Genomic DNA, 72,089 nt, shown 5'->3' on the forward strand with positions numbered 1-72,089 from the left:
CCAACACTACCCAACTTGGTTCTTGATGTCAACTCCTTACCTGCTCTATAACCTATCAGGACTAATCTGCGGGTACTGTGTACAGCTAGTGAGAATAAACTTTTCTACATAAAGGTGGGTCTTGTATGTGTTGAATAATAGGCAAGGCTTGTTCCAGACAGCAACTTCTGTATTCTCACCTACTGAAGTTCCATGACTGAATCCCAAAAGAGAAGATTCTTTTCCTTTATGTTTAAACTCTGCCTCCTTCAGAATCAGCCTTCCTTAAATACAACCAAAGTAGACAAAATTAAGTCTTGGGCACTGAGATTCCCTTTCTTTTGTGCCTCCAATGGCCTTTGTTTGCCCTTCTGCCAGTATCCTGTTAGGTTCTGGATGCTAGAAACTCTGTTTGGAACTAGAGAGAAGCCTGACAAACCCCTTCACACAAAAGAGAAAACCATAGGAAGAAATGGATGGCATTCTCCTTAATATTGAAAGAGATATTTAGGGTCTAAATAACATGGCACCCTCAAATGACAGCTACCCTTCCTGCCTATGCACAAAACAGTGAAGTTCCCATAATGTGTCCAACCCAAGAGGGCTTTCCCAATTTTTTTTTTTTTTTGCCAGTTCCTGAAATTAATTTAACTGGATCCACACTTTCCTTAAAATATCAACAATTGTTTTTTGTATTAGACAAGGCTCTCAATTGTAATTTATAGGAAACCAAATCAAACTTATCAGGGACTTCCTTGGCAGTCCAGTGATTAAGACTCCATGCTTCCACTGCATTGGTCACAGGCTTGATCCCTGTCTGGTGAACTAGATCCCACCTGGGGCTGTTCCATCTCCCCCTACACCCTCCACTGCTACCCAGCCCAAGAAAGGCCAAATCAACTTAAGAAAGTTTACTTACTGGTCAGTGTTTGTAGTAGCCTCAGGGATGACTGGATCTGTTTAGATGATATTATCAGGGATCTCTATGGCTTTTTTGTTTTGTTGTATTGAGGTATAGTTACAATATTAAATGTACATTATCCCACTTTTGAGTCACACGTTTCAAGTACAGCTGACCCTTGAACAACACAGGTTTAAACTGCTTGGGTCCGCTTATACCCAGATTTTTTTCAGTAGTAAATTATAGAGTATTTACACTATCCATGGTTAGTTAAATCTGTGGCTAGAGAGGGCTGACTAAATTATATGCAGATTTTCAACTTTGTAAAGGGTTGGCACCCCTGACTCCATGTTGTTCAAAGGTCAACTGTAATTGAAATTGCCTTGATTTCTTTTTTTTTTTGTCTTTTTAAAAAATGTTATTAAAGTTTAGTTGATTTACAGTGTTGTGTTGATTTCTGCTATACAGCAAAGTGATTCAGTTATATATATATATCTTTTTCATATTCTTTTCCAGTATGATTTATCACTGGGTATTGAATATAGTTTCCTGTACTATACAATAGGGCCTTGTTGTTTGTTTATTCATCCTATACATAATAGTTTGTATCTGCTAATCCCAAACTCCCAGCCCTTCCCTCCCTACCGCCCTTCCACCTGCCTGGATTTCTTAAGGAGGATCATTTCCTATGTCAGTCTTGCCCTAGTACCACGTGTTGTTGTTCAGTTGTTAAGTTGTGTTGGTCTCTTTTGCAGCAAACTCCATGGATTGTAGCCCACCAGGCTCCTCTGTCCATGGGATTTCCCAGGCAAGAATACTGGAATAAATTGCCATTTCCTTCACTAGGGGATCTTCCCGACCCAAGGATCGAACCCTTGTCTCCTGAATTGGCAGGTGGCTTCTTTGCCACTGAGCCACCTGAGTACTACACGTGTACTATATAAATACACAAACTATAATCTCTTGTAGCTTAGAATTCTTTTGGATCATTCATAGAGTTTAGAAAATTTCTAATCATACTGTAAGTGCTCAGTGAATTGAATTCCCTAACTTGAAAGGTACAAATATTAAGGTGAAATGTAATTCATACTATAACATTATGAAAATTAGCTTTAAAATCCTTGTCTCAAATCAGGCAGTAACTTTTTGTTTTTTGTTTTTTTTTTTACTCTATACAAGGTTTCTTTTTTTGTAGGAAAATATACACAAAATTTAAGCACTTTTAAGTATACAGTTGAGTGACATTAAGGACATTGACAGTGTTGTGCAACCATCACCATCATCCATCTCCGGAACTTTTTCATTTTCCCATACTGAAACTGTCCCCATATAATACTGATTCCCCACAATTCCCCTCCCCTAGTCCCTAGCACTCATCATTCTTACTTTCTGTCTCTGTGAATTTGGCTAATCTTGGGACCTCATAGTGGAATCATGCAGTATTTGTCCTTTTAAGTCTGTCTGATTTCATTCTGCTTATAATGTCTTCTAGGTTTGACTGTGTTGTAGCATGTGTCAAAATTTGCTCTTTTTAAGGCTGAGTAGTATTCCGTGTGTGTGTGCACATTTTCTTTATCCATTCATCCATCAATGGACATTTGGGTTATATCTGTCTTTGGCTACTATGAATAATACTACTGTGAACATGGGAGTACAAATATCTTTTGACTCCCTAGAGCAGCATTTCTTTAATAAGCTCCCCTATTTCCTTAAAAGTGCAGTTTTTTATTCTCCAAAATAAACTCACATACAACTGAAAGAATCCATACCTGTGTAAATCTAGATACCTCTGGAACTACATATGTTATTTACTTTAATTTTTTAAAGTTGGTATAACTGCACCGTTAATTAGTGCAATGGAAAGAATTCTAAAGCAGCTGTCAAGAGACTTGTGTTCTGCAACTAATTAACTGCCTTAAGTTCATCTTCTCTTGGCTTTGGTTGCTTCACTTAATGAAAGGGGTTGAACTAGAATGAGTTCTAAGGTTCTCGTCAAATAAGATAAAAATTTTAACCTAAATAAAGATTAGAGTGATGAAAAGATGTGCTGAGGTATTTGAAATACAGGTTTTTTTCCCCTTGGAAGCCAAGCTTTTTTTTTTTTTTTTTTAATTGAAGTGTAGTTGATTTACAGTGTTGCATCAATTTCTGCTGTACAGCAAAGTGACTCAGTTACACACATACACATATACACACATTCTTTTCCATTATGGTTTATCATGGGATATTGAATATAATTCCCTGTGCTTGATGGTAGGACCTTGTTGTTTAAGACAAGGTTTTTTCTTTTTGGCCTAACCACTTGGCTTGTAGGATCTTAGTTCCTTGACAGAGATCAAGCCTGTGCCCCCAGCATTGAAAGCATCAAGTCCTAACCATTGGACCAGCAGGGAATTCCCATAAACCAAGCTTATTAAATGAATCTTAAACTATAATGCTTTTCAATGACCAAATGATGAAATTTATAAATTGCTCCATTGTGGGATACTTACTAAATGAATTTTTTTTTTGGAAGGGGAAATTTTTAGAAAACATTGGAAAAACTAAAATATATTTGGTTATGATGACTATGTAGGAATCTAATATAGTTTAAGGAATAATTTATGCGTCAGGCAGGTTGCAGTGGAATTTATTGACTAATCCCCAGCATCTTTGTTTTCTCTACCAGATTGTACTCTTGATTTTCTTTCAGGTATCTACTTTTCCCCTACATAATCCATATGCTTAAGTAAAAGCTGACCCCACTTCAGCTTTAGGTATGGACTTGTTTCAAAATAGTTTTTTTCACCCCAGTTCACAATAGAAAACAGATTTTACATTATAATCTAGCTGTATGTGTAAACACCAAAGTGTCATAAAACAGTACTAATCTTTCATATGTGCAATGTAGTTGAAAATATATTTAATTTTTTTCAATAATGAGGACTCAAAAGATTAATTTCTTGATCCATTCTTAGGTTGTAATCCATCATTTGAAAAATATCGGTGAATGTAATGCCATTGCTCTTACAAAAATTGTTCAGGGAACCTGCCTCTAAGCCTATTGAGGCATACTATTACTCTGGCCACAGAAATTGGCCCAGGAATAGCTTGTGACCCAATGCAAGCAAGTGAAAGGGAAGAGCAGTATTACAGGGGCTTTGACAAAAGATGCTTCCTCACTCTTAAGGAAGAGATAAATATCCTGTGTGCTTGGGAGGCCTGGAATTGCTGCAACTCTCTAGCTACCAGCATGAGGATAAAGCCAATACGTAGAGGAGGGCACAGCCAAAAAAGTGAGAAATCAGAACCCTGATGGAACCAAACTTGATCACTTTCCTGCCTTTAATTTTTTTGTTACCTAGGTCAATAAAACTCTATTGTTTAAGACCCTTTACATTGGGTTTTCCATTACTATAGACAAAATCCTCTTAACTAATATAGTGGTCTAAAGGGAAAACAATATAAAGCCAGAATTTATTGATAAACTTAGCTGCAATGATTAGTTCCATCCCAAACTCAAGTAATCTGATCTCTGGTTATTATGCCATCTACCATAGTGCTATCACTCAAAACTCTGGCACTGGTAATATTTTATAGTCAGAAACTAACATTATGAGATTTTATCAAATGCCATTTCTCTTAATGGGACAACTTGGTAATAAATGGATTTTATGTATTAGTTTAGGCTGGCCTAGTAATGAATCTGGTATATAATTCAAATTAGAAATTAAACTTGAAAACATCTTCAGTTTGCCTTTAATTTGCTGAAGATAGATGTGATAGGTTGTTGTTTTTTTTTTTTTTAACTTTTTAAGGTTTGGTAAGTCACATGTTTTGTAGGGGAAATGATCATCCAGAAATAATTTTCTTTCAAAGTTGTCAACAAGTGCCCTATAAGGTGGTTTTAACTTCTCAGAAAAGTTATGTGTTGACAAAGCAAAATCTGTTATATGACAGTTCACAAGGCTTTCTTGACAAATACTTTTGAGCAAAATAAACCTTTCCGCAAACAAGCTGGGACTTCAGGTTTAAGGTGGTTATCTAACTGCCTACATTTGTCTATTGTACAAAATGAAGTAAGTCAGAAAAACAAATGTCATATATTAATGCAAATATGTGGAATCTAGAAAAATGGTACAGATCAATCTAGTCCCAGAGCAGGAACAGAGATGTGAACATAGAGACCAGATGTGTGGACCCAGGGGGAAGGGATTGGGTGGGATGAATTGGGAGATAGGTTTGACGTGAATATACTACCATTTGTAAAACATCGCTAATGGGAACCTGTGGTATAGTCCAGTGGTCTCAGCTCAGTGCTCTGTGATGACCTAGATGGGTGAGTTGAGGGTGGGAGAGGGAGGTTCAGGAGGGAAGGGATATAAGTGTGTGTGTGTGTGTGTATAGCTGACTAACTGCATTGTACAGCAGAAACTAACAACAACATTGTAAAGCAGTTATGCCCCGATTAAAAATAAATAAATGCTTACATTTGACTCCTACCTTCCTAAATTAAGTCCATAGACATGCTGAAAGAAATATCAAATTTAGTCAGAATCCACAGAAACACTAAGAAACAAAAAGGAGTAAAGATGTCATTACTCTCAAAGTATTTACATTCTAGTGGAAAAGACTAACTGTTAAGTGCTACCAGGATTTCCCTGGTGGCTCAGATGGTAAAGCGTCTGTCTACAATGCAGGAGACCTGGGTTCGATCCCTGGGTTGGGAAGATCCCCGGAGAAGGAAATGGCAGCCCACTCCAGTACTATTGCCTGGAAAATCCCATGGATGGAGTAGCATGGTAGGCTACAGTCCATGGGGTCGCAAAGAGTCGGACACGACTGAGCAACTCCACTTTAAGTGCTACTAGGTAAATAAAACAGGTTAATGAAGGAGAATGTTAACTGAGTTAATCTGAGATGGTCTCTTTGAGAATGTGACTTTTGAGCCAAAACCTTAGTGCTGAGAAGGAGCCAGTCAGATTAAGATTGGGGAAAGAATAATCCAGATCGAGAGAAGGCAAGTGCAAACACCCTGATACTGAAAGAACTCAGTGTGTTTGAGGAATAGAAAGATTAACCATCTGGAATAAAGAGCACTGTTGTTGTGGTAAAAATTTCACAGAGGTAGGAAGAAACCAAATTATTTAGGGTGAAATGGCTGCGGTTCATGGGGTCGCAAAGAGTCGGACATGACTGAGCAACTGAACTGAAGGTAAAGTGTTAGTCACTCAATCATGTAGTCTCTTTGCAACCCCACGGACTAGCCCTCCAGTCTGCTCTATACATGGGATTTCCCAGGCAAGAATACTGGAGTCGGTTGCCATTCCCTTTTCCAGGGGATCTTCCTGACCCTGGGATTGAACCCAGGTCTCCTACATTGCTGGTGGAGTCTTTACTGTCTGAGCCACCAGGAAAGCCCCATTTAGGGTTTCAAAGGCAGTGTAAGGAGTTTGGATTTTGTTTCAAATACGATGGGAAGGCATTGTGGTTCTCAAAGGGGAGAAGGGCATAGGGGTTAGGTTACCATCTCCAAGGGGTATTTGTAAATGTGTGAGGGCATTGAGGGCTATAACTGCAGGATTTTAAACCCATTTGAGCATTATCACCATTTCTTTTGAAGAACTCAAAGTTTGGATGATACTGAGACCTTCATATACTTCTGAGGAGACCCAGAACCTTATAGAGACCCACTTTGGAAAATGTACATGTTAATTGAAAGAGTTTCCATCTCCACTCTTAAAACGAAGGAATGTATATTGGGCTCTTTTCATCTCATAGAGTGCCATGCTGGACTCCTTGCTGCTGCTGCTAAGTCGCTTCAGTCGTGTCTGACTCTGTGCGACCCCATAGACGGCAGCCCACCAGGCTCCCCCGTCCCTGGGATTCTCCAGGCAAGAACACTGGAGTGGGTTGCCATTTCCTTCTCCAGCGCAGAAAAGTGAAAAGTGAAAGTGAAGTCACTCAGTTGTGTCCGACTCTTAGCGACCTCATGGACTGTAGCCTACCAGGCTCCTCCCTCCGTCCATGGGATTTTCCAGGCAAGAGTACTGGAGTGGGGTGCCATTGCCTTCTCCAGCTGGACTCCTTAGGGCACTCTTTTGTGGCACAAACTGGACAGTTATCTAAATTTAGGAGCATGCAAAATTGAATAGTGATTATCTTGATTATTTTTTCTCATAAGGAAATATAGTGCACTAATCAAAGGCTTATGATGTATAAAAGTTGCCCAGATTCGGCTTTCAGTATGTTTTTGTTGAGTGAAGGGATGAATGTTGAGTCTCCAAACCTCATCTACTAACTCTTAAGTTGGCTGCTAAATATTGTCCTTTTTGTTGTCATAACACTTTCCCGCCCTTCCCCTGTCCCTCAGCAAGAAGATTTCAGAATTCTTAGAGGGTAGAGAAGCAAAAGGGACTTATCCTTAAGAATTTCACTGTTGGAACTATTTTTTAACTTAATTTTTTATGATTTCAAGACTTCATGTAAAGAAGAAGCCCCTACCTCTGCCCAAAATAAAGAAACTCTGGTCTGAATGGTACAGCAGTGGAGTTGGCTTGGGAAAACAGAGTAAGATTTTAGTCCAAGACTTTTCTCCATGTTACTAAGACAATATTTTAAAAATCACTCTGGATATTCATTTCTAGATCATTTCATAGGTCTTAGGCAATTAATTCTGAAGTAGGTTATATTACCATTTACAGCTATGGAAGAATTAAATGCCCAACATGAAGTACTTTGGGTTTAGAGAAGGGCCTTCAAAATACAAAATGTTATTTTTACTCTCTACATGTATAAATGAAAAGATTAAACATCATCCCTTAAGACTTCTTATATTAAGAAGTATATTTTCAAGCATCAAATACTTCTGGAGTCTTATAAAAGGCTCCCAGATTCACTCAGCAATATTCATACACCATTTTTTTCCTCAACCAAGCACTTATTTCAAGAGGCAGTAGTGAGAATCACTCTAGAATACATTTCACCTTAACAGCAATTCACTTTTCACATCCCCCTCCCAGCTTTTAAATGTACATATGGTCTATCAAAGCACCGTGAATCAACCAGACAGCTGTCATCAGAACTAAGCCAACATAACATCCCTTTCAGGAAGGCTTTGGAAAAAAACTTTCTTTCTGATAGTCACACTGTGTACTTGTTCTAGAAAACAGACTACTGTCAAGGTTTCAGTGAATAGTCAGATATAATATAGAGCTCTAGTCTGTTACGGGCTTGAAGTTCTGAGTCTTACTGATTTCACAATACACTGATTACCAATGAGGATAGTCTCAGTATTCCTGAAACATCAGAGAAGTCTAACATTTCTTAAATTGTGCAGCAGAAATAAACTACCTATTCTATTTTTGCTTTATTTAGTATTCAAGGAAAAAAAGCAGACTTCCTTCAATTAAGCTTTATGATAAAACATGAGAAATGAATAGGATTTGAAACAAAGCCCTGAAGTTCAAGAAACAAACTCTATTCTGAAAATTATTGAAGAATTGTTTGGTGTGTGTATGGAGCGTTTATCTATTACTTAGTCAAATACTGAAACACGGTTATGCCTCGGCTTTGTATTACATCACTGCCAGTGAAATTCACTCAAATCAGGACGAAGTTGATGATAAAGTAAACACATTTCCAAGTCATAAAATACTAAAAGCACACTACTCAGAAGGATTAAAATGAAACCTTTATATTTTTATTTCCAATTGTATAAAAATGAATGTAAGCTCCATAGGGGCAGAGACCTAGTTTTTCTTATCCACCTCTATTTTCAGAGCCTCAAATATGTCTGACACCTAGTAGTTATATAAGTGTTAAATGTCAACATGGTAGAGATGGGGAAAGTCTAGATTTGAATCGCCACTCTGACACTTTAAAGTTGAAGAACCTTGGACGAGTCACTTAAATTCTCTTGACCCTCAGTTTCTTCTTCTGTAAAAGAGGAATAATATTTTAGTCTCCATTTTTCCAGTATGTTTTTTACAAACACCACCAACCAGTTTTCCAGTTCTCAGCAGCCACTGTCTGAGATGTCCTACAATATAATTCAATTCTGACACTGTTTAGCTGGAGATAGTGTCAGATCCCACAGGTTAAATCTCAGTCCAACAAGACTCCCCACCAACCCTCTTCAGCCACCAGTAGCAAGTACAGGTTAAATCGGATGTCCCCATGACCCCCTCTTCAGTTTGCTAGAGTGGCTAACAGAACTCAGAGAAACATTTACTTATATTTACTGGTTTGTTATAAAAGGCTCTAACTCAGAAATAGGGTAAAGTATGTAAGTTAAGTTAGTTAAGTCGCTCAGTCATGTCCAACTCTTTGCAACCCCGTGGACTGTACCCTACCAGGCTCCTCCGTCCATGGGATTCTCCAGGCAAGAATACTGGAGTGGGTTGCCATTTCCTTCTCCAGGGATCGATCCCAGGTCTCCCACATTGCAGGCAGACGCTTTAACCTCTGAGCCACCAGGGAAGCTCTCGTAAAGTATGTAGGTCTCCCGCATTGCAGGCAGACGCTTTAACCTCTGAGCCACCAGGGAAGCTCTTGTAAAGTATGTAGGTCTCCCGCATTGCGGGCAGATGCTTTAACCTCTGAGCCACCAGGGAAGCTCTCGTAAAGTATGTAGGAAGGAGGGAAAGTGTGGAGTTTCCAAGTTCTCTGTGCTCACCAACGTAGAAGCTCAACTCTTGTTCAAGAGTTTCTACAGAGCTTAATCTATAGCCTCCCCTACTTTCCCCTTCCCACAGGTTAGTGCCCCATCCTGAAGTTATCTAGGGGCCCCACCCTGAGTCACTTCATTAGAATAAACTTTAGTGCTCAAAAGAGACTTCTACTGAAAGACAAAAGGCTCTCCTATCAGAAAACTCCCAAGAGTTTTCTTTAGATGGCTCTGTGCCAGAAACCCAGGACTAAGACCACATATATTACTATATCACACTCACAGCTCTGCTCTGAGAGTCAAATAAGATACGTATGTAAAGTTACTGTAAAAGTCTATCACATTACTTAAAAACCATTATTGTAATACTGACAATGCTGTAATAAAACATTGTCTGGTAGAGATCCCTAGTTAGATACACATACACACACATATATATAGAATAGATGCTTTTTACTCATTTTTAATTATGATATTTCTGTGAGGTATGCCATCAGTATTAGTTATCCGTTGAGTAATACAGTAATTTATTGACCTTAAAAAGCCTTTATTTCCTCACAGTTTCTGTAGATCAGGAATCCAGGTGCAGTTTTAGGTTCAGACTGCTTCAGGGTCTCCCACAGCTGCAAAGAAGATAGTTGGCCAGGGCTACAGTCATTTCAAGGCTCCAATGGGGAAGGATCCACTCCAAGGCTCATTCCTGTTGGTTGGATTCAGTTTTCAACAGGCTGCTGGACTGAGTGGGAGGCTACCCTCAACACCATGGCACATGGACCTCTCTGTGGCTGCTTACAACATGCCAGCTGGCATTATCAAAGTGAGCAAGTGAGAGATTACCAGTAGCACAGCAGTCACAGACTTTTATAACCTAATTTTGGAAGTGTTATTCCACCACTTTTCTTGTATTCATTAAAACAAGTCACTAGTGAACCAGGATACAGGCTTTCATGAGCTACCAAATCTGCTATTACCTTGATCTTGTACTTTCCAGCCTCCAGAAGAATTGTGAGATACAAATTTCTGTTGATTATTAAAAAAAAGAAAGTTACTAGATTTAGCCAACTTTCAAAAAGAACATTACACAAAGGCATGAATACCAGGAGGCAGAGATCACCTTGAGCCATTTTAGAAGGCTACCTTCTGCAGGCTCAGAGTGTTCGAGTTGCATTCCAAATCACATCTGCCTGACTACAAACCCCATAGTGTTTCCATCTACTACTCTATCTACTATTCCCAGTGAATACATAGGAATAATACAGGGTTAGCATAAACTTGTCTAGAAATGAATCTTTCTAAAGTGTTAAAAATCTGTTCTCTAAGATAGAAAAAGTCATCTCCATCCTAATTGTTCTTCCTAGGATTATTCATCCTAATCATTTTTGTCATAATAGTATAAGTTAAACCTTTTTTCATTCTTGCCCCATTGTACCATGAACTCAAAATTTTAGTTATAAGAATTTTTATTATTTTTTTTAAAAACCTACAAAGTGTAAGTTACCTCTCAGCAAGACCATCAAAGAAAAATAATCTGGTGGATACACTAGGATTACTAGTGGACCTCTGGAGAGAGTTTCTTTCAGTTGTTATTCAGAGAGTTGTGGGAGAGGACATAGACATTTGTAAATGACATTAAAGGTGTATACAAGGGGCTCTGTAAGTTCTGAAAAGAAATACAATTAAAGAAGTAGGACTCAAAGAGGTAAAAACAGTTTTGAGTCTTGAAGCATGAGCCTGAGTTTGCAAGGTAACCAAGGCAGAGTTGTTGTTGTTTTTTTAAAAAAAAGCATGACCTAAGATTTAATAAGCAGAGTTGGAATTTGGGGGATTCCCCAAAAGTCAAGAGTTCAGAAGGGGTCAGAATGGCAGAGGTAGAGTCAGACTTCAGTCTCAGAGCCAAAGGATATAAGGAGTTGAGAAGTGGTGTGGGGGAATCGTAGAGCAATATCCTAGAGCAACCATAAAGGGTAACTGGGGAACGGAATTTGAAACCTTTGGTTGGGTTGGCTTCTCAGTTCATTTTCAAAGCTAAGGTTATCTTGAAATGGTATTTTCCCCTAGACTGTCACAGTGACTCCAGAAAGTTGGGGCAGATAAATCAGGCAGTGTACCTCAGGTGGCTACGTCCAGGGAAGGAAACTTCATTTCACATCCACAATATCAGTCACTGATATGCACTGTCCAAGATTGCATTTTATCCCTTCCTCACAATCATCAGAGCAAACTGATAAACAGAAACAACCTCAGGCACAGAGAACAAGGAATACGAAGATGAGAACAAAATCAAGAACCATCAAATACCCAAGGAATACCAATAAACATGAAGGGTGATACCAATCAACAAACAAAAGAACTAACACTCAAGCAGGTAGTTATTAGAATAAACAAAGGAGGATCTTGGAAACAAAAATTATTACTGTTTACTTAGTGCATACTGGGTGTGGTATCAGGCATTGTTCTCACTTTTTTTTAAATTTAGTACTTACATTGAATATCCCCAGAGGACTATGAGAGAAATGGCATCTAACTTAGATGAAAAAGAAGTAGTTAAAGATGATTTTTAAAAAATTAAAAGATGGTCTAAACAGTAAATTGGCACTGATGAAGAGCCAAACTGAAATAATAAGCTGAAGAGTCATTCCAAAAGAACAAAGATATGAGGGAACAGTGATTTAAGAAACCTGCAAGATGAGTACTGAGATTTCAGTATTCCTCTCATAGTTCCAAAGAAGAGATAACAGAATTGTAAGGCAGCAATAACTGAAAAAATGAGAAAAATTCCTGTATGACGTACGTAGTTTAGGAGAAATGTTAATGCCATTCCTATTTTTAAAAATCAAACATTATGTAAGTGCATCTTATTTTTATTTTCCTGGTTGCATCTGAAATTTTATCACTTTTTATTATATGTCCTTCCCTACCCCAGCCCCACCCTGAATCTCACAGCTTGTGGGATCTTAATTCCCAATGTTAGTCTCTCAGTCCTGTCTGACTCTTTGCCACCCCATGGACTGTAGCCCACCGGGCTCCTCTGTCCATGGAATTCTCCAGGCAAGAATACTGGAATGGGTTGCCATTTCCTTCTCTAGGGGATCTTCCCAACCCAGGGATCGAATCCAGGTTTCCCACATTGCAGGTAGATTCTTTGCCAGCTGAGACACCAGGGAAAACCCTATTAAATGTATTTCAAAATCATATTCTATATGTTTTCATGATAATTATGCTTTATTTAGCCTTCTGTTTTGAAACAGATTTAGGTTTACTGAAATGCTGCAAAAATGGTACAAATGCCCTTCACCTAGATTCCCATAATGTTAACATATAATCATTGTACAATTATAAAAATTAATAAACTATTGCCATTAAGCAACAAATATACTTTATATGAACTAGAAGGAAAATAAGTCACTGATGATTATTATATATAGATATATACAAAACAAAGGAAAAGGTTGCTACTACATTCTCATCTCTATAACATCTCCAGGTTCTGTTTACAGTATTCTTCCATTATCATCTATTCCATACTCATTTTGCCAGTATCCGTAGCTGGTTGACCAGGTGGTGCTAGTGGAGGTGCCAGTGCAGGTGATGCAAGAGACAAGGCTTCAATCCTTTGGTTGGAAAGATCCCCTGGAAAAGAAAATGGCAACCCACTCCAGTATTCTTGCCTGGAAAATCCCGTGGACAGAGGAGCCTGGCAGGCTACAGCCCATGGGGTCGCAAAGAGTAGGACATAACTGAGTGACTAGGCACATACACACACATAGCTGGTTGAAATTTTCTAATGATGTGGTGATCTTCATCCCTGAGGAATGAGTCCTTGGTGGTTCTATTAATATTTGAATTGGATTGCTGTAGTCTCCTATTGACTTTTACCACTGTATATGGGCTTCCCCAGTGGCTCAGTAAAGAATCTACTTCAAATGCAGGAGACACAGGTTCAGTGCCTGGGTCGGGAAGATCCCCTGGAGAAGGAAATGGCAACTCATTCCTGTGTTCTTGCCTGGGAAATCCTATGGACAGAGAAGCCTAGCAGGCTATAGTCCATGGGGGTCGCAAAGAGTCAGACACGACTTAGTGACCAACAACATGCCAGTACTAGGAAGTGACCTGGCTTTGAGACCTTATCCTTGCTTCTGTTATGTTGTAGCAATCAGATTTCCCCTTGATAAAAAGGATAAATCATCCCAACCAAAGCTGTAAACTCTCCTCCCCTCCTTTTATTCCAGTGTCAAGAAGAGTCCAAAATAATTAGCGAGGTATATAAACTTTCGATTAATTGGAACCATTATTGGATTTTTAGAGGAGAATATTCTTTCCTTGAACCTTTAAATAGGCAGAGCTCAAAGTCACAGGACTAGAAATTCACAAGACATTTTGTGAGTGGATCCATAAGTACTAATAGAGTTGTCTGTCTTGCTCCCCAGCTTGTAAATCATTGACAAAGGAGAAATTGCACTGTGTTTTGGTTGCTAGTTGGAGACAGCGATGGCACCCCACTCCAGTACTCTTGCCTGGAAAATCGGTCATAACACATAATGCTGTGGGACAAGTGTTGGCAAATTTTTTCCTGTAAAAGGCCAGATAGTAAATAATCCAGGCTTTAGCCTTAAGCACCACATATGGGATCTGTCATATTCTTTGGTTTTGCTTACAACCCTTAAAAAGTTTAAAAAAAAAAAAAAAAGCCATTCTTAAAGGCTGTAAAAAAACAGGATGTGGGCCAGGTTTGACCCTTAGACTATTAATATAATTTGCTAATCCCTGCTGTAGGACACTCCAGTGTTCTTGCCTGGAGAATCCCAGGGACAGAGGAGCCTTGTGGGCTGCCATCTATGGGGTCACACAGAGTCGGACACGACTGAAGCAACTTAGCAGCAGCAGCAGCAGCTGTAGGACAACAACCTAATTTTGCAAAGTATCCCACTCCCTGCTGGTGCTAGAACTGAGTCTTCCAAAGACCTTTGAAGAGTTGTAAAGGCCTGCTGCTTCTGGATGATGGGGATATACAGTAAAATCAGTGAGTCCTGTGTGCATAGTATTCTGGGTCACCATTAACAGATTAACACCATTGTTCAATAATCCCTTAAAGGTCAAGGTGGTTCTCTCCTCCCCTCAACCCTTGTGCACAGTTTTATGCTAGCAAATAGCTATATATCCCTTTGGGGGAAAGACTGAGAGAAAGATTTATACATCATACTTTTGATGTTATACTGGTAACAAGGTCCTTTCTCAGAGGTGCCTATCACACTGTGTATTCAAGCCTCCAGGTCTGTGAATTTCCCAGGACTAGGAAATGGGTCAGGGCTATTACTCTTATGGTATCTCTAGTCAGACCTCTGTCTTCTCAGCCTAGAATTCTTTGATTGCACAAACATTTAAGTCTTTAGGGATCTACTTGTGTATTTTGGTACTGGAAATTATATGATCAGTTAAGCACCACCAAAGATTTCTGTAGACCAATGCTTTCAGTTATTCCTCTGTTACTACTTTGTATTGGTGAGTGTTACTGCCGTGTTTATGGTGGTTATGTTCTGCTGTCTGACCTCTGCCACCTCAGGATCTCTCACCTTCACTGAAATTAGAAAACCCATTTCAGTGGCATTTCAATGACACACATCCAGCCCTTATTCCCAGACGACAGGCATTACAGTTATATGCAGGGATCCTAGTGCCGTTGTCACCAAAGTATTTCTTCATTCTTGGGTGAAGAGAGTGTGTGCTCTAAGCTCTTTTGATCTAATACAAATAACAGCTCTCTTCAGTGTTGCTTTCTTCACAAAACTTTGAAGCTTGTCTTCAACATTGAATCAAGAAATTTATGGCAACACTACTTTATTTAGTTTCAGTCACCAGTCTAGTTTTTAATTAACCAACTGAGCATAACCAGAACCACTCCTACATACCCAAACTAGTACTTTGACTACAAAATCTCTGGTAACTGTTCTCAGATCAATAAATTCTTCTTTCCTTGGTCTTGAATCTTCATAATCTGTTCTACACATACTCCCCACCTTTTTGCTAATGCAGTTTAGCAAATCTTGCCATTCTTGGATGTAATCCTTCTCTTTCTAGATTTACTTTGTAATTGATCCCCTAGAGCACACTAGGGTCTGACTCTGTTTATAAGTTTGGAGTTAGTGAGAGGTTACAGAGTAGAAAAGAGGGGAATTGAGAATTGACATCACTGTGCAAGATGAGGTCTATATTATCTATTACTGTATAACAAATTTTCCAAAATTTTGCAACTAAAAATTATAAGCATTTCACACAGTTTCTATAGGTCAGGAATCTGGAAATGGCATAGCTGGGAGGTTCTATCTCAGGTTGTCTCATGAGGTTACTGTCAAGATGTCAGATGAGGCTCCAGTATTCTGAAAGATCTGCTTCCATTCCCATTTACTTGCATACCTGGCAAGTTAATGCTGGTTGTTGGCAGGAGAACTCAGTTCCTCACCATGTGGACTTCTCTGTAATTCTGCTTGAGTGTCCTCACAGCATAGCATCTAGGTTTCCTCAAATCTACGAGGGAACAAAGTAGAAAATGTAAAATCTCTTATGACCCAGCCTCAGAAGTCACACACCATCAATTCTACAATATCCTATTACTTGTAGGAGACTGGTTACCATACGGTCTTGGTAGTGTTTTCAAGAAAGGTAAGACCAGCCTCATCAGGGCAAGAAGGGAGCTGCCTCTGCAGGCAGGGAAACATTCCAGAGTTTGGCAACATACGGTAGCATTTTTGGAATACAACACTTTTCTAGTCAGTACCCTAACTCTGTCAGTACCCTAACAGAGATCAAATGAAGCTGTTAATTCTACCTCTGTTGTAATTCAGCATTTTACTGAAAAAGATTCTGTTTGTAATATTTGGTGTGTTAGACCTGTGGCTATAAGAGATAAGGAATGTTTTTAGGACAGTCATAGAAAAACCCTGGTTTTTTAAACATATCTTGAGCTAAAAATTGAAATCTAGAGCCTATAATTTTCTTTAACTTTTCTAGCACAGATGGGAGCAGCTGACACTATCCCTGCCCTTGTATTCCTTGAGCCTTCCATAATGGTCTAGTACAACAGCCAGCTGGTCCACCAAAGACTTGCCTTTAATAGGTACTTCATTCCAGATGACCCAAGATGGTAACTTTCTTAAAGCAAAAATGTAATATGTTTTCTCACGTAACTGAAAAGTCTCTGGATAGACCTGAATCCAGGTACTCAAGTCTCATCAGTAAGACTCCATCCTTTGCCATCTCCTGGCTCCACCTTTCTCTGTTGTCTTTATTCCCAGAGAAACTCTCCATGCTATGGCAGAAATGGTCTTTCACTTAACATTTTAGTAACTTAGCAATCCATAGATGATAATTTTTTATTGTGGCCACTCCATGTGGCATGTGGGATCTTAATTCCTCGACCAGAGATTGAATCCATGCCCTCTTCAGTGGAAGCATGAAGTTTTAACCACTGGACCTCCAGGGAAGTCCCCATAGATGATTTAAATAACTATTTCTCCATTAAATGTAATGGATTAACAATGTCCACTAATAGTAACCAGATCCTCACTGCCTTCAGATACATCAAATCAGATAATAATGCTCACATTCCCATTTCCTGGAAATTCAGTTGTTTACAACTTTTCTTAGTGCTCATCAAACAGTGTTCAGTTGCATAATATAGGCAAAATGAGATTTAAACAAGAAATCAAGTACTTACAAAATCGCTGAAAGGACTGGAGGGGCAAACTCTAGAGCCAACTCCTTGAAACAACCTCCAGCTCTCATAACCACTTTATTTCCACCATGATTAGAAATGTTCCCGCTAACACTGCTGTGGGCAACTGTTGCCACCAATGCTCAACACAGAACTGCACTACCTCTGCTGACGCCTATGCTGCTGCTACTCTTTTAGGAAAATTGCTAGCTCCAGAATTACACATACCACCTCTGTCAGATCTGCACAAGCAAATTAGATCCCATGTATCTTTCTGTGTCCTCACATGGTTCAGTTCTGAATTCATCTCTCACATGATAACATCAAACAGAATCATATCAGGAATCTTAACTGAAAGACTCTAGGAAATGCCCTTTATCAGCTATGCAGCTTTTTCAGATTAGGAATTGATTTTGGGGAAGTGATTAGAATCTAATTTTTCAGATTCAGTTCAGTTCAGTTCAGTCGCTCAGTCGTGTCCGGCTCTTTGCGACCCCATGAATTGCAGCACGCCAGGACTACCTGTCCATCACCAACTCCCGGAGTTCACCCAGACTCCCATCCATCGAGTCAGTGATGCCATCCAGCCATCTCATCCTCTGTCGTCCCCTTCTCCTGCCCCCAATCCCTCCCAGCATCAGAGTCTTTTCCAATGAGTCAACTCTTTGCATGAGGTGGCCAAAGTACTGGAGTTTCAGCTTTAGCATCATTCCTTCCAAAGAACACCCAGGACTGATTTCCTTTAGAATGGACTGGTTGGATCTCCTTGCAGTCCAAGGGACTCTCAAGAGTCTTCTCCAACACCACAGTTCAAAAGCATCAATTCTTTGGTGCTCAGCTTTCTTCCCAGTCCAACTCTCACATCCATACATGACTACTGGAAAAGCCGTAACCTAGATAGACGGACCTTTGTTGGCAACGTCATGTCTCTGCTTTTGAATATGCTATCTAGGTTGGTCATAACTTTCCTTCCAAGGAGTAAGCATCTTTTAATTTCATGGCTGCAATCACCATCTGCAGTGATTTTGGAGCCCAGAAAAATGAAGTCTGACACTGTTTCCACTGTTTCCCCATCTATTTCCCATGAAGTGATGGGACCAGATGCCATGATCTTCTTTTTCTGAATGTTGAGCTTTAAGCCAACTTTTTCACTCTCTACTTTCACTTTCATCAAGAGGCTTTTTAGTTCCTCTTCACTTTCTGCCATAAGGGTGGTGTCATCTGCATGGATTAGGAGCATCAAACTACAGCTTTCATAGCATTTTGTGTATATCAAATAGTATTAATCTGTAGAATTGTCTGTTATGTCTGCTATATTTGATTGAGGGTTCTTTAAGAATAGACATTAAGTTTTATTCATATTTAGGTACCCAGCATTAATCATTGCCTCTCTTAAATATAATCTCACAATTAAATACACTACTGTCTTACAGAATGAAAAAGTTGGCTTAAAGCTCAACATTCAGAAAATGAAGATCATGGCATCTGGTCCCATCACTTCATGGGAAATAGATGGGGAAACAGTGGAAACAGTGTCAGACTTCATTTTTCTGGGCTCCAAAATCACTGCAGATGGTGACTGCAGCCATGAAATCAAAAGACGCTTACCCCGTGGAAGGAAAGTTATGACCAACCTAGATAGCATATTCAAAAGCAGAGACATGACTTTGCCAACAAAGGTCCGTCTAGTCAAGGCTATGGTTTTTCTAGTGGTCATGTATGGATGTGAGAGTTGGACTGTGTAGAAGGCTGAGCGCTGAAGAATTGATGCTTTTAAACTGTGGTGTTGGAGAAGACTCTTGAGAGTCCCTTGGACTGCAAGGAGATCCAACCAGTCCATTCTGAAGGAGATCAGCCCTGGGATTTCTTTGGAAGGAATGATGCTAAAGCTGAAACTCCAGTACTTTGGCCACCTCATGTGAAGAGTTGACTCATTGGAAAAGACTCTGACGCTGGGAGGGATTGGGGGCAGGAGGAGAAGGGGACGACAGAGGATGAGATGGCTGGATGGCATCACTGACTCGATGGACGTGAGTCCAAGTGAACTCCGGGAGTTGGTGATGGACAGGGAGTCCTGGCGTGCTGCAATTCATGGGGTCGCAAAGAGTCGGACACGACTCAGCGACTGATCTGATCTGATCTGATCTTACAGAATTTTTTGAAATATTTGTTAACAACCTCTGTATGTTCAAGTAAAGACTTGCCCTACACAATCCCTTTTCCAGGCAGAGTCTACTTATTTCCTCCACCGTTGTGGTCAATAAGTCTTGTTCGACTCTGTGACCCAATGGACTGCAGCACACCAGGCTTCCCTGTCCTTCACTATTTTCCAGAGTTTGCTCAAATTCATGTCCATTGAGTCAGTGATGCCATCCAACTTATCCTCTGTCACCCCCTTCTTGCCCTCAATCTTTCCCAGCACCAGGGTCTTTCCAATCAGTCATCTCTTCACAACAGGTGGCCAAAGTATTAGAGCTTTAGCATCAATCCTTCCAGTGAATATTCATGGTTGATTTCCTTTCGATTGACTGGTTTGATCTCCTTGCTGTCCAAAGGACTCTCAAGAGTCTTCTCCAGCACCACAATTCAAAAGCATCCATTCTTCAGCACTCAGTCTTTCTTATGGTCCAACTCTCACATTGATACATGACTACTGGAAAAACTATAGCTTTGACTAGACAGACTTTTGTTGGCAAAGTGACATCTCTGCTTTTTAATAGGCTGTCTAGGTTTTTCATAGCTTTCCTTCTGACCCAGGGATCAAACCTACATCTCTTGCATCTCCTGAATTGGAAGGTGGGTTCTTTACCACTGTGCCACCTGGGAAGCCCCCTCCTCCACCCTAACCCCTACTGAAACTGAAATTTCCTTCACATCATTTCCTGTCTTATCACAGCTTGGAGTACAGCATAGTAATTAGAAAGGTCAAGGTGTTGGAGGTCAGAAAATTTGGGTTTAAATTTGGGTTTGTTCACTTAATAACTCCACTTAGACTTAACTCTACAGTGACAATAGTAATACTTACCTCACAGTATTGTTGCCAGGATTAAGTGAGATAATGTTGTAAAGTACCAAGCATATAGTACACACTTCATAAGTAGTATGCAATGCTATTAAAATGTTTTCTCTTACCTTTTACATGTAACTTCGAAGTTGGAAGGAACATCTCCCTAATAACCATGGATAAGCCCAAAGCTAAAAGAAGTGAAGTTTTACATCTGTTTCGGCCTATCCCACTGTTCATGACTTGACCCACTCATCTCCAATGTGTTGACATAACTGTATCTTAGATCCCTCATGAATACTTCTTTGAGTAGATTTTTATCTTCACTTTGATTGAGACTTATTATGGAATTGTCTTCCCCATTCAAATGATCCACAAATAGCTGTCTAGTCCTGATCATTGGACATTTAGTCTCAAGGACAACTCATCCCATATGTCTCATTCTGAAAGGGAATTTTTTTGTCTGACATTCTAGAGTCCAGCAGTGCCCTCCCACCCCTGCTTTCTAGATACCAGAGTAAAACATTTGATGCCAACTATTTTTCTCATCATAACTGTAGATCCACCCATTTTTGAATACTGAATCTTCCTTGTATTGCCAAACCTCCCTTTACCATTAGCTAGGCTTAACATGGTGGCAGGTCTAACGCAATCGTTTTCAACTGGAGGGTGATTTTTGCCTCCCAGGGGACATTTGGTAATGCCACGAGACATTCTTGGTTGTCACAACCTGGGGGAATTTTGCTGCTGGGTCTAGTGGGTAGGAGCCAGGGATGCTGTTAAACATCCTACACTGCACAGAACAGCCTCCTACAACAAAGAATTATTTGACCCAAAATGTCAGTGGTGTTAAGGTTGATAAATCCTGGTCTAATTTTAGTCCCTGGTCTTATACACCAAACTTTGTCTTGGAGTGTCGAAACTCACCCAGAAGTTCTAAACTAGGACATCTTTATCATGTCAGCACTTATCATTCCTACCCATAGCAACTTCCTCCTCTGCCTTCTGTAAGGCTTTATTCATTTATAGTCTCTTTAATATGCTGCTTTTATTTCTTCTGTCTTTATACATGGTCTCTCCAAACAGGCTGTAAGCTCTTAAGGACAATAGCCCCATCTCCTAGTTTTTTTTAATCTGTTAAAAACCCAGTTTTAATAATTCATTAAAAAAACAGTTTTAATTAATCCATTAAAAAAATTAAAGATCCTGGATTCAGAACAAATCTTTCAGAATAATCCCACTCTCTGGACAAAGGTCCAGAAAGAAGAGGATCCTTACTTAATTGAAACATTTAACCCACTGAAGTTAAGCAAATAAAATCTCCTTGGCTTTATGGACCTCCGTCTATTCCTACCCATTCCTGAGAGTTCTTGGTTTTTATCTTGGCTTTTGATTTCTTTCCTCTGAGAATTTCTCTTCTGCTTATGTGTAATTGCTCCTTTCACTAATACGCATAGCAATTTGTATTTCCTCTTTTATAACATATCACATTTGAATTTTTAGTCTTTCTTCCCCACTACTTGAAGACAGAGACAGTTTCTGCCTTCTTCATTACTAAATCCTAGCACCTTAGCACAATGTCTGATACATAGTAGATAATTTCCCTTGTTAGTGCATATGAGAATTTTGTTTTCAAAGTGAGTTTTATTAAAAATAAAACACATTGGATTCCAAAAGGAAGTTCAACAAAGAAATTACAAAAAGAAAAATTCAAATTTAGAAAGTATAGTCTTCTGTTCTAACACAGACTAATTGATGCCCAGGCTCATGAGATTGGTACCACAGCCTGCCTGAAGGTGCCACTCACCTAGAGTGACTCCTAGGTGCCATACACTTCTTTTGTATTCTTCCTTCCTTGAGGTCTCAGATATGTAAGCCAAGGGGAATATTGCACATAAATGGGATAACAGGGCTTTTTTATTTTTTGGATGAAGTACTGCCCTTTTCACCTGGTGCCTATCAGCAGTTGATTATCTGTTCATCTGCATGTAGCAGTTTGACCAAGGGTGGTGGCAGTCCTCTTCAGTCAATGAACAAAAATCATGTATTATGCTTGTTTCCCCAGGGTCACTTCGTCCTAATTGTCTCCCTTGGAAATTTTGTTATGCTGCATAAAATGAAAAACTCCAAGTCAAGCTAAATTTCATATATCATTGAGAGAGATTTTTTTTTTAACATGTTCATTATTACTTGTTAGTATTTATGTTGTTCCTCTGATCAGAAGAAACAAGACTTTTGGGGAGCAGAATTTGAGGGGTGGAGTTAAGGGGAAGCTTTAAAAATCCCTGAATTCCACATGCTGCCACTACACTGGACTCATCAACTTCTGAGTTTTGGCTTCCTGGATCCATCTGCCCCTCCCCATGCCAGTTTTTGTCCTCGGCTTTTGATCTCTCTCTCTCTCGTTTTGCAATTTCTGCACAATATAAAGGTGCTCAGACAAGGGGTCAAGGTCTTTTGAAATCCACTGCTCCACTATGCACTAACCTAGCTGTTGGTATGAGTGACTGTGTTTGTCCCATTCTAAGCTTGCAGAGGCCCTTCCTCATTCCCAAGGCTTACTATCAGCCAACTCCTGTTATCTACAGTAATTCCCCAACCTAGTGGCACACTTCTACTTCTTGGTTCTTAGGTCAGGCAGGTATCCAGCTATGGTTTAATTTAACATGGAGTTAGCCTGGGGCTCTTTCCTCATTGACCCGAGGCAGCATTAAATAATGGTACATTAAATAATGGTTCTTTTAGACTCTAGAACCCACAGAGCCTAGTCTCAAATCCTGGTTCTGCCACATACTCATCTCTCTGTGCTTCAACTTCCTTGTCTGGGAAAGACAGAACAGTATCAACCACCTCCTAAAGGTGGGTACACACAATTAAAACATTTAGAACACACTTTGCAACATAGTAAGCACTTAGTAAGTGTAGTGAAAGTAACTCAGTCCTGTCAGGACTCTTGCCACCCCCGCAAGGTTCCTCTGTCCATGGGATTCTCCAGGCAAGAATACTGGAGTGGGTTGCCATTTCCTTCTCCACGGGATCTTCCCGATCCAGGAATCGAACCCATGTCTCCTGCATTGTAGACAGGTTCTTTACCGACTGAGCTAGGAGGGAAGCCCTAGGCACTTAGTGTTTGTTAACTATTATTACTGTGAGTTGGCCCATGACCTTACCAGAGGGAGGTCCCCATTACTGCTACCAAACTAACAATTCAGCAGATGTTTCTTCAGTGGTCATAGTGTACCAGCCACCGTGCTAGGACAAATGTAGAGACAGACTAGAAACTAATGCTGCCTCTGTTTCTCATGAGCTACTTTTGATCTATAGATGGTAATAATGGCAAAGGAATAGATGGTCCTTCACTGTTGTCACCATTGACTCTTGAATCCAAGAAAGAATGTTTACCCTTTGACTTCTAATATTATCCTATACGAATCTGTTTTTTTCTGAGAAAATACAGATTCGTGGTCATCGATCACGATCTTCCTTTTCTCCCCCTCAAATTTGCCAGGGATTGTCAAGATTATATCTTTTCCTATTTTCCTATAATTAAAAAACAAAACAAAAACGTTGTGTCTTTTCCAAATTCTTCGCTCTCCAAATTTCTAGAAATTGTAACTTTGGAACTTGAAATGACTTTGGTCCTATTTCCCCCTCTGGCATTGATGTGGTGGTTTGTCAGTATGTGTATATTTGCCCTTTGGCTCTAATGAGATGTGGAAAGGTGAGCTGTAATCAGAAAAGTATGAGTGAATTTACCATTGCATACACAGTATATACTTATCTAAGTGTCTTTCTTAGCAGTTGTTTCCCAAACCCAGCTGAATTTTATCTCTGACTTGCAATCATAGTGAAATAATGCAGAAAGGAGACAAAATTTTTCAAATGTTCTGTCCAGAAAATAACAAGAACTTTTTAAAAACAAAATAATGAAGTTCTAGTATAAATAATGCTTGAGAGAAAAAAAAGGGGTATTAAAAAAGATATGTGGGAGACCTGGGTTCAATCCCTGGGTCAGAAAGATCCCCTAGAGGAGGGCATGGCAACCCACTCCTGTATTCTTGCCTGGAGAATCCCCATGGACAGAGGAGCCTGGCGGGCTACAGTCCATGGGGTCGCAAAGAGTTGGACATGACTGAATGAATAAGTCGTGAATTAACTAAAAATAAAGAACAATCCTTTGTTCTGCTTTATCACTCTTCACCCAAAACCAAGACATTTTGTAGATTGGTATGCTCTGATAGATACTCTGTCTTCTAAGGGGAGGAGGAGTCATAGACAGCTTCTGTGCTCAGCAGTAGGAATATGAAAATGGAGATGTGTGGTGCTCTGGGACAAAGATTAAAGTCTCTGAGGTAGCACTGGGTAACTGTGGATCAGCCCTGGTTCACCATGATATCTTTGCCTTCTGTTTTGAGTTCCTTGGTGATTCAGAAATATTCTCTCTCTCTCTCTACCCTTTATCTAATCAGCCACAATAAATTGTAACTGTCAACCAGAGAACAATATATTTATAGCCAAGGAAAGGTAAGTACTTGGTGCAGTAGCAACGAAAATTCACTTTGCTATGTGTAGGTCTGTCACACCATCTTCAAATTTCTTTCCCTTTTAGAATAGAATCGGCTCACTCTTTTCTCTCTATAAAGTAAATCATTATTTGCCAATGAGACCATATTATTTTTAGTAAGTCATGAATATTTCAATAGTCTTTAGAAACACAAAAATCATCCTACCAAAAGTATTATTAGAATGGCTACTATACTTGAGGCTATATAAGCCAGAGCAATCAGATATAATGAATTTATAAATTGGAGGGTAAAAGTGAACACTCTTCTGGATTCCAGTTCCCAGTCCAGGGAACATAGGAGGCAAACAAATTTAAAAGAAGGGAAAGTACATGGTCAGGAAACTGGTTTCTAGATCCTGTCCTGTGCAACTTCAGGAGAACGGTGATACTTTTACCAACTACTTACCATGCCCGCTCAAAGATATCATGATCTGACATGGGAAAGTGCTTTGGACTTTTCAGAAAAACAGTGCTACGAAACTTTGAAACATTATTATCATTAGGATTATTATTGTCATCATTCTTATATTTGGTACTTACCATTATTGATGCTTCTTTCATCAGTTCAGTTCAGTTCAGTTCAGTGGCTCAGTCATGTCCGACTCTTTGTGACCCCATGAATCACACCACACCCGGCCTCTCTGTGCATCACCAACTCCCGGAGTTCACTCAGACTCAGGTCCATCGAGTCAGTGATGCCATCCAGCCATCTCATCCTCTGTCGTCCCCTTCTCCTCCTGCCCCCAATCCCTCCCAGCGTCAGAGTCTTTTCCAATGAGTCAACTCTTCACATGAGGTGGCCAAAGTACTGGAGTTTCAGCTTTAGCATCATTCCTTCCAAAGAAATCCCAGGGCTGATCTCCTTCAGAATGGACTGGTTGGATCTCCTTGCAGTCCAAGGGACTCTCAAGAGTCTTCTCCAACACCACAGTTTAAAAGCATCAATTCTTCAGCGCTCAGCCTTCTACACAGTCCAACTCTCACATCCATACATGACCACTAGAAAAACCATAGCCTTGACTAGACGGACCTTTGTTGGCAAAGTCATGTCTCTGCTTTTGAATATGCTATCTAGGTTGGTCATAACTTTACTTCCAAGGAGTAAGTGTCTTTTAATTTCATGGCTGCAGTCACCATCTGCAGTGATTTTGGAGCCCAGAAAAATGAAGTCTGACACTGTTTCCACTGTTTCCCCATCTATTTCCCATGAAGTGATGGGACCAGATGCCATGATCTTCATTTTCTGAATGTTGAGTTTTAAGCCAACTTTTTCATTCTCCTCTTTCACCTTCATCAAGAGTCTTTTTAGTTCCTCTTCACTTTCTGCCATAAGGATGGTGTCATCTGCATATCTGAGGTTATCGATATTTCTCCCAGCAATCTTGATTCCAGCTTGTGCTTCTTCCAGCCTAGCATTTCCCATGATGTACTCTGCATGTAAGTTAAATAAGCAGGGTGACAATATACAACCTTCATGAACTCCTTTTCCTATTTGGAACCAGTCTGTTGTTCCATGTCCAGTTCTAACTGTTGCTTCCTGACCTGCATACAGATTTCTCAAGAAGCAGGTGACGTGGTCTGGTATTCCCATCTCTTTCAAAATTTTCCACAGTTTATTGTGATGCACACAGTCAAAGGCTTTTGCATAGTCAATAAAGCAGAAATAGATGTTTTTCTGGAACTCTTTTGCTTTTTTGATGATCCAGCGAATGTTGGCAATTTGGTCTCTGGTTCCTCTGCCTTTTCTAAAACCAGCTTGAACATATGGAAGTTCACAGTTCATGTATTGCTGAAGCCTGATTTTGAGAATTTTGAGCATTACTTTACTAGCATGTGAGATGAGGGCAATTGTGCGGTAGTTTGAGCATTCTTTGGCATTGCCTTTTTTTGGGATTGGAATGAAAACTGACCTTTTCCAGTCCTGTGGCCACTGCTGAGTTTTCCAAATTTGCTTGCATATTGAGTGCAGCACTTACACAGCATCATCTTTCAGGATTTGAAATAGCTCAACTGGAATTCCATCACCTCCACAGGCTTTGTTCGTAGTGATGCTTTCTAAGGCCCACTTAACTTCACATTCCAGGATGTCTGGCTCTAGGTGAGTGATTACACCATTGTGATTATCTGGGTGATGAAGCTCTTTTTTGTACAGTTCTTCTGTGTATTCTTGCCACCTCTTCTTAATATCTTCTGCTTCTGTTAGGTCCATACCATTTCTGTCCTTTATCGAGCCCATCTTTGCATGAAATGTTCCCTTGGGATCTCTAATTTTCTTGAAGAAATCTCTAGTCTTTCCCATTCTGTTGTTTTCCTCTATTTCTTTGCATTGATCGCTGAGGAAGGCTTTCTTATCTCTTCTTGCTATGCTTTGGAACTCTGCATTCAGATGCTTATAGCTTTCTTTTTCTCCTTTGCTTTTCGCTTCTCTTCTTTTCACAGCTATTTGTAAGGCCTCCCCAGATAGCCATTTTGCTTTTTTGCATTTCTTTTCCATGGGGATGGTCTTGATCCCTGTCTCCTGTACAAGTCACGAACCTCAGTCCATAGTTCATCAGGCACTCTATCAGATCTAGTCCCTTAAATCTATTTCTCACTTCCACTGTATAATCATAAGGGATTTGATTTAGGTCATACCTGAATGGTCTAGTGGTTTTCCCTACTGTCTTCAATATAAGTCTGAATTTGGCAATAAGGAATTCATGATCTGAGCCACAGTCAGCTCCTGGTCTTGTTTTTGTTGACTGTATAGAGCTTCTCCATCTTTGGCTGCAATGAATATAATCAATCTGATTTCAGTGTTGACCATATGGTGATGTCCACGTGTAGAGTCTTCTCTTGTGTTGCTGGAAGACGGTGTTTGCTATGACCAGTGCATTTTCTTGGCAAAACTCTATTGGTCTTTGCCCTGCTTCATTCCATATTCCAAGGCCAAATTTGCCTGTTACTCCAGGTGTTTCTTGACTTCCTACTTTTGCATTCCAGTCCCCTATAATGAAAAAGACATCTTTTTTGGGTGTTAGTTCTAAAACGTCTTGTAGGTCTTCATAGAACCGTTCAACTTCATCTTCTTCAGCGTTACTGGTTGGGGCATAGACTTGGATTACTGTGATATTGAATGTTTTGTGTTGGAAATGAACAGAGATCATTCTGTCGTTTTTGAGATTGCATCCAAGTACTGCAGTGTTCTTGCCTTGAGAATCCCAGGGATGGGGGAGCCTGGTGGGCTGCTGTCTATGGGGTCGCACAGAGTCGGACATGACTAAAGCGACTTAGCAGCAGCAGCAGCACTGCATTTCAAACTCTTTTGTTGACCATGATGGCTACTCATTTCTTCTGAGGGATTCCTGCCCGCTGTAGTAGATATAATGGTCATCTGAGTTAAGTGCACCCATCCCAGTCCATCTTAGTTCACTGATTCCTAGAATGTCGATGTTCACTCTTGCCATCTCTTGTTTGACCACTTCCAATTTGCCTTGCTTCATGGAATTGACATTCCAGGTTCCTATGCAATATTGCTCTTTACAGCATCGGACCTTGCTTCTGTCACCAGTCACATCCACAACTGGGTATTGTTTTTGCTTTGGCTCCATCCCTTCATTCTTTCTGGAGTTATTTCTCCACTGATCTCCAGTAGCATATTGGGCACCTACTGACCTGGGCAGTTCCTCTTTCAGTATCCTATCGTTTTGCCTTTTCATATTGTTCGTGTGGTTCTCAAGGCAAGAATACTGAAGTGGTTTGCCATTCCCTTCTCCAGTGGACCACATTCTGTCAGACCTCTCCACCATGACCCGCCCATCTTGGGTGGCCTCAGGGGCATGGTTTAGTTTCATTGAGGTTAGGGGCGGCGGCTTAGAGGAGCTACCCCGCATCCGAGACCAGGGGTGGCAACAAGGAGGACCTTCTTTCATCAGAGAAACTCAAATAAGATCGATAAAGAGACACATATGTATTCATATAGCATATCTCTAGGAAAATTCAATAATTCCAATATACAAAATAAGTAACTAGCTTAAGTTTTCAAACAAGCTAGTAGATGACCCAGAACCAGAATTTCATTCCAGTTCTTATAAGTATATATCCCATTTCTCAGAGCAACAGCATATGTAACTCATCCCCTGGCTTTTAAAACTCACATTCTAGTATGTCTTGCATACCTATACTTCCACTTTAAAAATTTGACTAGCTTTTTAAATTAATCATCAACTTTACAAAGGTAGTAAGTGAATGAGATTACTTTCAACTTCTCTTAAGGGGACAACTCAGCCTGACCACAACAGTTTCCTAATTATAGAGAGGGAGAGGGAGAGAGAGAAAGAGATTTATTTTAAGGAACTGGTTCATGCAATTTGTGAGACTTGATGAGTCCAAAATCTAACAGGGTAGGCTGGCAGGCTGAGACTTGGGTAAGAGTTGCAGTCTGGTGGCAGAATTTCTTGTTTCAAGGAGATCAGTCTTTGTTTTAGTAAGACTTTCACTGCTTGGGTGAGGCCTACCCACATTATGGACAGTAACCTGCTTTACAAAGTCCACCAATTTAAATGTTAATCTCATCCAAAACACACCTTCACAGAAACACCCAGAAAAATCCAGGCAGTGTGGCCTTGGCAAGTTAAAGCAAAAAAAATCATCATCATCATCACAGCTGCTTTGATGATATTCAGACTCAGGTGGATGGTTTAGTGGCGTTAAACAAATACTATTTTTTTAATTATCTTAATTCTGAACACTTTATATTCTATTCAGAGATAAAGTATAAAAAACAACCACTGGAATAAAATTTTTAAAAAGATATGCACGTTAGTTAGCTTCCCCAAATCTCAGCTGCCTCATTTTTTCCTGCAATGAAAACATTGTTTAAAGTGAAAACTTTCAGTTCAGTTCAGTTCAGTTGCTCAGTTGTGTCCGACTCTTTGTGACCCCATGAACCACAGCACAGCAGGCCTCCCTGTCCATACCAACTCCCAGAGTCCACCCAAACCCATGACCATTGAGTTGGTGATGCCATCCAACCATCTCATCCTCTGTCGTCCCCTTCTCCTCCTGCCCTCAATCTTTCCCAGCATCAGGGTCTTTTCCAATGAATCAGCTCTTCGCATCAGGTGGCCAAAGTATTGGAGTTTCAGCTTCAAAATCAATCCTACCAAAGAACACCCAGGACTGATCTCCTTTAGGATGGACTGGTTGGATCTCCTTGCAGTCCAAGGGACTCTCAAGAGTCTTCTCCAACATAACAGTTCAAAAGCATCAATTCTTCGGTGCTCAGCTTTCTTTATAGTCCAACTCTCACATCCATACATGACCACTGGAAAAACCATAGCCTTAACTAGACGGACCTTTGTTGACAAAGTAATGTCTCTGCTTTTGCATATGCTATCTAGGTTGGTCATAACTTTCCTTCCAAGGAGTAAGCATCTTTTAATTTCATGGCTGCAATCACCATCTGCAGTGATTTTGGAGGCCAGAAAAATAAAGTCTGACACTGTTTCCCCGTCCATTTGCCATGAAGTGATGGGACCAGGTGCCATGATCTTAGTTTTCTGAATGTTGAGCTTTAAGCCAACTTTTTCACTCTCCTCTTTCACTTTCATCAAGAGGCTCTTTAGTTCTTCTTCACTTTCTGCCATAAGGGTGGTGTCATCTGCATATCTGAGGTTATTGATATTTCTCCCAGCAATCTTGATTCCAGCTTGTGCTCCATCCAGTCCAGCGTTTCTCATGATGTACTCTGTATATAAGTTAAATAAGCAGGGTGACAATATACAGCCTTGATGTACTCCTTTTCTAATTTGGAACCAGTCTGTTGTTCCATGTCCGGTTCTAACTGTTGCTTCCTGACCTGCATACAGGTTTCTCAAGAGACAATCAGGTGGTCTGGTATTCCCATCTCTCTCAGAATTTTCCACAGTTTATTGTGATGCACACAGTCAAAGGCTTTGGCATAGTCAATAAAGCAGAAATAGATGTTTTTCTGAAACTCTCTTGCTTTTTTGATGATCCAGTGGATGTTTGCAATTTGATCTCTGGTTCCTCTGCCTTTTCTAAAACCAGCTTGAACATATGGAAGTTCATGGTTCACGTATTGCCAAAGCCTGTCTTCAAGAATTTTGAGCATTACTTTACTAGCATGTGAGAAGAGTGCAATTGTGCGGTAGTTGGAGCATTCTTTGGCATTGCCTTTCTTTGGGGTTGGAATGAAAACTGACCTTTTCCAGTCCTGTGGCCACTGCTGAGTTTTCCAAATTTTGCTGGCATATTGAGTGCAACACTTTCATAGCATCATCTTCCAGGATTTGAAATAGCTCAACTGGAATTCCATCACCTCCACTAGCTTTGTTCATAGTGATGCATCCTAAGGCCCACTTGAGTTCACATTCCAGGATGTCTGGCTCTTGGTGAGTGATCACACCATCGTGATTATCTGGGTCGTGAAGATCTTTTTTGTACAGTTCTGTGTATTCTTGCCACCTCTTCTTAATATCTTCTGCTCCTGTTGCTGCTGCTAAGTCACTTCAGTCGTGTCCGACTCTGTGCAACCTCTTAGACGGCAGCCCACCAGGCTCCCCCGTCCCTGAGATTCTCCAGGCAAGAATACTGAAGTGGGTTGCCATTTCCTTCTCCAATGCATGAAAATTAAAAGTAAAGTGAAGTCGCTCAGTCGTGTCCAACTGTTAGCGACCCCATGGATTGCAGTCCACCAGGCTCCTCCGTCCATGGGATTTTCCAGGCAAGAGTACTGGAGTGGGTTGCCATTAGATCCCTACTATTTCTGTCCTTCATTGAGCCCATCTTTCCATGAAATGTTCCCTTGGTATCTCTAATTATCTTGAAGACATCTCTAGTCTTTCCCATTCTATTGTTTTCCTCTATTTCTTTGCATTGATCACTGTGGAAGGCTTTCTTATCTCCCCTTGCTATTCTTTGGAACTCTGCATTCAAATGGGTATCTCTTTCCATTTCTCCTTTGCTTTTTGCTTCTCTTCTTTTCACAGCTATTTGTAAGGCCTCCTCAGACAGCCATTTTGCTTTTTTGCATTTCTTTTTCTTGGTTCCTGTCTCCTGTACAATGTCACAAACCTCCGTCCATAGTTCATCAGGCACTGTGTCTATCAGATCTAGTCCCTTAAATCTATTTCTCACTTCCACTGTATAATCATAAGGGATTTGATTTAGGTCATACCTGAATGGTCTAGTGGTTTTCTCCACTTTCTTCAATTTCAGTCCGAATTTGGCAATAAGGACTTCATGATCTAAGCCACAGTCAGGTCCCCGTCTTGTTTTTGCTGACTGTATAGAGCTTCTCCATCTTTGGCTGCAATGAATATAATCAATCTGATTTCAGTGTTGCCCATCTAGTGATGTCTTTGTGTAGAGTCTTCTCTTGTGTTGTTGGAAGAGGGTGTTTGCTATGACTAGTGCGTTCTCTCGGAAGAACTCTATTAGCCTTTGCCCTGCTGCATTTCGTACTTCAAGGCCAAATTTGCCTGTTACTCCAGGTGTTTCTTGACTTCCTACTTTTGCATTCCAGTCCCCTATAATGAAAAAGACATCTTTTTTGGGTCTTAGTTCTAGAAGGTCTTGTAGGTCTTCATAGAACTGTTCAACTTCAGCTTCTTCAGCGTTACTGGTTGGGGCATAGACTTGGATTACCATGATATTGAATGTTTTGTGTTGGAAACAAACAGAGATCATTCTGTCGTTTTTGAGATTGCATCCAAGCACTGCATTTCAGACTCTTTTGTTGACCATGATGGTTACTCCATTTGTTCTAAGGGATTCCTGCCCACAGTAGTAGATATAATGGTCATCTGAGTTAAATTCACCCATTCCAGTCCATCTTAGTTCTCTGATTCCTAGAATGTCGACATTCACTCTTGGCATTTCCTGTTTGACCGCTTCCAATTTGCCTTGATTCATGGACCTAATATTCCAGGTTCCTATGCAATATTGCTCTTTACAGCATCAGACCTTGCTTCTATCACCAGTCACATCCACAACTAGGTGTTGTTTTTACTTTGGCTGCATCCCTTCATTCTTTCTGGAGTTATTTCTCCCTTCATCACCAGTAGCATATTGGGCACCTACCAACCTGGGTAGTTCATCTTTCAGTGTCCTATCTTTTGCCTTTTCATGCTGTTCATGGGGTTCTCAAGGTAAGAGTACTGAAGTGGTTTGCCATTCCCTTCTCCAGTGACCACATTCTGTCAGACCTCTCCACCCTGACCCATCCATCTTTGGTGGCCCCACATGGCATGGCTTAGTTTCATTGAGAGACCAGGCTGTGGTCCATGTGATCAGATTGGCTAGTTGTCTGTGATTGTGGTTTCAGTCTGTCTGCCCTCTGATGCCCTCTCTCAGTGCCTACCATCTTACTTGGTTTTCTCTTACCTTGGACGTGGGGTCTCTCTCCACGGCTGCTCCAGCAAAGTGCAGCCGCTGCTCCTTACCTTGGATATGGGGTAGCTCCTCTCAACCACCGCCCCTGACCTTGGACGTGGGTTCTCTCTCCATGGCTGCTCCAGCGAAGCACAGCCGCCGCTCCTTACCTAAAGTGAAAACTTTAGCACTTTACAAAATATTATCATATACATAACCTATGTGCTGGACATGTGTACTTACTGCCCTCAAAAATATGATTAAATACTTGGTTTATTGCCCTGAAGTGTCTATTTCAGATTGATAATTTGCATTTTCAAGAACAGTGATTCTTTAACTGCATTGTTTTAGCATACTCTTTGCCATTAGTAGTAAGATGTACTGTGAATAAGTATCATCACTAATAAAAAAAGTATATAAAGTACCAAAGTTTGCAAATTATTTCCTTATTTAAAAAATTAGAGTGGATGCAATATTATCACTATAATAACATTCTTAGTAACTTGCATTCATATATGCTTTTTTACTTTGGAAAGAAAGGAATACTAGGAATCGCACATGAAGACTGTATCATCTAAGTTGCCATTAAGAATTTCTTTGGGCCATGCCACACAGTTTTCATGATCTTGAACCTGGGCCACTGCAGTGAAAGTACGAGTCCAGGGAATTCCCAACTACTAGTAATCTTGATCACTTTTAAGTAGTTTTTCTTGCAGGTTAACATTACCCATTCTCTAAATGTATTTTTTCTAAAGTAAATTATGGGGAATTCCCTGGTGGTGCTGTGGTTAGGACCCCATAGTTCCACTGCAGGGGTCCCAGGTTCCATCCCTTGTTAGGGAACTAAGATCCCTCAAGGCACCGGCATGCACCCCCCAAAAAAAATTATGAAATACAGTGAACTGAAAGTATTAGTCATCCTCCTCTACTTAGAGATCAGGTGTGTCTCTGGCCCATCTAATACAGAAAATTTTCTCCTGAAATGGGCTTCCCACTTCCAACTTACAAGTCCAATATCCAAAGGTATACAAGGTATCCATTTTGACGAAGTTAAACGTGGGCATCTGACATGCTACTATCTATCCCTTTAAGAACTTTATAAACTAAACACTAGTTTAGACTTTTGACATAGAAAAGAAGTGGCAAAGGGAAAAATATTAATAGACAGGGTCTTGGTTTATTTCATTCTGTTGGCCTAACAATATGCATCATAAGTAAGACAATCACATACCTTTACCTGGTATAGTTGTAGTTTATGCCCTGTCTCCCAACACAGTCATTAATGACACCCTTTCTTACCCAAAGCATAAAGTGCTTACAAGTGTTTATTTATATATAATCATCAACACAATGGATATGAACTTGAGCAAACTCCAGGAGATAGTGGAGGACAGGGAAGCCTGATACACTATAGTTCATGGCATTGCAAAGAGTCAGACACGCCTTAGCAACTGAACGATAATGACAACCCAATTTCTAGTACCATATACAGCATGCATTATATGCTCACTAAATATTTATGAAATGAATAAATTGATGATCCAAGTAGAGAATGACCTGTGAAACAGAATTCCAAGAATTTAGCTCTGCACTAAAATGCTTTGAGCACTGAAGTGGGCTGAATGGCAGTCCCAGAAGGTATGCCCATGTATAACCCATGAAACTTGTGAATATTACCTTATGTGGCAAAAGATATAAAGTTTAGGATCTCAAGAGAAGGAGTGTATCCTGAATTATCTGAGTGCAATCGTTTGTATCCTCATAAGAGAGAATCAGAGGGAGTTGTGTGACATGCACACAGAGCAGGCAGTGTGAGGACAGAACAGAGAGAAATGTAGCCACAAACCAGAAGCTGGAAGAGACAAGAGATGGACTCTCCTCTAGAGCCTCCATAGGACTAATACAGCCCTACCGACACCTTGGTTTTGGACTTCAGACCTACAGAACTGTGAAGAAATTAATTCCTGTTGTTTTAAGCCACCTACTTTGGGACAGTTTGTTATGGTATACACAAGTAACTAATGTAAGCACCTTAAACACTGCATGCAAAAGTCATTTTTAAAGTGGAATATCCCTATTCCTATTATAATTACTCATGTTGCTATAGGAGGGATCTTGATCTATTTGGAAAAGAATGAGATTCTGCCACACACTAACAGTTATTTTGGAAAAGTTACTCCTTTCAATTTCCCTGTCTGTAAAATTGGGAAAATGACACTTCCCTACTTAACCCCACATGACTTGTACTGAGACTCAAATGAGAAAAGTATATTGTATTCAGTAAATATTTATTGATGGCTATCATATGCCAGGAACTATTCCAAGCAGTGTATATAAGGGATGTAACAGTGAACATGACAGACAAGTTACCTGCTGTCATTGAGCTTACATCCTAATGCAATAAGCAGATAATATATAAGAAAGAATGCAAAAAATTATTTCAGATAGTGATAAGAACTATGTAAAAAAATAAGCAGAGTAATGTGGTAACAGTGCCTAGAAGAGGAGACATTACATTGGGTGATCAAGGAAGTCTTTTCTAAAAAGCTTATTCAGCTGAGACCTAAATTTTGAAAAAGACCAGCCATGTGAAAAACTGGAATAAGAAATTTTGAGACAGTGGTATTTGAAAAACAAGTAGCCATATCCTTTGTATGTTTGAGGACTAGAAAGCTTTGCATGAACTGAATGTGTTTGAAGAATAGGGGGAAAAAAGCCAGTGTGACTGAAGCAGAGAGGTCAGACAAGGTCAGAATGATGGTCAAGGGCTGGATCATGTAAGGCTTTGCAGACCACAATGAGAAGTTTGGATTTTATTGTGGATGTAATGTACATCCATGATCAAGGGATCATGAGTGTGGTATTATCTGATTGACATTTTTAAAAGATGGTATACTTGTGGGTAGAGAATGTAACGGAAAGCAAGAGATGAAGTTGAGAGACCTGTTAGGAGGCTATTGCAGGAATTCAGACTAGAGATAATGGTTAGATTCAAGGGAAAGCCATGTAGATCAAGAGAAGTGGACCAACTTAAGATATATTTTGGACATAGAACCAACAGAACTTTTGATGAATTGGATATGGGAGATGAGAGACAGAGGAATTAAGAATGATTCGCAGGTTTCGGGCCTTAGCAACTGGCAGATGTTGATCAATGGAGGAAAACCTGTTCTGAACATGTTAAATTTGAAATGCCTATTATATATATCCATGGGGAAATTTCAGTAGCCAATTTGATATATATCTGTAGCTTGCATGGGGGGAGGGGTGAATCAGAGATGGAGATATGAATGTGGAAGCCATCATCATGTAAATGGTATTTACAGTCATAGGACAGATTACTTAGAGGGAAAGTACTTAGAGGGAAGGGGCATCCCAGGTGGCGCTAGTCTGCCAATGCAGGAGATGGAAGAGACGCCGGTTCGATCCCTGGGTTGGGAAGATCCTCTGGAGGAGGGCATGGCAATCCCACTCCAGTGTTCTTGCCTGGAGAATCCCATGGACAGAGGAGCAAAGTGTCAGACACAACTAAAGTGACTTAGCACACACGCATGCAATCAGAGGGAAGAGAAGACCCAGAATAAATCCTCTGATACTTTAATATTTAGAGGCCAAGCAGAGGAGGAGAAGCCAACAGAGACAGCTGAATTTGTGAGGCGTCAATGAGATAGAAGAAAATCCTGGAAAGTGTACAGCCATGAAAGCCAAGAGGAAAAGGAACAAATAAATGTGAAAAAGATAATATGCACAAATATTTTCTCAGCTCCTGCTGTGTGCAAAGAACTCTATAGAAAATACAAGAGAAGTGTTCCCCATTTCAAGGACCTTACAGTTTTGGAAGGGAGATGAAAATATGGCCCATAAAAATAATACACAGTACATAGCCTTCTAACTGATCCATCTCCAGGTTTGCCTTTCAATCGATTTCCATAAGCCACAATGTTAATTTTCCCTAAAACAGCACCCTGGTCAGTTAAAATTGATCAGTTTTAAACCAAAACTAACGTGATCACAAGAACTTTCTTTGCCCGTGTTCAGTTCAGTTCAGTCGCTCAGTCGTGTCCGACTCTTTGCGACCCCATGAATTGCAGCACGCCAGGACTCCCTCTCCATCACCAACTCCCGGAATTCACTCAGACTCACGTCCATCGAGTCAGTGATGCCATCCAGCCATCTCATCCTCTGTCATCCCCTTCTCCTCCTGCCCCCAATCCCCCCAGCATCAGAGTCTTTTCCAATGAGTCAACTCTTCGCATGAGGTGGCCAAAGTACTGGAGTTTCAGCTTTAGCATCATTCCTTCCAAAGAAATCCCAGGGCTGATCTCCTTCAGAATGGACTGGTTGGATCTCCTTGCAGTCCAAGGGACTCTCAAGAGTCTTCTCCAACACCACAGTTCAAAAGCATCAATTCTTCGGTGCTCAGCCTTCTTCACAGTCCAACTCTCACATCCATACATGACCACAGGAAAAACCATAGCCTTGACTAGACGGACCTTTGTTGGCAAAGTAATGTCTCTGCTTTTGAATATGCTATCTAGGTTGGTCATAACTTTCCTTCCAAGGAGTAAGTGTCTTTTAATTTCATGGCTGCAGTCCCAAAACATCATTCTAGCATTCAAGAAAGGAAGGCCCCAGCTTCATTCCCCATTATTCCCTTAATAAAATCTCACAGCATTTTGTCCTGGTTGTTCAGTTTAGCATTGATTTGATCCTTTCCTGCTCTTACATGTATTTGGAGTATGTATCTTTTTTCTTTGTCTAGATCGTGAGCTCTTTGAAAACAGAGATTAAGCCCAAGCTCCTTGCCTAGCCATTAGTAGATTAATTTATTAGCATTATTTTCTCCTGCCAAGTAGAAAAAGACCACGCAAATTTGGTCATATAAAATACAGAAGATGGGTGAAAAAAAAATACAGAAGATGGGTGTTATAATGGAGCAAAATTTGAGTACCATAGAACTAGATTATGAATAACGAAAAATGGAGGAAGGATATGTCCAGGAACAGGGAAGTAGTCTGAAACCAGATTACAAAAGGAATTTAGGCCAAACAAAGGGGTCCTGATGCTAACTTAGGGGAAACCTACTGCAGTTTTTCAGCAGGGTTCTTAAATATTTATACCTATATTTCAGAAATGAAATAGTAAAGGGGATAAATAAGAATGGCCTCAAAATTACAACCAATGGAGCATTAGTGGGAATGAATTTTTGGAGGCAGCAATACCACCTGAACTGGCTCTATGAGAGACGACTGAGTGGGAGTGGTGAAAAGGCCATCAGAAGAGGTATGATAGGGCCCACATATGAAGGGTTTGAAAGCCAGGCAAAGGCATTTGAACTGGGATCCCTAGGTTTTAATGCCTATTTCCCTACTTTGGCAGACTCCTTAATTACTTGTAGAACCCAGTTTCCTTTTCCTAGGGTTTTCTTTAATTTCATGCAGCCATGAAATTAAAAGACCCTTGCTCCTTGGAATAAAACTATGACAAACCTAGACTGCATATTAAAAAGTAGAGACATTACTTTGCCAACATAGGTCCATACAATCAAAGCTATGGTCTTTCCTGTTTGACCACTTCCAGTTTGCCTTAATTCATGAACCTAACATTCCAGGTTCCTATGTGAGATGGCAAGAGTGAACATTGACATTCTAGGAATCAGCGAACTAAAATGGACTGGAATGGGTGAATTTAACTCAGATGACCATCATATCTACTACTGCGGGCAGGAATCCCTTAGAACAAATGGAGTAGCCATCATGGTCAACAAAAGAGTCTGAAATGCAGTACTTGGATGCAATCTCAAAAACGACAGAATGATCTCTGTTCGTTTCCAAGGCAAACCATTCAATATCACAGTAATCCAAGTCTATGCCCCAAACAGTAACTCTGAAGAAGCTGAACTTGAACGGTTCTATGAAGACCTACAAAACCTTTTAGAACTAACACCCCAAAAAAGATGTCCTTTTCATTATAGGGGACTGGAATGCAAAAGTAGGAAGTCAAGAAACACCTGGAGTAACAGGCAAATTTGGCCTTGGAATACGGAAAGAAGCAGGGCAAAGGCTAATAGAGATTTGCCAAGAAAATGCACTGGTCATAGCAAACACCGTCTTCCAACTACACAAGAGAAGACTCTACACATGGACATCACCATATGGTCAACACTGAAAACAGATTGATTATATTCATTGCAGCCAAAGATGGAGAAGCTCTATACAGTCAGAAAAAAACAAGACCAGGAGCTGACTGTGGCTCAGATCATGAACTCCTTATTGCCAAATTCAGACTTAAATTGAAGAAAGTAGGGAAAACCACTAGACCATTCAGGTATGACCTAAATCAAATCCCTTATGATTATACAGTGGAAGTGAGAAATAGATTTAAGGGACTAGATCTGATAGACACAGTGCCTGATGAACTATGGACGGAGGTTCGTGACTTGTACAGGAGACAGGGATCAAGACCATCCCTGTGGAAAAGAAATGCAAAAAAGCAAAATGGCTGTCTGGGGAGGCCTTACAAATAGCTGTAAAAAGAAGAAAAGTGAAAAGCAAAGGAGAAAAGGAAAGATATAAGCATCTGAATGCAGAGTTCCAAAGAATAGCAAGGAGAGATAAGAAAGCCTTCCTCAGCGATCAATGCAAAGAAATAGAGAAAACAACAGAATGGGAAAGACTAGAGATTTCTTCAAGAAAATTAGAGATCCCAAGGGAACATTTCATGCAAAGATGGGCTCGATAAAGGACAGAAATGGTATGGACCTAACAGAAGCAGAAGATATTAAGAAGAGGTGGCAAGAATACACAGAAGAACTGTACAAAAAAGAGCTTCACGACCAAGATAATCACGATGGTGTGATCACTCACCTAGAGCCAGACATCCTGGAATGTGAAGTCAAGTGGGCCTTAGAAAGCATCACTATGAACAAAGCTAGTGGAGGTGATGGAATTCCAGTTGAGCTATTTCAAATCCTGAAAGATGATGCTGAGAAAGTGCTGCACTCAATATGCCAGCAAATTTGGAAAACTCAGCAGTGGCCACAGGACTGGAAAAGGTTGGTTTTCATTCCAATCCCAAAGAAAGGCAATGCCAAAGAATGCTTAAACTACAATTGCACTCATCTCACACGCTAGTAAAGTAATGCTCAAAATTCTCAAAATCAGGCTTCAGCAATACATGAACTGTGAACTTCCTGATATTCAAGCTGGTTTTAGAAAAGGCAGAGGAACCAGAGATCAAATTGCCAACATCCACTGGATCATCGAAAAAGCAAGAGAGTTCCAGAAAAACATCTATTTCTGCTTTATTGACTTTGCCAAAGCCTTTGACTGTGTGGATCACAATAAACTGTGGAAAATTCTGAAAGAGATGGGAATACCAGACCACCTGACCTGCCTCTTGAGAAACCTATATGCAGGTCAGGAAGCAACAGTTAGAACTGGACATGAAACAACAGACTGGTTCCAAATAGGAAAAGGAGTACGTCAAGGCTGTATATTGTCACCCTGCTTATTTAACTTCTATGCAGAGTACATCATGAGAAACGCTGGGCTGGATGAAACACAAGCTGGAATCAAGATTGCTGGGAGAAATATCAATAACCTCAGATATGCAGATGACACCACCTTTATGGCAGAAAATGAAGAGGAACTAAAAAGCCTCTTGATGAAAGTGAAAGAGGAGTGAAAAAGTTGGCTTAAAGCTCAACATTCCGAAAACTAAGATCATGGCATCTGGTCCCATCACTTCATGGGAAATAGATGGGGAAACAGTGGAAACAGTGTCAGACTTTATTTTTCTGGGCTCCAAAATCACTGCAGATGGTGATTGCAGCCAGGAAATTAAAAGATGCTTACTCCTTGGAAGGAAAGTTATGACAACCTAGATAGCATATTCAAAAGCAGAGACATTACATTGCCAACAAAGGTCCGTCTAGTCAAGGCTATGGTTTTTCCTGTGGTCATGTATGGATGTGAGAGTTGGACTGTAAAGAAAGCTGAGTGCCAAAGAATTGATGCTTTTGAACTGTGGTGTTGGAGAAGACTCTTGAGAGTCCCTTGGACTGCAAGGAGATCCAACCAGTCCATTCTGAAGGAGATCAGCCCTGGGATTTCTTTGGAAGGAATGATGCTAAAGCTGAAACTCCAGTACTTTGGCCACCTCATGTGAAGTGTTGACTCATTGGAAAAGACTCTAATGCTGGATGGGATTGGGGGCAGGAGGAGAAGGGGACGACAGAGGATGAGATGGCTGGATGGCATCACTGACTCAATGGACGTGAGTCTGAGTGAATTCCGGGAGTTGGTGATGGAGAGGGAGGCCTGGCATGCTGCAATTCATGGAGTCGCAAAGAGTCGGACACGACTGAGTGACTGAACTGAACTGATGATCTTTCCAGTAATCAGGTATAGATGTGACAGTTGGACCATAAAGAAGGCTGAGTGCCAAAGAATTGATGCTTTTGAACTGTGGTGCTGGAGAAGACTGCTGAGAGCCCCTTGGACAGCAAGGAGATCAAACCTAGTCAATCTTAAAGGAAATCAACAGTGAATATTCATTGGAGGGACTGATGCTGAAGCTGAAGCTCTAGTACTTTGGCCACCTGATGCAAAGAGCTGACTCATTGGAAGAGACCCTGATGCTGGGAAAAACTGAAGGCAGTAAGAGAAGGGAATGACAGAGGACAAGATAGTTTGATGGCATCACCAACTGAATGGACATAAATTTTAGCAAACCCTGGGAGATGGTGAAGGACAGGGAAGCCTGACGTGGGGTCACAAAGAGTTGGACACAAATGAGCGACTGAACAACAACAACAGTTTTCTTCAGCTGTACATGTTTTCATTTTCTATAATACTATGACCTGTAACGGTGTTTCTCAAACCTTGACTGCACACTAGTCACTTGAAGAGCTTTAAAAGCTGTTGATGTCTGGATCCTACTCTGAGAGATTTGGTATGTCTAGTCTTGGATGCAGCCTGGACTTGAAGAGTTTTAAAATATTCCCCCAGGAGACTGCTGTGCAACCAAGGTTGAGATCAAACTGATGTAGAAAATAGTGAAGCACTAAAATTCTTTTAAGAATGATAATAATACATTGTGTTGCGGTGGGGAGTGTTTTAAAGGAGACCAATATGAGTACACAGCTAAGAAGGAAAAGATTCTAGGAGAACAACTGGAATTTTTCAATCATTCAGGAGGAACAGTTGCTAAGGCTAACCTTAGCATGCATGCAGTGACACTGTAGGAAAGAAGATGAATGTAGGAAGATTATTATTTAGAGGGAAGTAACACAAGGACTTAGTAATTGAATGTCATACCTGATCAAAGGGAAAGAGAAAATGTAGAGTCAAGTTTCTAGTATAGAAGAATCCTTAGCAAAACTAAAGTAGTTATGAAATAGTTGGATAATCATTATTATTGATAATTTGGTAACTGACATTATGTAATTACTACATCAGGGACTATGCTGTGTGCTTTACATACATTATCTTATTTAATCTTTACAACTCTGTAAATACAGCTATTCCCACTTAATAGATTCAGAAACTAAGAAGAGAGAGCAGTTAAATTTGCCCAAAGTTACACAGTAAGTGGCAGAGAAGATATTTGTACTAAATGGTCTATTCCTTTTCCTTTAATAGGAAGATAATCAGTTAATACCAAGTCTGTTGCATTTGAACAAATAACAAAAAAGAAAACTGGCTATAAGAGGCCATGAATGCATGTTCAGTTGTACTGTACTGCCAGGCTCCTCTGTCCATGGACTTTCCCAGATAAGAATACTGGAGTGGGTTGCCATTTTCTACTCCAGAGGGTCTTCTACTTCAAGGGATCTTCCCAACCCAAGGATCAAACCAGAGACTCTTGTGTCTCCTGCATCGGCAGGCAGATTCTTTACCACTCTGCACAACCTGGCCTATGAGTGAATCAAGTCAGTTTCACTGTGGTGGAATTTCAGGCCAGTATTGCCATATTTTAAGATTTTTTTCATTAAAAGATGGAAATTTAGATTTGTATGGAAAAATCTCATAAAATTTCAATGTCAACTAATGCAAATGTTTAAAATTACCGTGTGGCCTAAACTAAATATGGCTACAAGTTTGTGTCTCTGATAAACAGGCGTTAGAAACTCAGAATTCTAATAAGAGATCTGAGCTAGGGATGTATGACTGGGGAATCCTTAAGCACAGAGAGGATAGCAGACACTTTAGAAGTTAGAATGTTATAATAATAAAAAACATTTGATATTATTAAAATAATGCAATTATCTGTAAGTTAACAATTCAGGACTCTAAGATCTTCTCAATCTTTAGAAAACTAACATAAAATATAAGTGTTAAAACTAGCAGATTGAAGTGGGTGTATTTAAAATTCAATTTCCTATAAACTGAAAGCTAAATTCCAGATGACTTGAATTTTCATACATCCATGATGTGATGGAAACATTTCAAAATATGAATGTCTTATGTCTCCCACCTATTGAATATTGAAAGGTAATTTAGAGATTATATTTTATCCATATTTCTACTTTACTCCTCTTAGCCCAGTTTCTACATACACTTATCCTTCAAAGCCCATAGCAAAGGTTCACAATCAGCACAGATTAAATACAAGATTAAGTAAAACCTCTTTTATGTTTAATTATTGAGTTTCAAGTTCCTCAATTAAAAGACTATCCAGTGACTTCCCTGGTGGTCCAATGGCTAAGACTCTGCACTCCCATGGCAGGGGGCCTGGGTTCCATCCCTGGTCAGGGAACTGGATTCCATATGCTGCAATTAAAAGATTCCACATGCTGTAACTAAGACCAAGTGCAGACAAATGAATAAATAAATATATATATTTTAAAAGACCATCTATAGGCTCTAGGCTTCAGTATATTATTCTCTTTGAAGTCTAATCTAGTATAGTGTTTTTAAACACTATTCTATCAGATTAATGTCATGAAGAATGTAACCCAGTTATGTAAAAAAAAAATCAAACATATGAAAACATTTTTGCAAACTGTAAAGCCCTATAGAAATTATTTTGAAATATTGTGTTATTTTGAAGCTAAAGGGTCCTGATCCTATTTGAAATACAATTTTTGTCTTTCCTAAAAATAGAGTTTATTTTTTCTTTTAACATGTAACTAACTCCAAGGGTGGGAATATCAAGTTGTCAAAGTTCAAGTGAAATTAGCTTAATAGCAAAATAACTTTAGAAAAATATGAAGGGGAATGATCAGCCTAATAATATATGGCAAAGATCTAAAGATGTTACAAACGTTCAGGGCCCCACCGCACCCTTCCATATTCTGGTATAAATGCCCTAAGAAAAAAAGGCACCTCTCTTGAAAATCATATGAAGGACTAGGTACTTTCAACCCCAAAAGCTGTTTTCACATGTCAAACATGTTGGAAACCTTGAAAATCCTGGTTTATTGGACTTTCTTTAAAGGTTATCCATGTTAAACAAAACAAAACATATATATATGGTTTCTCTCTTTAGATTACACATTGTATCAAGAACAAAATTCAAAATGAAAATGGGGGCATTTTTGTTGTTGTGTAAGTATATGGAAACATGACTCCATTTTTGTATAGCTAAAATGTCGCATACGATGGAACACGTCATTTTACCCTTCCTCTCACTTAAAACATTAGCTGAGAAGTATAAATAGTTCAGCCTGACGCCTTTGAAAAGCCTAATCCTATTTGTTAGAGTGGACCTTATATAAAATGGAAAATACAGTCTTCAACGTGCTTTAAAAAAACAAACCAGGAGCTGGCAATTAAAATCCTCCAGACGCCCGCGCTCCGCAAACACTACTTCTGAAGAATTCTGGTATATTCTGGGTCTTCCTTGACTGTTGGACGGACATTCCTTTGGGAAAAGCTTTCTCCACAGTGAGGTACGAAGACTATAAAGCCCTTCCTTTCATCCTTTTCTCATTCACTCAGTAGGGGATGGAATAAATAGGGAGCTGAATAAAGCTTTTTAACGCACTGAGTTGCACCGTCCAGTCTCCTGAACCCTACACTCAGGGCTTCCCTACCCAAAGGCGAAGCCGAGCACCTGAAAACCAACGATTCCCGGCGCTGCGCCCCAGCGGCGCCAGGCCTTAGCACTGAAGGCCAGTCCCAAAGGAGGCTCAGCCTGCGAGGGGCAATCTCGGCTTCCCGGGGGCGCCAGAAAAATCAGTGCTCGCACACGCCAAGGACGGGAATCGGGCCGGGTGGAAGAGCGAGTTTCCTTCCCACATTCCCTGTGAGAAAACGAGGTGGAGGAGCTGAGGGCTGCATATCCCGAACACGGGATACGGACCCCGGGAACAAAGAGACAGGAGGAAGACGAGGCAGCCACACCAACGCAGACTCAGAGGATTCTACGAGTTTACGCAAGCGAGCCGCATCTCGACCGTCCCCAGTTCCCCTTACGCCACTGGCTTGGTCTCAGAGCCTTCGCGAATATGGCTTTGCGCACTGCGGCGGGGCTGCACCGCAACCGAGCTTGGCCCTGTGGCTCCTCCCCGTCGCCCTGCGCCGATTGGCGGTAGACAGCAGCCAGGCCGCTGATTGGGTGGCGAAGGAGCCATTCGGGGTGGCTCTGGTGGGTTCGGCTGCCCTAGAGTGATAAGTTCGGCTTCAGACACGCCTCAGCGCCAGCAGCGAGTCGGAGCTCTATGGAGGTGGCGGCAAGTATCGGGTGGTGGTTGCAGCAGCGACTCTTCTGAGCTGTTTCAAGCCTGTTCCGACTCCTTCCTCCCCCTTCCCTCCCCCTTTTTTGTTTTCCGTTCCCCCTCCCCCTCCCTTCCCCGTCCCCGACGACCGGATCCTGAGGAGGCAGCTGCTGTAGCAGCTGCTGAGTTCTCGGTGAAGGTGAGTGGAGCTACCGCCGGCGCTGCCGCCGAGTGGAGCGCTCTAAAATGGCCGCCGTCCCTGGCCGCTTCTTCCCGAGCAGTACAAAATGGCGGCCACAGGCGGAGCCGGGCGGGGCGACCCTTTTTTAGCGTTTCCTCTGGGCTTCTGGCACTTGGAAATTCCTCGTCTTTGTTCTCCATTCCCGTCGCTGACGGAGTAGGAGGAAGTTGGCCGCCCTGGCGGTCTACGGCCGTCTTCGTGGCTGTCGGCGGCCGTCCTCCGCGGGGCCCGGGCCGGGACGGGCCAAGGCGCGAGTGTGCTCGGACGTGGAGAGAGCGTGGCCGGGCGGCGCGCGCGGCGGGGAGGGACGCGGGCCGGCGGGGGCAGGGGGCCCGGCCGTTGGCGCGGGACCAGCCGAGGCGGAGGAGTCCCGGAGCCCGGCCTCCCGGCGGGGAGGAAGTGTGTGGGGCCGGCGCCGGCGGGGAGCGGTGGGGCTGCCCTTCGTGGGGGAGCGGAGGGCCTGCCCGGCGAGCCCCGCCTGCGACGGGAGAAGGGAGGGAAATGGGGGTTTCTGAGATTTTGTCGATTGGGCAGGGAGCGGCGAGGCGGCTGTCAGTCCCTCGGGGATTTATGGGTGGGAGGGGGCCGCTGGAGGCGGCGGCGGGTGGGAAGGAGGCCGCCTTTCTGCCCGAGAACAAAGAGCCGGGCGCCTAGCCGCGGGGGCGGCCTCCGCTCTTCCCCGAGGTTTGCCGCCGGCGGCTTCGGTAGGAAGCTGTCGGAAGCACTTCCCTAACTCGGGCCTGGGTGAGAGGAATCCACTGCTCTTTTGTTCCCAGGAAGGGGAAAATGGGGCGGAGGTTCCTGCTGCCATGTTGTGGCCCTGGTTTTCCGCCTGCCCGATGTCAGCCGCTGTGTGCCTCACGTCTCCCTCTCAGGCCCTCTGCGCCCAGTTAAGGGGTGGACAGTGGGAAAAGCCGTCTTCAGTTACCCCTTACTCAGTGTTGCTCGTCGTTGAGACAGCAAAATATTACAACGTTTTCACATGGTGTGCCCGTTTGCTAACATTTTTCCACTATTGATCTCCGTACTCAGCTGTAAAGGAGGCAGAAAGTGGCTTTTTCAAAGATTGATTCTATCGCTATGTAGTCACTTGCTGCGTCCTTGAACACAAGTGAATTTCCAAGTGGCCAACAAAATTTTACTGTTCGTTTGTGTTTTGAGTACGTTCTATTTTAGTCTTACGGGACCTGCAATGCAGTGTAAGTTCAATCAACTGCAGTGTCAGGCTGAAATACATTGTAACTGAAGGAGGATTTACAAATTTGTGTGTTAGCGGTGACTAATTTTGGTACTCTTTCTCATTCTAGGTTTTTCATTTCTCCCATCCTCTTCCCTCCCCACCCCATCCATTAATATTATTCTTTTGAAGATTCTTCGTTGTCAAGCCGCCAAAGTGGAGAGTGCGATCGCAGAAGGGGGTGCTTCTCGTTTCAGGTATGTGTAGATTTTGTTTTGGCAATTATTAGGACCGAAAGAATAACCACACCAAATAGTTCTGACTTAATTGTGCTTCAGGATTAATTTATAATGAGCATGTACCTTTCTTTAAAGCCCTTAAATTTCCACTGTTTTCTGTTAGGTATCTGAAGAATAAATGTAATTACTTGGCTTTCCATTGGGCCTAAGTTCAGTCTTCATCTGTGATGTACTGTAATGCAGAATAATTAAAGAGATTCTATATCTGTTTTGAATGAAACATACTTGGGGTGTACTTTTTTTTAAAAAAAAGTTTTTCTTTTCAATAGTGCTTCTTCGGGCGGAGGAGGAAGTAGGGGTGCACCTCAGCACTATCCCAAGACTGCTGGCAACAGGTATAGTAAACAGTGAAAAGAGTGACTTATATAACAGGTTGAGGTTAAGGGTCTTTCTAACATTACAACATATAGTTCGTAGGACATCAGCAATCCTAATATTAATGGGCTTGATTTCTGCTACATATTTTAAATATAGACTATCAGTTCTTGATTATTCTTTAGCCAAATCATCTAATAAGAGTTGAGGCTCTCAAACTACTCTTTTATTCTCTTACTCTGGATTATTTTCACTGATGTTATTTCTTCAAACATTCACACCAAATTATAGTAATAAATTTGTAAGTGTATAACATGGTCATGAGACATTAGAAAATGTGGGTTTTCGCTATGTAGATCCTGGACCAACATCACTGGCATCACCTGTGAGCTTACTAGAGATGGGAATTAATCAGGTCTTACCCCAAGCCACTACAGCAGAGACTGGGGTGGGCGTGGGAGTTCCTTTAACAAATTTCCTCAAGTTATTCTGATGCACTGATTAAGAGTTGCTTAGTTGTAAGGGAGTTGAGAAAACCTAAACTTTTTTCTATTTAGAAGGATTTTTGATCTGCATGATACTTGATATGTGACTGGATGCTGTGCTTAAGTTGTCTTATTTTAATTCTCTTTAATTTTTACTAGCGAGTTCCTGGGGAAAACCCCAGGGCAAAACGCTCAGAAATGGATTCCTGCACGAAGCACTAGACGAGATGACAACTCCGCAGCAAACAACTCCGCAAATGAAAAAGAACGACATGATGCAATCTTCAGGAAAGTAAGAGGGTAAGTTTATTAGGTCTGTTTTGTCTTTTAAAAAGGAGGGGAGACTGTATTAACTACTTCTGTGAAATGCCAATGTTGACAGTTTTAAGCTGAAAATCAGCACATCACTGTTTGGGGCTCAGTTAGTTGCTTTCGGTCATTAGATTAAAATGCAGAAACCTATTGTGCTGACATATTCTGTACCTGGTGTGTAAGCCAGTGATGGCAAAATATAACAGTTTAGCTCCTGTATCTAGCCTCGATATTAAGGAGGGAGGCTCTTGATCTGGGTTTTGAGAATGAGATCTTCTTGCCCAGTAGCTGGGAACCCCCACCAGTTAGATAGGTGTTCTTAAATAGGTTTATTTCAACACTGCTTTGGTTAGATGGGTAAGAAAAATGTCTTGATGTTAAAGGGGAAAGTGATGAAAGGGAAAAAGCATAATTTAAAGGCTATTTTTTAACTCTATAATTTTGTATGTTGGTGATACCTAGTCTGATTCCTTTTTCATAGCATATTAAACAAGCTTACTCCTGAGAAGTTTGACAAGCTATGCCTTGAGCTCCTCAATGTGGGTGTAGAGTCTAAACTCATCCTTAAAGGGGTCATACTGCTGGTAAGTTAAATGTTGGCTTAACTGAAAGGAGGAGGAAAATACTTTCAACCCAGGTTGGGTTTTGAGTGGTTTTCTGTTGTTTGCTTTTGTTTTTATACACTTCATTGTTGTTTCTAAAACTGAGGTGTGAGTTAAGTGTATGTATATTTGAACACTGTTGTTGCTGTTGTTTTTAATTACTTTTGATGGTATCAAACTTAAGAGGTCAATTTGAAATGGTATATACTGTGCTTGGCTTAATTGGATTATCAGGCTCTTGGGGGCTGGGGGTTGCTTTGGTTTTCAAAATACCACATTTTGAAAAAGTTAATTTTATGGTGATTCCATTTTTCCAAGGTAATTTCAACTCCTCAAAGGGGAGAGGGTTTTATTAGTACGAGATACATGTAATTAGACTTTTTTGGTACTCTGTAACAGCTAACATTTAGTGCTTACATTTTTCCGGCCTGTGTACTGGGCACTTTACATACCTCATCTTAAGTTCACGTAAGAAGCCTTCCAAAAGAGATGTGCTTATTTCCAGGTTACCAGTGAGGCATTTGTATAGGGAATTTGTCAGAAGTTTGTTGTGCGATTCAAGATCCTTAAGACTACAAGGAAGTATTAAGTTATAAAGAAAGGTTTTTCCAAAAGTTGTCATATTTAATTTTTTTTTAAATGGCATATTTTCTGTAGATTGTGGACAAAGCCCTAGAAGAGCCAAAGTATAGCTCACTGTATGCTCAGCTATGTCTGCGATTGGCAGAAGATGCACCAAACTTTGATGGCCCAGCAGCAGAGGGTCAACCAGGACAGAAGCAAAGCACAGTAAGTGGGCGTGTGTGCTTGCTTATTTTAAGTTGATTTGGAAGGTTTTATTATCAAACCCTGACAAATGTCTCGTTTCTTATAGACATTCAGACGCCTCCTAATTTCCAAATTACAAGATGAATTTGAAAACCGAACCAGAAATGTTGATGGTAAGAATTTAATACTTAGTAGTACAGGAGAAGGCAACGGCACCCCACTCCAGTACTCTTGCCTGGAAAATCCCATGGATGGAGGAGCCTGGTAGGCTGCAGTCCACGGGGTCGCTAAGAGTCAGACACGACTGAGCGACTTGACTTTGACTTTTCACTTTCATGCATTGGAGAAGGAAATGGCAACCCACTCCAGTGTTCTTGCCTGGAGAATCCCAGGGACGGGGGAGCCTGATGGGCTGCCATCTATGGGGTCGCACAGAGTTGGACACGACTGAAGTGACTTAGCAGCAGCAGCAGTACTGTGTAGGGCTTCCCTGGTGGCTCAGATGGTAAAGAATCTGTCTGCAGTGCAGAAGACCTGGGTTTGATTCCTGGATTGGGAAGATCCCCTGGAGAAGAGAATGGCAACCCACTCTAGTATTCTTGCCTGGAGAATCCCATGGACAGAGAGCCTGGTGGGCTATAGTCTGTGCAATCGCAAAGAGTAGGACATGATAGAGCAACTAATACACAGTACTGCGTATGTTCAACTTAATTCTGAATGTTGTTTTTATTCTTCTTTTTAGTCTATGATAAGCGTGAAAATCCCCTCCTCCCTGAGGAGGAGGAACAGAGAGCTATTGCCAAGATCAAGATGTTGGGGAACATCAAATTCATTGGAGAACTTGGAAAGCTTGATCTTATTCATGAATCTATCCTTCATAAGTGCATCAAAACAGTAAGTACTGATTGTGAATTTAAGCTTTCATTAATCATCACGTACATCATTTTTGGGAGATGAGTCAATTACAATTTTGCCATCTGAGACTTGGTGTGCTAGTTAAATATTTTAGATTGCTGGCAAAACTGCTATTTAAATGTTGTAAATATGGAAGTATGCAGTATATTTTGCAAGATAGGGATAGAACTGATTCCCTACTTAGGTTTAAATTGCTCAATTTGGAGAAATTTCTTGAACAGAACCAGATAAGAATAGTATGCTAGACACTAGGAACTGTATGCGTTAGTGGAAACTTATGGAAAAGTGCTACATCTAAACCAAGAAGAATCTGTAAACAACATGGCATTTATTTCTTTTGGTAGCTTTTGGAAAAAAAGAAGAGAGTCCAACTCAAAGATATGGGAGAGGATTTGGAGTGCCTCTGTCAGATAATGAGGACAGTGGGGCCTAGATTAGACCATGAACGAGCCAAGGTATGTGCGTTGCTGACAGAAATAGTGTAAATAGCCTGTCATAATTGTATTAAAATCAAACAGCTTATTTGGTGATATAGAGGATTGCCTCTAGTCATTAACTTTGATAATATCTTGAAGTCTTAAGCAGTACATATTTTTATTTTTCTCTTTTAGTCCTTAATGGATCAGTACTTTGCCCGAATGTGCTCCTTGATGTTAAGTAAGGAATTGCCGGCGAGGATTCGTTTCCTGCTGCAGGTAAAACTGTTTTCTTTAGGTGTGTTGGCAAGCTGACTCTTGTTTACTGTGTTGAAATAATATTTATTAAAAACTTTTTATATTAAAGGATACCGTAGAGTTGCGAGAACACCATTGGGTTCCTCGCAAAGCTTTTCTTGACAATGGACCAAAGACGATCAATCAAATCCGTCAAGATGCAGTAAAAGTAAGTTTTGCTTTACTTTTTAATCATTAAGTGAGTGTTATGTTTATAATGGCACAAAAACCCTATTAAAACATCTTTATTTGAGACTATCTTGTCTTAACCAGTAGGGCTTAATGTTTTTGCTGTCTGTATTCTCTTTTGAGAACAAGTTGTTTATAGAGAATGCATCAGTGGGGACTTCCCTGGTGGTCCAGTGGCTAAGACTCTGGGCTCCCAATGCAAGGGGCCCAGGTTTGATTCCTGGTCAGGGAACCATATTCCACATGCCTAAACTAAGACCTGGTACACTCAAATAAATAAATAAATAAAATTAAAAAAAAAAAAAAGAATGCATCAATGGCACTCTTACCCAGAGAAGTATTTCTGATTTTCCTGTTGTAAGAATTTTCACTTTATATAAAATAGTGTCTAGAAGTAAGTGTTTATTCACTTTTATTTCTGAAGGATCTAGGAGTGTTTATTCCTGCTCCTATGGCTCAAGGGATGAGAAGTGACTTCTTTCTGGAGGGACCGTTTATGCCACCCAGGATGAAAATGGATAGGGACCCACTTGGAGGACTTGCTGATATGTTTGGACAAATGCCAGGTGATTTTGAACAAAAGATAGTTTGGTTGCATTAAATAATGAGTTTAACAGTTTTAATGGTAAAGAGTTCTTCGTGTCTATATTTTAAGGAAGCGGAATTGGTACTGGTCCAGGAGTTATCCAGGATAGATTTTCACCCACCATGGGGCGCCATCGTTCAAATCAGCTCTTCAATGGCCATGGGGGACACATCATGCCTCCCACACAGTCGCAGTTTGGGGAGATGGGAGGCAAGTTTATGAAAAGCCAGGTAAGAATACATTTAAGGATGTTTAGGCAACAAGTAATTAAATTTTGGAATACATATGATTAGTATTGTGTTTTTGTTTTTGTTTTTTTAGTGTAAATGTTTTAGGTTTAGAAAACCTAAAAACAATGTTTTTCTAAACCAAATTTATATCTGTGACAGTTATTTCAAACTGGGTGAAATGATTTTATTAAGATTAGTAAAGTATTAGTAAAATCACATCACTTTATTTGACAGTTAGGTTAGAATTTTATTCTTCTGTTTCATCTTTTACTTTCTCTGGGCAAATGCAGTTAAGCTTTCTTGTGGCTTGGCCTCATCACTTTGGTACTTGATTACCATAATTTGTGGACCCCTTTTTATCTAGACTTTTCTTTCTCTCTTTCTGAAATAGGGGCTAAGCCAGCTCTACCATAACCAGAGTCAGGGACTCTTATCCCAGCTGCAAGGACAGTCGAAGGATATGCCACCTCGGTTTTCTAAGAAAGGACAGCTTAATGCAGATGAGGTACATTTGCCTATGTTATTTATATACCATAGTTTGTCAATTCAGAAATCTCTTGCCCGATGATTATAAAAAAAAGACGCATTATTAAGAGGACTTAATGCTGGAATTCTTTATCTTTACCTTCTTTCTCTCTTTTCTGTACTACTTTTTCTTTCTTTGAATGTCCAGCGTCCTATGAGCGAAGATTATGAGATATGAGGGCAAGTCTTCAGTTAGAGTAAGGAAAATGGTTGTCAAGATTTTGGTTGTGACTTCCCTGCAAATAGAATGACTCAGGATAAAGTAAAACGTTTTTTAAGCTCTGATTAAATTTTCTGGTTTTTATTTTCATGTTTTATTGATGCTAATCCTTGGAAAGTTGTATAAATACAAGATTTATAGCCATGTTGTATTTTTGTCTGGATCAGATCTTTAGTTTTCTTGCTATAAATTAAATATGACAGTAACATTTTTAGTCGTTTAACTTAGATTTCTGCCACAGGTTCCATCATGTGTGTATATGCTGAATTAACTTTAGAGCATTGCAATTAATGTTAGTTTGCTGCTTGTTAACTTGGATATCCATTTTGCTTTGTTTTTGATTCTAGATTAGCTTGAGGCCTGCTCAGTCTTTCCTAATGAATAAAAATCAAGTGCCAAAGCTTCAGCCCCAAATAACTATGATTCCTCCTAGTGCACAACCACCACGCACTCAAACGCCACCTCTGGGACAGGTATGGGATGTATGTAGTAGGACATTTTCAATCGTTCTGGTAGCTTTTGAAGATGTCTGAAGACTGCTTTTTAATGTTTGCTTTCAACTTCATAAGCACTTTTTTTTTTTAACGATTAAAAAGTTATTAAACATTTATACTTAATCATTTTGCTGTTCTTTTAGACACCTCAGCTTGGTCTCAAAACTAATCCACCACTTATCCAGGAAAAGCCTGCCAAAACCAGTAAAAAGCCACCACCTTCAAAGGAAGAACTGCTTAAACTAACTGTGAGTTTCAGACAATCTCATCGTTTAGCTCATGGGGGTGTACTTGAGGCAGGAAAACTAAAGATACTTGGATTTCGTTCTTTTCAGGAAACTGTTGTAACTGAATACCTGAATAGTGGGAATGCAAATGAAGCTGTCAATGGTGTGAGAGAGATGAGAGCTCCTAAACACTTCCTTCCTGAGATGTTAAGCAAAGTAATCATCCTGTCACTGGATAGAAGTGATGAAGATAAAGAAAAAGCAAGTTCTTTGATCAGTTTACTCAAACAGGAAGGGATAGCCACAAGTGACAACTTCATGCAGGTAGAACACTTTCTGATTCTATAAGAACTCTTAAATTTGGATTGACTATGAACTGACTATGTACTATATTCCTTTCAGGCTTTCCTGAATGTATTGGACCAGTGCCCCAAACTGGAGGTTGACATCCCCTTGGTGAAATCATATTTAGCACAGTTTGCAGCTCGTGCTATCATTTCAGAGCTGGTGAGCATTTCGGAACTAGCTCAACCACTGGAAAGTGGCACCCATTTTCCTCTCTTCTTACTTTGTCTTCAGCAATTAGCTAAATTACAAGATCGAGAATGGTTAACAGAGCTTTTTCAACAGAGCAAGGTCAATATGCAGAAAATGCTCCCAGGTAAGAGAATGCTGGGGATTTTTGTTTTTAATACTAGATCTAAAAGTCCTTAGTACTTTGGGTGAATTTATTATATAGGTCAGTGTGATTATCTTGTCTGGATAACAATAAGCATTACCACAGATAGACTTCACCTTTATAAAAAAGTTATTATGATGTGACTATTTTCATTTGGTCCAAATACAAAGTTTCCTTTGCTCAGTTCTTTCATTATTTTACATAAATCTTGTGTGTTTGGAAAATTGTTTGTAAAGCAGTTTTAAGAGGCCAACTGAGTAAAATGAACTACCTGATGATGGGAATGGCTTTGTCTCTTCAGAAATTGATCAAAATAAGGACCGCATGCTGGAGATCTTGGAAGGAAAGGGACTGAGTTTCTTATTCCCACTTCTCAAACTGGAGAAGGAACTGTTAAAGCAAATAAAGTTGGATCCATCCCCTCAGACCATATATAAATGGATTAAAGATAACATCTCTCCCAAACTTCATGTAGATAAAGGATTTGTGAACATCTTAATGACTAGGTAAGATAACAAAGTTGTGCTTTTCTGCATCGAAAACAGTTAGCCTGTGTTTAGTTTACTAGAAAGAAAGTCTACAAGGCAAGGGATTGAGAATTATCTGTTTCTTGAATTAGAAATTTTTCATTTGGAGTTTGTAACAAGATCTTTTTCTGTACAGCTTCTTACAGTACATTTCTAGTGAAGTAAACCCACCCAGTGATGAAACAGATTCTTCCTCTGCTCCTTCCAAAGAACAGTTAGAGCAGGAAAAACAACTGCTTCTTTCCTTCAAGCCAGTAATGCAGAAATTCCTTCATGATCATGTTGATCTACAAGTTAGTGCCCTCTATGCTCTTCAGGTGCACTGCTACAACAGCAACTTCCCAAAAGGTGAGAGGACTAGCATCATAATTACGACAAATGGATGGGCAGTTGTTGCACTAAATAATGGGGTTACATTTTGTCTTCTAGGCATGTTACTCCGCTTTTTTGTTCACTTCTATGACATGGAAATTATTGAAGAAGAAGCTTTCTTGGCTTGGAAAGAAGATATAACCCAAGAGTTTCCAGGGAAAGGCAAGGCTTTGTTCCAGGTAAATCTTGGAGAAATTTGTTGTGCTTTTTCCATTTTAACTGGTATTACTTTAATGAAGTTTTTTAAGTGAGATATAAGCAAAATAGCCCTGGTAATATTGCATACCATGATTTTCTAACTTAAAATGAATTCTAGCCCTGAGGAAAATTTTTATAATGTCAGGGGATTCCACAGCATACATCAGTACATCAGTCACCTGGAAAGTAATTTTCAAAGGAAGTTTCAGGTCTGATTGTAGACATTCTGACTTAGGTCTGCGTGTGGTATACAACTCAGGAGATTCTCGTACTACTTTTCCCAGGGGCCAGGCTTTGAGAAATGCTAGTCTGTAGTAGTCTTCAGGAGGATCACCGTCACAGTGTTTGTCCTTAGTCTTGTCCTTGGGGAATCTGGTCCTAAAGTTCTGGGTGGGACTAGAAATTACTCTTTTGGGATCTTCTTTGTCCCCCTCCTCTCTCCCCAGCATTGCTAACATTTAAGTTTGGGATGAGCCACTGTCCCATATTAAAACAGTTCTGAAGTGTGATGGGAGTGGTGTCAAAGAATTGACACCCGCGTTAACTGCCCATAAACAGCTTGTGTCAATTGTTTATCACTCAGTTGTGTCTCTTTGTGACCCCATGGACTGTAGCCCACCAGATTCCTCCGGCCATGGAATTCTCCAGGTGGGATTACTGAAGTGGGTTGCCATTTTCTCCCCCAGGAGATCTTCTCTACCCAGGGATCAAATCTGCTTCTACATTGACGGGCAATTCTTTACCCCTGAGCCATCAGGGAAGCCCCAAACAGCTTGTATGCTAGGTTCTGAACACTGCTTGCAATTATAAGATGTGTGGTACTGTCTAAAAACTTTTGTTCTTGGGGCAGTTGGTTGGTTGATTGGGAATACTGCTGTTCTGTATATCTTCTAAGTACTACTTATTTTGTTAAATTACAAATTACAGGTGAATCAGTGGCTAACCTGGCTAGAAACTGCTGAAGAAGAAGAATCAGAGGAAGAAGCCGACTAAAAGAACCAGCCAAAGCCTTAAATTGTGCAAAACATACTGTTGCTATGATGTAACTGCATTTGACCTAACCACTGCGAAAATTCATTCCGCTGTAATGTTTTCACAATATTTAAAAGCAGAAGCACGTCAGTTAGGATTTCCTTCTGCATAAGGTTTTTTTGTAGTGTAATGTCTTAATCATAGTCTACCATCAAATATTTTAGGAGTATCTTTAATGTTTAGATAGTATATTAGCAGCATGCAATAATTACATCATAAGTTCTCAAGCAGAGGCAGTCTATTGCAAGGACCTTCTTTGCTGCCAGTTATCATAGGCTGTTTTAAGTTAGAAAACTGAATAGCAACACTGAATACTGTAGAAATGCACTTTGCTCAGTAATACTTGAGTTGTTGCAATATTTGATTATCCATTTGGTTGTTACAGAAAAATTCTTAACTGTAATTGATGGTTGTTGCCGTAATAGTATATTGCCTGTATTTCTACCTCTAGTAATGGGCTTTATGTGCTAGATTTTAATATCCTTGAGCCTGGGCAAGTGCACAAGTCTTTTTAAAAGAAACATGGTTTACTTGCACAAAACTGATCAGTTTTGAGAGATCGTAAATGCCCTTGAAGTGGTCTTTGTGGGTGTGAAACAAATGGTGAGAATTTGAATTGGTCCCTCTTATTATAGTATTGAAATTAAGTCTACTTAATTTATCAAGTCATGTTCATGCCCTGATTTTATATACTTGTATCTATCAATAAACATTGTGATACTTGATAAAGTTGTGTGACATTTAAAGTATGTTCAGTTGCTCAGTCATGTCCAACTCTGCAACCCTGTGGACTGTAGCACGAGAGGCTTCCCTGTCTGTTACCAACTTCCAGAGCTTGCTCAAACTCATGTCCATCAAGTCAGTAATGCCATCCAGCCATCTCATCCTCTGTCATCCCCTTCTCCTGCCTTCAATCTTTCCTAGCATCGTGGTCTTTTCCAAGGAGTCACTTATTTGCATCAGGTGGCCAAAGTATTGGGAGTTTCAGCTTCAGCATCAGTCCTTCCAAAGAATATTCAGGACTGACCTCCTTTTTCTCCAACACCACAGTTCAAAAGCATCAATGCTTTAGCACTCAGCTTTCTTTATAGTCCAACTCTCACATCCATATGTGACTACTGGAAAAACCATAGCTTTGACTAAACTTTGAAGTAGTACATACAAATATATGAAGTGACAGCTTTTGTTTTGAGCTAGGACTTAGGAACTTTAAATATACATAATTTTGATTAGGAAATACAAGGTGGTCGTTGCTCCTTATTTCAGGTTACTGTAAGTAACCAATATATAGTTCCTGTAATCAAGAACAGTGCTGGGAAGTCTCCTGAATTGGGAGGGACATTACTAATGCATAGCAACAAAACTTGAACTTGGCTGACATCTTTTCATCGTCATACTGAAATGCATGGTGAATGCATTCTCACTGATTGTCCCTCCCAGGAAGTTCCTTGAAACCCCACAGTAACCATTAAAACTGTCTGCTTACCCGAACTGAAGCTAGCTTTTTCCTGTATTCTAGCAGACTTCATGGAAGTTACAACATTTATAGTTTCTGGTAGATAATTTTTAAATATGAGATTAAAACTAGGCGTATCAAGAAGCTGACTTTACTAGGCTATAGATAAAAATGGCATTCCTGGCACCTCTATTCAACCCTCCCCAAGGGGGAAACTTAGCAAAGTATTCAGTTGGCTTCATTTACAACCAGAATTCTCCCAATTCAGCTAGAGAATTGGGCCAAAAGAAGGTCCAGAGTTAAATCTGGTGTGCATTAGTTTGTCAGAGGGTACTTTGATACCTCCCTACCCTGATGCTTCAAGAACAAATACCTCTTAAAGAGTAATATTCCCATCTTGTGCGGGGGGGAAAAGAAAACAGCATTTTACAACCTGCCACACTATGGAATGACGGTATTTACATGTTTCTTGTATCAAGGACAGTGCTTTGGTATCAGTGTACAAATAGTTACATGTAACAGTTACATGTCCAAGATTCCACATCATACCCAACTTTGGTGTTCCTTTATGTATCAGCAAGATAGGTGGTCTTCGTTTTGTCGACTCCTTCACATTCTCTAACAGGCTGCACTTCAGTCCTACACCAGAACTTTGTTGAGATCACCAGTAACTTCAGAGCTGTTAACTAGTAGGTATTCATTACCCCATAAGCAGCATTTAACAATTTCTTGAGACTTCAGAACATCTCTTTTCCTTCTTGCTCTGATCTCCAGTGGCAAGTGCCTGATGTCAAACCCAATGTCCAACTATCAAATCTTGTTGATTTTCCCTTCAAAACATTAGAAATTGAATAACTCCCCTCTTCCACTGTGGCTCTCATTTTTCACCTCGGTACCATGCCAGCCTTTGTTTTCACTCTCCTTTTAGTCTCTTCAGCAGTAGCCAGAGGATGAGGCATCTTCAAGAAAAATACCACTTAGCACAAAATCTACCAAAGTGACTTCCCACCTAGATTTTTAAATCAGTATTTAAAATTGTTCTACACGGCCCTAGGTCTGATTTAGTGTCCCCCACTCCTCCCTCTACCCACACTGTATTTCTCTGATCTAGGTTTCTGCCACTGACTCTTGCTCATTCTGTTCCCACGCCCTTGGCCTCCTTGAGGGTCCCGGGATGTGCCAAGCACCGGAGGCTTTCTGTTCCTGCTACCCTGTGGATAACTGGGTGATGTCTGTCTTCCCCTGCCAGGTCTTGGCTCAAATATCACTTTATAGGGTCCACACAGTCTATCTTAAGTATAATCTTGGGCATACCCTTCCTCTCTTTCCTGCTGTAGGTATCTCCCATGTCTGCTGATGTTTTGTGATATGCTGCTTATTTGCAATTGACTATCTCCAGAATGTGAGGAGCATGACATTTTTGACTGTTCGGCTCACTGCCGTATCCCCAAAACTTGATACTGCCTAGCACACATAGGGTTTCCTTTGTAGCTCAGTTGGTAAAGAATCTGCCTGCAGTGCAGGAGACCTGGGTTGGATCCCTGGGTCAGGAAGATCTGGAGAAGGAAATGGCAACTCACTCCAGCATTCTTGCCTGGAAAATCACACAGACAGAGGAGCCTGGTGGGGCTGCAGTCCATGGGGTCACAAAAAGTCGGGCATGCCTGAGCGACTGACCCTTAGCACACATAGGCATCTCAGTATTTGTTGAACAAAATCACCAATTATCCTACATTGGCAGGATTTGGACATAGAGGAATAGAAAGAACACAGGCTGGATGGTGTTCTAGATTGAGGGTTGGTTCCTATCACTAGCAATGTGGCTAGGCAAAATACTTGAGTCTTGACTTCTGTTGAAAATGAGACTAATGCTTAAGTATTGCCGTAAGATCTAAGTAAGGTGGTTACGTGGAAGTCGCTAGCAGAGGCCCTCACACAGCAGTCCTTCAGTGTACACGTGAATGACCTCAGCAGCTTTTCTACAACATGAGAACTGCTTCCCGCCTGAGCTTACAATCACCTGATCAGTCCAGTGGGCATTTCCAAGTCTTCCTGTTTGACATCAAAAGCATTCAATGATTGCTTGCTTTCCTATCGTTTTCCTCTCAGGCTTTTCCTTGGTCTCCTTTAAAGGCGCTCTTCTGTAGCCTGGTTCATGAGTGTTACTGTTCTGCTTTCCCCTCTGAACACTGCCAACTCACCCCAGTAGCTCCAGTTACCACCTATCTGCTGACACCTGTATCTTGAGTCCAAACGTCTTTCCAGAACATCAAACCAGCTTCTGGATATTTTATCTGAGTGTACCACAAGCACTTCAGACTCAACATGTCCATCACTAAACTTTCCCTCAAAGCAACACTTCCTCCTCTCCTGGCTCTCAATGATACCCCATCCAAGCCAAAAACCTGAGTCATTTTTAGCCCCCTCTTAGTTTCAACCAATCACCCCCCAGGTGCCCATCTTTCATTACAGCTCCTGCAGTCATTCACTTCCCATTTCTTCACTGTACCACCCTAGTCCAAGCACCAACATCTCATGGGTGAAGTGCTGCAATAGGCTTCTACATGGTCTCCCTGCCCTTTATCTTGCTCTCTCTCTAGTCCATTCTCCACATTATCCTCAGAGCAGCCTTTCTGTAAAAGTCTGATCCTTCCTCTGCCCTTCAGTAGCTCCTAGTTTTCCTCAGAATAAAACTCATATTTTCTAATAATCAAGGCTCCAAGTCCTCCTTTTGCCCGCTTTTGCATTCTCTTCATTTTCTTTCTCAGCCTTTGCACAGGCTGTTTCCTCTGCCTGGAACGTTGCTGTCACTGCTATACCCACCTCTTTGTGCCCCTTCATCTATCTTATTCATCCTTTAGGTATTAGCACAAAATCCCCACATTTGGGGAACCTGATATTTTCTGCCTAGGCTTTTAGGAGCTTGTGCCTGTCAGGGTTCTTGGTTGCAAAGAGAAACTTACTATGGACAAACTAAGAAGAAAAAGAATTGACTATAACTCAAGGGATCCACAGGAAGCACACTGCCTTATGATCCAGCAATCCCACTGCTGGGCATACACACTGAGGAAACCAGAAGGGAAAGAGACACATGTACCCCAATGTTCATCGCAGCACTGTTTATAATAGCCAGGACATGGAAGCAACCTAGATGTCCATCAGCAGATGAATGGATAAGAAAGCTGTGGTACATATACACAATGGAGCATTACTCAGCCATTAAAAAGAATACATTTGAATCAGTTCTAATGAGGTGGATGAAACTGGAGCCTATTATACAGAGTGAAGTAAGCCAGAAGGAAAAACATAAATACAGGATACTAATGCATATATATGGAATTTAGAAAGATGGTAACAATAACCCGGTGTACGAGACAGCAAAAGAGACACTGATGTATAGAACAGTCTTATGGACTCTGTGGGAGAGGGAGAGGGTGGGAAGATTTGGGAGAATGACATTGAAACATGTAAAATATCATGTAAGAAACGAGTTGCCAGTCCAGGTTCGATGCACGATACTGGATGCTTGGGGCTAGTGCACTGGGACAACCCAGAGGGATGGTATGGGGAGGGAGGAGGGAGGAGAGTTCAGGATGGGGAACACATGTATACCTGTGGCGGATTCATTTCGATATTTGGCAAAACTAATACAATTATGTAAAGTTTAAAAAAAAAAAAAAAAACCGAATGGGGGACTTCCCTGGTGGTAGAGTGGATAAGAATCCACCTGTCAGTGCAGGGGACACAGGTTCGATCCCCGATTCTGGAAAATCCCACATGCTGCGGGACAACTAAGCCCATGGGCCACAACTACCAAGTCTGCCCTCAAGAGCCTGCAAGTCGCTAACTACTGAAGCCCCTGGGCCTAGAGCCTGTGCTCCACAACAAAAGAAGTCACCACAATAAGAAGTCCTTGCACTGCAGCTAGAGAGCAGCCCCCACATGCTGCAACTACAGAAAGCCCACATGCGGCATGGAAGACCCAGGCTACCCAAAAATAAAACTTTAAAAATGAATAGACTAAGGGAAGGTAGGCAGTCCTGTATCAGAGAAATAGCCTGTCTAGGGCAGTGCTGTAAAACCAACCCTACAGACTTCAGAGCATCCCCTGCCTGTATCTGAATGAACTGCCTAGTGACACCATGTCTGGGTCAGAGGCCTGGGCAGAAGCCTGCAGTTGACTTAGGTCATATGTTCACCCCTTGCCACCTTGGTTTCCTTTAGTAGACCAAGGATCTGGCTTTTGCGTCAGGCAGACCCCAATTCCCAGCAATGCTGTGTGTGTGAGGGGGAAGGGAACTCTGGGAGAGATGTGGATGGACAGCTGGGGAAAAAAAGGTCATTGTCCATTGGGAGTCCTCTCTATCCCACTTCTCCACCTAGAACTTACTACACTGTATTGTGACCACCGCTTGCTGCCTTTCTTTCCACTCTCTACTCCAAGAGGAGGTGGGGAATGTCTCATTCGTTGCTCTATTCCCAGTGCCTAGCACAGTGCCGGGCAACATTCAGTTCAGTTCAGTTCAGTCGCTCAGTCATGTCCGACTCTGCGACCCCATGAATCGCAGCACGCCAGGCCTCCCTGTCCATCAATTCCCCGAGTTCACTCAGACTCATGTCCATCAAGTCAGTGATGCCATCCAGCCATCTCATCCTCTGTCGTCCCCTTCTCCTCTTGCCCCCAATCCCTCCCAGCACCAGAGTCTTTTCCAATGAGTCAACTCTTCACATGAGGTGGCCAAAGTATTGGAGTTTCAGCTTTAGCGTCATTCCTTCCAAAGAAATCCCAGGGCTGATCTCCTTCAGAATGGACTGGTTGGATCTCCTTGCAGTCTAAGGGACTCTCAAGAGTCTTCTCCAACACCACAGTTCAAAAGCATCAATTCTTCGGTGCTCAGCCTTCTTTACAGTCCAACTCTCACATCCATACATGACCACAGGAAAAACCATAGCCTTGACTAGACGGACCTTTGTTGGCAAAGTAATGTCTCTGGGTTCCACAAAACCTAGATTCATGCTGCACACCATACCTATTTATTGATCCCTAATGTTACCTAGATAGCATATTCAAAAGCAGATTTTATGCAGTTAAGGGTGGAGGAGAAGTTGTGGCTCTTACAGAATACAAAATTGGGTTCAGGGTCCATAGGAGTCCTCTGTAAGGAATGGTCTTGAACTGTGAGCTTTGTTCTGGGCCAAACTTGGTAACTCTAAGTGAGAGACTAGAGTTTATACACTACATTATAATAATTTTCATACCTATTTGTACCCAGTAGGCAGAAACTAAAAACGGTGTTTATCAAAACTCCTTGTTGAAGGGACTTGACATTTTCTCATTGGTGACTGCCCTGGCCCTCCTGGGCTTCCCAGGTGGTGCTAGTGGTAAAGAACCCACCCGCCAATGCAGGAGACATAAGAGATGCGGGTTCAATCCCTGGGTTGGGAAGATCCCCTGGAGGAGGGCATGGCTACCACTCCAGTGTTTGCCTGGAGAATCCCAAGGACAGAGGAGCCCGGTGGGCTACAGTCCATGGGGTTGCAAAGAGTCGGACGTGACTGAAGCGACTTAGCACACATCGCACGGCCCTACCATTTCCCAGTGCTTCCAATCCAATCACAAAGCACCCAGTTCCCAACATCCCATTAACTTATTCATTTGTATATGCAAAAATAAGCGCCTCATTTGTGCCAGCCGGGCACCTGGGGCTGGAACATAGCATGAGTAAGATGCCATCTCTCCCCCCAACGGAGCCCACAGTCCAGCAGGGGAGCTGACGGGAGCAGACCCTGTGGCCATGGGGCAGGCGCTGGACACACTGAGATGGGAGGATGGGACCTCCTGAGGGGCAAGGAGGAAACATCCAGAGAAGCTGAGACTTCAAGGAAGAATGGCTTTCCCAGCAAACATCTGAGGGAGGGCTTTCAAAGGCACAAGTGGAGAATCCAACTCCACTGTCTCCTGGCTCCACAGAGCTTCACTCTCCCTTCCACTTGACACCAGGACAGAGTCCACTTCCAAATGAGGGGATGTCTTTCATCTTCTGCTGGAGAACAGCAGCTGTTCAGCAGGGCCAGGAGGACAAGGAATCACAAAGCTCTTCACATTTATCCCAATTGATTTTGAGACTTCCAAGAAGCATCCTCCAAGGAAAACCAGAGCTCTTGCCAAGGGGACTTCTCAGCACGCAGCAGAGAGGAGCAGAAACAGGATGCTGAAGTCACATAGGCTGCCCAGACTTGCAGGCTGTCCTCCCAGCCTACATCACCTGGAGTTAGTCCAGAAGGATGGGGTAGAGCAAGGCCACCTATCAGGATGCTGTCTCTATCGCACCCTCTGCTGAGCTCCCAGGAGAAGACACTCCTTCTTGGCAGAAAGATATTGTATCCTTGTCCCCAAGGAAAGGCCAAGACCTGTTGGACATGCTCTTCAGTGGGAGAAGAGACAGTGAGAATTTTGGCCTCAACGCTAGACGGTGTAACAATGTGACTGATAAGCACTGAATCCTTGAGGGCTGTTCAGGTCTCCATGGGACATGCAGAGTAATAGACCAGAGCCTGCATCCCAGCTTCCCCATTAATTAGTTCTGTGAGCTTAGGTCAATAGCTTTACCTCTCTGGGCTTCATTTTCCTTAAATGTGAAATAATCCTTGGTGTGTCCACCTCCTAGGGTGGTCGTGAGGAGACAGGCAATGAAAAACGGGGTTGTTCAGGTATGGGATTGCTCTCCAAGTCCACTCATCTCATAAATATTTACTGAGTCTCAGTTATGTGCCAGGCACTATTCCAGTGCTAGATATACCAGCAAATGAGGGAAACTCTTCTTAGGAAGCAAACACTCTAGGTGATAGGAAAGAGAGAGAGCAAACACCTATATACTGTCAGTAGTGAAGAGTGCTTTACGTGAAGAAATAAAGACCTAAGGAGGTACACATATGCTACTTGAAACAGGGAGGAAGTGACCTTTGAGCAAAGATCTAAATAAAGCGAGGCAGTGAACTATGCAGATATCTGCAGGAAGTGGGGAGGAAAGCCGCCAATGGCCCTGAGATGGGAACACTGGTGGAGTGCCTGCGGGTCAATGAAGGGATCAGTGTGACGGAACAGACCAGGGGCCTGAGGCTGCAGAGGGGCAGGGGTGACCTGTAGAACTCGTAGGACATAATTATGGCTTTAGGTTTTTTTCTAAGTGGAGTGGACTGTCTTCGGAGGATTCCTATTATTATTTATCAATGATGTTAATAACATTAATACTATCCAGTGCTATGCTATGGCATATTATTATGATGATTCTAACTAATGGGGCTTCCCAGGTGATGCTAGTGGTAAAGAACCTGCCTGACAATTCAGGAGACATAAGAGACATGGGTTCAATCTCTGGGTGGGGAAGATCCCCTGGAGAAGGAAATGGTAAGCCACTCCAGTGTTCTTGCCTGGAGAATCCCATGGACAGAGGAGCCTGGCAGGCTATAGTCCACGGTGTTGCAAAGAGTCAGACGCGACTAAACGACTAACACACTTTCTAGCTAACATTTCTTGGGCATTTAGCCTATGCCAGGCTGGACTAGGTACCATTTCATCTTCCCGACATCCTTGGGGCAGGTACTGTGCCATTTCTATTTCACTGATGAGGAAACGGAGGCTCTGAGAAGTTAAACACCTTACTCAAGGACTTTCCTTTACTCAGCCCGTGGTTAGGAGCACCTTCCTCATGCTCTTTTGAAAGTTTGAAGTCACGGAGCTATGATTTGGACCCTGCATCGCATCTCAAAGAGCCAACCCTCACCACCACATGCACGACTACATGTCGAGGGGACAGAGAAGGGGTAAGAAAGTAGAAGATCCATCCTGGCAGCAGTGAGCCCTTCCTCCCTGGGGGTGCGCAGAGCTGGTGCAGCACTTCTGAGGGCTGGGCCACAGGACAGAGACGAGGAGCAGTCAGCCTCTAAATCCCCTGGTTATGGGGTTCAGTTGTGACCCCTCAAAAGATATGTTGATGTCCTCACTCTCGGTACCTGCCAGTGTGACCTCATTGGGAAATCAGGTCTTTGCAGATGTCATCAAGTTGTGTCAAAAAGCACAAAGAAATTTAACACAGATTTAACCATTATTCCTGGGGACATGATCACACAATCCAAAGAGTTAGGAAAAAAGGTAAACAAGCCATTTTAAGGATCATTTTAAAACTCCGTACTCTAAACAGAGTTGGGAAATACCCCACCTACTGGACAAAGGGGAAGGTGGAATATCCCCATGTGATGCTGACAGGCACTTGTAACTCAGGTGCCAGGAGTAATGCTGCTCCTGTAAGCCTTATGTTTCCCCCGGCAATGATGCGTGTATTACCAGAGCTGCAGGAGACAGTATCGTCCAAGGCCCTCCATGCAGCCTGAACTGGTTGCCCATCTTCCCATTGGGCCTCACCCCCTCCTCAGTTCAGCAGAAACCTGAAGCCCCCTGACATCCACCCTGGACCCCCCACCTCTGAACTTCTCCATACATCTGCTCATCTACCCCAATTCAATGCTCACAAGCCCTCACTTCATACCCTCTAGGTCCTCACCCCTGTTATCTGCAGTCTCTCTCTGAACTTTCCTGCTACTTGTTCTGAGGGAAACTCAGCTGTCCCCGACGCCATCACTTCCCCTACTGTCCCCTCCTCTCAAGCCAATGGCCTCAGGGGGGCCAGTATCCACCTCGCTTCCCACGAGCTCTTTCTAACCACTTCTGCCCTTCTTTCTTCCAAACCCCAAGATCCTTTGAAGTTTGTACATCAGACATCACTAGCTCCCTGGCATGTTGACTTCACTGTTCTTCAAAATAGTAATAAAATAATCTCAAATCTTCTCCTCCTTCCCTAAGCTATATCTGACTCTTTCCTCCCCTTCTCCATACCCCAGCCCTAGCTGGTGAAACTGCCTTGCCAGGTTTTTCAGCCCCAGTGGGAAAAAAAAAAAGCACCATGGGTGTTCCCCTGGTGAAGACATATTTGTAATGATACACAACCTCGCTACTCCAAGTAGAGTCTTTGTTCTAGTATCACCTGGAGACTTACCCAGTCTCACTCCAGACCTACTGGATCAGAATCCCCATTGAAGTTTGACAAGCCTCGATACATAACCTAATAGAGCACCCCCCCACCCCTTGCTGACCACCAACCTGTGGTGGCCTGGGACTCAGCTTCTAGTTCATTGAGAAGCAATTCTAGTCCTTCCAACTCTTCGTACCACTGAAACTATCGACTTGCCAACAATTGTCCCCATGTGACTCCCTTCCTTTTACTATGGATCAAAGGTCCCAGATCTTTCCAAAAGCCAAACCATCTCCCCATTCTTGGAATCCATTCCCTGGGGCCAAATAACTATAAGGCACTTGCAGTCCCCACCACAGGAAACAGGGCTCACTGGTCACAGCACGACTGTCCCTTGGAGTGCACTGTCAGCTCATACGACAAGTGAGAGCTTCAAAGTTGATTTGAGTAGGGGTTTTGGACAAGATCAGCCATTTGCAGTGTGCAACTCCAGCAGGAAGTGTCCCTGAATCAGTCTCCTTGGAATCAGAAGAGTGGAATACTGACTTCTGCAATTTCTGTGAACCATAAAAAAGAAAGATGCTTGCGACTCCAATGACGGGAAACTCAGACTAGACCGAAAAGAGGGTTGCAGGTGCTGCAGCAAGGTTTGAACATCCACTAAGCCAGCCCCAGCGTTGGTCCTTCCCTAAAGTGCTCATGGCCAAGGGATATGATGGTGCTGCCTTCTCCCACCTCCTTGCCTCGTTCCCATCGCTTCACTGCCACTGCGGGCTGGAAGGATAAGCAAGGAGCGTGTCTGCACACAGCAGTGGGCTGCAGCAGGAAATGAAGTCTCCACTTCTTTCCAGCCACGGAAATTGGAGCACTAGTTCCCACTGGAGAAATCAAAGCAGCATTGTTTCAAAGAGCAAAACTGCCCAAGAGAGAACAAAGGTTTTGGCATTGAGCCCTTTCTGGAGAAGATGCTATCATGGACACTTCACCTCACTTAGAGGAACCCAGTCTGGGACTAAAAACCAACCCACAGTTTTGTTTATTATGCTCATGCTCAGAGGAGTCACCTTTTGGTATGTTCACTAGTGTCTGTGCCTTCACAATTGTCAAAATGAGAACAAAATCTGGTGAGCCAGATAAAGGTTTCTAAGAGGACTTCCCTGGTGGTACAGTGAATAAGAATCCATCTGCCAATGCAGGGGTTACGAGTTCAGTCCCTGTCTGGGAAGATTCCACTTGCCTTGGAACAACTAAGCCTGTGCAACACAGCTACAAAGCCCATGCTCTAGCGCCCAGGAGCTGCAACTACCGGAGCCTGGGCAATCTAGGGCCTGCACACTGCAACCACCGAACCTGTGTGCGGCAACAAGGAACACACTGGATTACTGTCCTACTAATACTTAGGAGATAGAATTGACAAGAAGGTAAATTCACAAATTTAGTCACCTTTGGATAAGAGGCTTGAAAATCCAGCATAATGTCTTTTTACCTAATAAGTGTCCACTTCACTGCTTAGCTGTGGACTGCATTAAAAAAAATACAGATTTGCTCCCAGCAGTGTTGCCTTAGTGGCAATCTAGAATTGATCAACTATGTCAAGAAAAAATGCATTAAAAAGATATTTTTCAAAACTCAATATTTTTAAAATGAAAAATGTTACAAAACACCTTTTGCTGTAGTAAACAGAATAAATAAAAGCAAAAGAGTAAATACATATATTTCATAAGCAAAACCTAAAAATCTGTATTGATGGAAAAGTTAGGTTTGAAATAGCAGACTTGATTTCCAATTACTTGACACAGAAAAACCTTAAGTTACTAATGCAGTTGACATAGACTAGACAACCTGTTTAAAATTTTCTGCAATGACCCTGGAATGTATAACTTTAAAGGGTCTCAAGAAAACAACAAAATTCTGTAAAGCAATTATCCTTCAATTAAAAAATAACTAAATTTTTTTAAAAAGGGTGGGCCTCAGACAACTTTATATTTTAGGTAGGTAAGGATACTGAAGCTGAAAAGTCAAGCATTTTGTCACATTAGTAGGGATGACAGTCAGGCTGGAGGCCTGGGAAGCCTTCCTATTGCCGGAGCTTGATGCAAAGTGAGTCTCTGATGACAAGCTGATTTGCTCCACCCAAATCAGTGGACACCCTGAGATCTAGATGAACTGGATTAGCCTGTAGCATATACAATTTCCTGTGCTCCTGACATTATATGGCGAGCATCACAACTGACCCGCACTGCTCTAACATACCCAAACGACCAGAGCAGCAGAAACTACCTTTAGGAAAAAGTTGCTCTGCCCATGCTCCAAATTCTCATTTTAGGAGCTGACTCTAATCTCCTTTAAATAGTCTTTCCAGACTCTATTGGCTACCTACTCTCCCAGGGAATAAATTATTCATGCGTGGGATCAAAACAAGGGATACTTTAAAAGCTCCAGGAAAGTCATATTTCCTGGAGATTAAAAATATTTTTCTCAACAGGAACTAGGAAGAAGCATGCAATTTTAAAAGGATGACCTTCGAAGGAGTAACTGACCCAGTCCCCCCTTGGACTGAACAAGCATCTGTGAGTTTGATGAATATTGTCAGACATTCAGAATTGATTCAGTGATAGCGAGGGCATTCCTGGGAATTCACCATAGGTTCATCACTGAATCTAACTTTATAATCCTCACAACAATCCTATGAGTTAGGTATAGACCTCTGCTATATTGGAATAATTGCCCAGTTAGGAAACTTCATGTTATAAACATAGTAACTCCAGTGGAGGAAGTGAGTTAGTTTCAGAGTCAGACTAACAGTGGTTTTTCTTACCTCAATTTAAGCGAATTTTATTTTAAAGTTTAATAGCTCAAATAACAGTTGTGGAACTTGGTCTGATTCTAACCGTTTTTTGTTTCTTTTGGGGGGGGCGGGGGGCGGCGGGGGCCACATCGCACAGCAGAACTTCCCTGACCAGGGATGGAAACTGTAACACCCTGCATTGAAAGGGTAGACTCTTAACCACTGGACCACAAGGCAAGTCTGGTTCAGTTCCGAAGTTGCATCAAAGTCAGTGTAAATAGCATTCTCTAATTGTGACAGATGCAGGTGAGGCTTTCAAAACATACAGGGAGAAGAAACGGCTTGTTAGACAGAAGGTGACTACAGGGAAGCAGCTTGCCCCAGGCCAGCGGCACAAAATGAGATTCCAGGGCTCCTGGACTGCAGGATCTCTGCTCTTCCGAACTATTTCCTGCTGCCTTCTGCTGACACCAAGCTCACTAAGAAAAAAGGTGTAACAGTCCCTCAGTCATGTCTGACTTTTTTGCAGCCTCATGGACTGTAGCCTGCCAGGCTCCTCTGCCCATGGAATACTGGAGTAGGTGGTCATTTCCTTCTCCAGGGGATCTTCCCCACACAGGGATGGAACTCTGGTCTCCTGCATTGCAGGCGAATCCTTTACCGTCTGAGCCACCAGTGAAGCCCAAGCCATTTCACCAATTCACCAAGTAAAATAGAAGATGAAGATTCCAGTTCAAGTAGGGGACTTGAGGGGTCTTGAATTCTTTCCATGGGTGTGCTGAATCTACAGCTACCTATGGAACGATTTTCTCTGGAAAAAAAAAAAAAAAACCCTAAAAACTAGCAGAACAACTCCTTTTTATTGGGTACATGAGAAAAAGACCACATTAAACTGGGTGGAAAAGGCTGAGACACAATTTCATTATAAACCCCCAACCCACAATGGGAAGGGAACTCCAACCCAGAGCTCATCCCTGAGCAGAGGGTTTGGACTCCACATTGTGCAACCCAACCTTTAAGACCTGCTCCTAAGGCAAGCCCCCAAATCATCTAGCTTTGAAAACCAACGGCTCACGCCCCAAAGACCCGTGGGGCCGTGGCATACTGAGAAGTGTCTCCTAAAGAGTTCGCATGCAGACTGCTTCACCCCAGGGTCCCGCAGAGAGCAGACTCTGAAAACTGCCCAGACTTGACGTGAGCAAGGCTCATTTGCTGATTTTAAAGCGTTGGACTGAGGGGCCCTGGCCTGCTGGGGTACTCTCAAGGGATGGTGGCTGGTGGATCCTTCAGCACTCCTTCTGCCTTGCTAAAGCCAGCAGGAACCCTCTTTTTCTTTTTATCTTGAAAAAAAAAAAAAATCCTTCTTTTAAAATCCTTTTTTCCTGTGAACGCCAGCCCTGAACCTCCGCCGCCGGCCTCGCTCCAGCTGGACGCCATCTTTGCTCCCTCGCTGCCCTCCAGAGCCAGCATCTCCTGGAGGGGAGCTGCTACCCTCGTCTGGTGCCCGGGTTTTTACATCTGGTTCGCTGGCCCCCAACATCTGGTGACCCAGTTTTTACAGCTGTAGCCCAGGGGACGCCTCCTTCATCGCCTGGTTCTGGGGGTGGGGTTAGTTCCTGGGGCCCAGGGGGCTGTAACAATCAGATAAGTAGTTATCTTTGGCACACATCCACCCGCCCTCATTCCCACCCCCAGCGTCACAGACAGCAGATTGAAACTTACCCCCTCTTTCTGGTGAAAGACGCCTATTTTCTTGCCCAGGAGCTGTGGCCTGAGGGGCAGGCACACTTCAAGGGCCATTCTAGGGAAGCTAAGGCCTGACGCCATTTTTGCATTCTCTCTCCGCCTTGCCCCAGCTCACCTGTAT

The 72,089-nt window shown here is 41.7% G+C and overlaps 1 protein-coding gene, 1 long non-coding RNA gene and 1 other non-coding gene across 4 annotated transcripts; 2 read left to right on the forward strand and 1 right to left on the reverse strand.

Annotated features, from left to right (window-relative positions):
* Window positions 1–8,539: 8,539 nt before the first annotated feature.
* On the reverse strand, window positions 8,540–27,714 carry LOC133261945 (uncharacterized). 2 transcript variants are annotated; one of them, XR_009741178.1, is made up of 5 exons: window positions 24,772–27,714; window positions 15,939–16,049; window positions 13,053–13,157; window positions 10,499–10,547; window positions 8,540–8,797 (listed from the first exon to the last, which is right to left on the reverse strand). It is a non-coding gene; the product is annotated as an uncharacterized LOC133261945 (long non-coding RNA). The 2 variants fall into 2 exon arrangements; XR_009741179.1 differs by lacking the exons at window positions 8,540–8,797; window positions 24,772–27,714 and having other exon boundaries at window positions 15,939–17,196.
* A 10,663-nt stretch (window positions 27,715–38,377) lies between these two features.
* EIF4G2 (eukaryotic translation initiation factor 4 gamma 2) lies at window positions 38,378–57,695 on the forward strand. The gene is made up of 25 exons (XM_061439563.1): window positions 38,378–38,462; window positions 45,226–45,773; window positions 46,007–46,143; window positions 46,245–46,483; window positions 47,392–47,518; window positions 47,830–47,895; window positions 48,520–48,660; window positions 49,154–49,256; window positions 49,932–50,063; window positions 50,149–50,215; window positions 50,785–50,936; window positions 51,302–51,412; window positions 51,569–51,652; window positions 51,741–51,839; window positions 52,284–52,425; window positions 52,515–52,675; window positions 53,067–53,180; window positions 53,768–53,893; window positions 54,058–54,162; window positions 54,250–54,465; window positions 54,544–54,802; window positions 55,122–55,326; window positions 55,484–55,695; window positions 55,777–55,898; window positions 56,845–57,695. Exons 1-25 carry the CDS (start codon window positions 38,378–38,380, stop codon window positions 56,908–56,910), a joined length of 3,819 nt encoding a protein of 1,272 aa, XP_061295547.1. The 3' UTR covers window positions 56,911–57,695.
* Window positions 53,233–53,384, forward strand: LOC133227199 (small nucleolar RNA SNORD97). The gene has a single exon (XR_009729757.1). It is a non-coding gene; the product is annotated as a small nucleolar RNA SNORD97 (small nucleolar RNA).
* Window positions 57,696–72,089: the final 14,394 nt, after the last annotated feature.

The sequence above is a fragment of the Bos javanicus genome, chromosome 15, assembly GCF_032452875.1.
Source record: "Bos javanicus breed banteng chromosome 15, ARS-OSU_banteng_1.0, whole genome shotgun sequence".
Lineage (NCBI taxonomy): Eukaryota > Metazoa > Chordata > Mammalia > Artiodactyla > Bovidae > Bos > Bos javanicus.

Excerpts from the sequence above, each read along its gene's own strand:
- EIF4G2 (XM_061439563.1), top strand. The coding sequence starts at position 38,378 with ATGAATTTTTGGAGGCAGCAATACCACCTGAACTGGCTCTATGAGAGA. Across the intron at positions 38,463-45,225 it reads TGAAAAGGCCATCAGAAGAG|GCGAAGCCGAGCACCTGAAA; the intron begins GTATGATAGGGC and ends CCCTACCCAAAG. Across the intron at positions 46,484-47,391 it reads GGCCTCCCGGCGGGGAGGAA|GTTTTTCATTTCTCCCATCC; the intron begins GTGTGTGGGGCC and ends TTCTCATTCTAG.